Here is a 72,089-nt window from a genome sequence, read left to right on the forward strand (position 1 = left end):
GGAAAGCCTTAAGGTCAGGATGCCTGGGCAGCTGCTGGATCTTACTTCAAACTCAGAAGAGAGAAGAGAGAGTTTTAGGACACAAACGTATTTACCGTTTATAATCATATCCAAAAGGTTTGAATTTTGTCTCAAAGATGACTAGCAATGCTATAAGAATCCATTTATTCAAATAAATTCCATTTTTGAAAGACCTGAGGAAAGAACATAAAGTATGGAAGTCTAATAAATAAATCAAGTGTGATTCCAGGATGATAAAACAGAACCGCTGGGGTGGGGCATGGAAAGATCTGTTTACAAGACTTGTCAATGCACTTTGTGAGCATTAAAAAGGAAGAAAAGCCTTATGCTTTCATGCAAACTGGTCAAACATGTTAAAGAATAAAATCTCAGTTTGCTCTTTCAAAACTAATCAACTGAAAAAAAGAATAAAAAAGTTAAGAAATAATTTAAAAACTCATGAACTAGAAATGTGTAGCTTTTAAACATTCATTTTGCAATTAAAAATAATGACAACTAAACTACTAAATAAAATCAATGGATTCAATTTGCTATAGATCTTCCATCATAGCTCTCTGGACTGAGTCAAAATTTAATAATTGAAAATGAAGCAGCAAGTTCATGTGTTACCTTGTAATAAATAGGTAGTCCATATCTGAATCAGAATCTGAAAACTTTGAGCCACATCCTGGTCATGGTCATGACCATGGTCATGGGACAGCACTGGAAATTAGGTGATGCTGTTGGCTGTTCAGGTGGCCTCCCTTTCCTCATTCCTCATAAGCTGGAAGCTTTGGAGCTTGTTTTATTCAAAACTGTTAGTTTTTCAGCTTGGAAAAGTGGGCCCCAGATTTCTTCTGGTGCCTCTAGGGGTGAACGAGGCACCACTCCACACAGATCCACTGTCCACCCAGGACAAAGAACACAGGGAAGACTCCACCGTGTTGCAGGATCCACAAAAACAACTCTTTCAAGGCTTATGGGCGTTTGTGACTCACATGAGCCGGGTGTGTACATGGCGGGTTAGAAGCTTCAATTTATTTTCACTAAATTTTCAGCAGAGATCAAATCCAGTACAGTGTCTCAGGATAGTAGGCACCTTATTCACTGTGGCATCGAAGGCCACATGAGCTTCATGGAATTCTACTTTGCCATTTTGATTTTGGTATCTTCTTCAACTTTTAGCATGCTGGAGTCAGCATCCAGATGAATGAGGGTACCTGGGCCGAGTAGCCCACAGTTTGAACTTAGAAGGGTGCGTTCCGAGGGAAGACTGGCACTCTTAATCTGGGGTATCCCCAGTTTCTGTCTTTGACCTTGGAGCACAGTCCCCAAACTGTGCTACTGAGCCCTGCCTGGCTGGATTAAGCAAGGAGCGATGTAGAGAGTCACTGGTGAGTTTTGGACGAAGTTTCTGCTACTGTCGTTTATCAGCTGCTGGCTTTGTCTGGGTGATGCCCACCGGTGCTTTCACACAGGATCAGCACATTCTCACGGATCGAAAACGGGCGTCAGTTTGCCAGGGGTGGATAGATAACTCTTCACTCCGAAGCCGGAGAGAGGCCACGCTCTGTCTCTCTGTGTGCTCAGGTGCCTGGAAAACGCATGTGCATCTGGTGGCAGTGTGACAGTCAGACAATGCCACCCTGAACGTTCCACCGTGATTTGCTGCCTGTCTCCTAAAACCCAGAAACCTGGGCACTGGCCAGAAGTAAGTGTTCAGAACAGACGAAAGAAAGAATGCCTTTGTAGCATTTATGATCTTGTTCTAAGTTGATGCAGGAAATACCAGGAATTTCCCAGAGAGAGGGCCTGTTTCCAGCAGGCCTTTTTAGACTAATTTTGCATATCCACATTGGCTTTGCCGAGAGACCTAGACAGCTTGAATTAAACATTTGAACTTCCGGGTGCTCATTTGAACCAAAGCCAAACCCTGAACTTTCCAGGTTTCCCTGCCATTAATCAACATTCCAAAGATCAATGGCACGCAATGAATCAAGTATAATAGCCACCATCAATTGGGAAAGCAGGAGGCTGCACCAGGGGTGTGCCAGGACATGCCGGTGGGATAACACTCAGGTTGGCATTGGATCGGCACAGGACTGTTCCTGAGAAGAATTCACGTGGTCTGTCATGGAGAAGGAGCACAGCCTTAGCCACATCCCAGGTGCAAGGGCCACAGCTGCCACCCCAAATTCCACTTCCTGCTTTGACATGTGTACATCTCAGGGAGCCCCAAAGCTTAAACATGAAGCTGGGCTGCTCCTGCCAAAACGGGGCCCTCACACACAGAGAAAGCTGCTTACCCAGTCAGGTTCCCCATCAGAGGAGCCAACTGCAATGCAGGCCTCTACGCCTTTCACACAAGCCAGGCCCTTTCTGTACACGAGTCAGGGCGCCTACCTTCTTGTGACTACTAGTCCCTTTCCCTCTCCTCTGCTGTGGAGCACAAAGCCCTGTGATGCTGCATGGCCTAAGGTGCCCTCTTCTGAGACTGCAAGACTGTCAGTTAAAAGCTTCCATGGTTTCCTTGGTCTGGACTCTGATATCGTGTATTCACCAAACTGTGGGAGTCAAAGGGTCGAGGGTGCCAGCAAGGAATAGTTTTGCAAACCGGGTCATTTATAGAAATATTTCAGGAATAAGATATATATATAACAGAAGAGTACTTAAAAAGAGACTTGAATTCATCCTTGTGTGAAGTATGTGTATGCTTACATATGTTGTGTATATACTGGGGAATCTGTGCTTTATCAGGGATGGGCCCTGAGTCTGACCAGGTCTACTGCATACCGAAATCCCACACAGGTGCACTATGGAAACTCAGATCCATGGGATATTGCAAGTTTGTTGCTCTGGGTTCTAGCCAAACAAGTTTGAGGAGAGCTAATTTATTTTAAAGACTTATTTTCAAGTGTGTGTGTGTGTGTGTGTGTTGAGGTGGCTAGCAAGCGCCATGCTGCATGTGTGGAGGTCCAAGGACTTTCAGACCCGGTGGCGAGTGCCTTACCCTTTAAGTTATCTGGGTGGTCCCAGGAAAGACTGACATCAACAGACACGCCTGTCACTGACATTCACTTTAGAACATCACATTTCCCTATGAGTCTTCAAATGGTCCACTGACAAATATCTGTCTACATAATGACCACTGTGCTCTAAAAACAGTAATTATAACTATAAAATGTATTCTTGATCTTGTCCTCACTTCCCCACTTTTCTTACAAATTTTGACAATGATAACGAGTTCATTCAGTTTCAGGGACATTACACTTCATGTAGATTCAGAAGACACTCTTCCTTCCCTTGGTAACTGGGGCTGGAGCTGTGCAGCTCATAGTAGAGTGCTTGTCTAGAATGTACAAAGACCTGGGAAGGGTCCCTGGAAGCAATAAAGACAGTGGTGGGGAGGGATAGAGAAAGGAGAGGAAAGGAAAAAATGAAGTAACACATCTGCTGGACTTATCTAACAAACTGCTAAAACCTTATCTCAACCATGTGGTATAAGACCATTTCAAAATTATGTTTATATGAGTGAGATATCCAATGTGAAGTTGACACAATGGGGAAAAATTCTGAACCTGGTGCATTTTACAGGCATGACCACAGCCTTCCTTGCTGTGGAAGGCCATGACCTGCAATGTTCACTGGCAGGTCTGTACGACCATAGTTGAGTAAGAAGAAGTATCATAATTCCTGTGTCTCTCTTCTCATATATTTGTCAACAGTCATTATCTGGCAGTGGGTCCTTCTTCAATCAAATTAATGTCTGATCATTTGTTGCACCACTGAACAACTAATAAAGATTTTAACACCCCCATACAAAAACAAGAAAAAGAAGCTTGCAAATGGCTAAAGTGTGTTGTCACTAATTCTGATAGGATTCGTTTCCAGTGAGCTGAAGTCCAGAGAACGGTGGATTGAGTAGAAAATGTAGCAGAGAAAAAGAATGTCTAAGATGACATTCCATGAGGAGAGCATGGGGAAGTCTAGGAGAGCAGGTGGACAGCAAATAAAACACCGAATTGTCGTCTTCATCCTGTGTTCCGAGGCCCTCTGTCCAGGCTTGTGCAGAGTGGCGTAGACTCAATGTCCACATCAGTCAGAATTCTGCAGGGAGACAGTCGCAGCAGTAACTGCTGGGGGCCGCCTGGTTCTCACTGGGCAGCCTCCATAGCTCTGAGCACCTCATAAGCACAATTAGTTCTTAGCTATTATGAGTTGTTGCAATTCTTCTGTGTGTGTGTGTGTGTGCGCGCGCGCACGCGCGCGCGCACTGGGATGGGGAAGCCGAAGAACAGCCTCAGGTGTTCTTTCTCAGTCACCATCCACCTTGTTTTGTAAGACAGGGTCTCTCAGTGTCCTGCAACTCACCAAGTAGGCTAGGCTGGCTGACCAGAGAGTTCTAGGGATCTACCCGTCTCTCTCCCGATACTGGGAATTCAAGTGTGTGCCACCATGCTTGGCATTTTTATATGGGTCCTGGGGATCAAACTCAGGTTCCCATTCCTGCAAGGTAAACACTTCACCAACTGAACCATCTTCCCAGACTCCAATTTAATTTATTTTATTCAACTTTATTTGCTATAATAGTTTTAGGTTCACAGAAAAAAATAGTGCAAATGGCAGCATCGTTCCCATCTGCTAACACTCCCCTGTATGCCTTGCTCCTCCATCAGCATTCGATAAGACAATGGTCCATTTGTTATCATGTATGAACCCACAGTGGCACATCACCGTCACACAAAGTCCCTGCTTTACAGCAGGATTAACTCTCTGCATTTGGACAGCCTACAGACTTAGACAAATGTACAGCAGCATGTGACTACTGCTATGGTGTAATAAGAAGAGGCTTCCCTAGACCCCAATCCTTTCTTCCTCCCACGCCTCAATTCCAGGTTACCACTAACCCACAATTTTCCAGAACAACATGGGGTTAAAATCATGTAATATGCAGCCTTTCAAGGTAGGCTGTTTTCGTGTGCTGATGTGCACCTAAATTTTCATGTCATTTCCTTTTTAGTTGTGTGTAATATTCTATTATCTAGACAGACCACAGTTCATTCATTCTTCACACACTGAGGATATCACGTCTGCTTCCTATTTTTGGCCAGTGAGAATAAAGCTTCTATAAACATGGATGTGCTGAATTTGGGGTAGATATTAAATTTCAACCCCGTTAGGTAAATACAAAGAGACACAGCTGCTGGGTCATATGGTAAAGGACTTGTTGAGTCTTTACAGAGCATCCAGATCATCTTCTAAACTGGCTGTTTCTCTTGCATCCCCACTCTTAACAGGAAATAGCATAACTCCCACTGCCCACTGCATGCATCCAGGTGCTCATGCCTCACAGCCTGGCCAACATCTGTATTGCCAGTGTCTTGGATGTTAGCCATTCTAATTGGAGTAGCAGATAGCTTGATAATGTTTAAATTGTAATCTGAGATTTTATTTGCTTTACTTTTCTGTAACCTGAAGGCCACAGGGTCTATGACAGGCCCGAGGCCAACATTAAACTCATCGGTGAAATTGAAAAGTCTTTTTGTCCAGGATGAGGGACACAATAAGTCTTCTCACTCATGCCGCTTCTTGCACCACAGTGTTAGACGAAAGCCAATCAGGCGAGAAGGTAGATGTCAGACTCTGAGCTGTGACTCAGGAAAGCCAGAGAGCACAGAGCTGAATCAGTGCAGAACAAATAAAAACAAAGGCAGCAAGAGATCCTGAGCCCCGAAGCAAATCAAAAGTTTTTTAGTGGTGCCTAGAAATAGCATATTCAGCTTCACAGTGTCAAAGACTGGTAAAAATAGAATAATAATGATGATGATAATAATGAACATACCTGTGGAGAAACAAAGATAAGAAACACATTCAGCGGCTTCCATGTATCAAACCAAACAATGCTGCAAGAAAAGAGAAAGGACAGCAGGATAACCTAAGGGTGCGGTGGTACGCATACCTCTGTGGTAACCAGTGACTCTTTAACTGGACGTAAGACCCACTCAACAAGTGGAAACCATGACCAGTACTGGAAACCCAGCGAACTACTCAGTGCTAGTGAATTCATGGATATTAAAGGAGAATCTACAACCACTAGCTTACTAAATCAATATAATCCCTAACAATCTGTAAGCATTGGTCCTTTATACCCACAGATAATTGTAGTCTTCACCCCTCATCAAGGAAATTTCTCTTGGCAACACATGGAGATGACTACAGAAAACCAATCAGAAAGCAGAGCTTTGGAGCCCAGTTTCCATAGATACATCTATGAAACACTCCTGCACATGCACATAAGGCTCTGGAACATCGTGAAAGAGGGGGCAGAAAGATAAGAGCCAGAGGATAAGGGAGTTTGCTGTAAGTCTGTGTCTCCTAGAAATGTCAGAAGCTGCACCCATACAGTGTCACCAACATGACCACTCAAACATGAGCTGAGCAAGGATGACACCAATGGGCATGCAAAGGTGGATGGGGAAGAGTCCCCAAGGCCTGAACCCTACACAAAGAAATATAGGCAACTGAAAAAAAGCTGGAAGTGAGGGAGATGGTCTTCCCAGGGAAGAGAACATTGTTTGGTTGTCCAGTGCCAAATGGTCAGCCCTGAAAACCTACATACAAGTAACCTTTCACAAACTGAACAGGTTCCACATTTAGAAATATATGTATGTATTTCTATATATACATGAATATATATATATGTGTGTGAATATAAATATATATATATTCATGTAATAACAATGAATAACATATATATTCATGTAATAACAATGAATAACATATATTCATGTAATAACAATGAAGAAGACATCATGAATTTGAATGATAGTAGAGACAGGTATATGGGAGGGTTTGGAATGGGAATGGGAAGAAAGAAACATTGCAATTATATTATAATTGCAAAAAGAAACAATAAAAGAATGAAAAAAGAAAGAAAAAGAAAAACAACAGACTAATGTCTGTCATGAACACCAATGCAAAAATCCCAAGTGAGATATTAATGTCCATTACCTTTTCACAACGCCAATTAGAAAATTAGTTTCTTCAGCCAGTGATGCTGGACAGTGAGTATCTATGTCCAAAGGCATCAATTTTGAGTCTAACCTCATACCATACACAAAGGGAAGTTCAAAGGGAATCACGGATCTAATAAAACATGAAACCATTACCACTCTTCCAAAGGAAACACAGAAGCACATCCTGTCATCTGGTGGAATTTAGCAATGATTGCTTAAATCTGACATCAATAGCACAAACAGTGAAAAGACAAAATCAAAGCATCAGACTTCATCAAAATTTAGAAAAGAATGTATGCATCAAACAATGCAATCAATAAAGTCAACTCAGAGAATCTGAAAAAAGATTCAAACTATGTATCTAATAAAAGAGTTTATTCCAGTATATTTTATAACATTTTACAATACATAGCAACAGCCCAAATTTATAACATATTCCATCCATAAATTTATTTTCTAAGTAACCACTTCAAGATACTGAACGTATCCATTCAAAGACTTGCACATGGTACTGGTAGCAAGCGTTGTTCATAACAGCCCAAGAATGGAAAACACTCAAATATCGTTCAATTGACCACTGAATAAATGAGAGTGGTATGCCTACATAATGGAGTACTACTAAGCAATAAAAAGGATACAGTGTAAACATTATACCATAAAGGAAAGCATTTACAAAAGCTAAAAATTAATTTATCATTTCTCCATTCCTGGTCAGTGTCCAGAATATGCAAATCCATACAGACAAAAGCATCTGCAGGTTTCTGGAGCTGAGAATCAGCGGTAATGGCATTTTTATAATGGGCAGGGAGTTTCTGTTAGAGATGATAAACGTGTTCTAAAATTAGATTTTGGTGATTGTCAGACAACTCTGAAACTGTCATAAAAGTATTGAGTTGTATGCTTTAAATGGAAGAACTTCACCCTAAATTATATCCCAATTATGCTATTTAAAAACATGTTCATAATTGAAAAGAAAGTTGTAAAAACAAGTCCTTCCTCCCACAGATCAGTCTTTTTATCACACCCTCTGCATCACCCACCCCTCCGGATGCTTGGTTTGGTTTCTGTGCTTGGGTTCCAGTAGTAAAGCTTCTTCTATGGTCTCTACAACTTTGTGTAGGTAGGTCCTACACAGCAGCCTAAGGAATATTTATGTTTTTATAATTTCAAGGTGACATAAAAAGATGCCTTGGTGTGCTACAAATACAAAAATCTTAATGTTTTAATGAACATGCCCAGTCAAAGATAGGATTTCAATGGTTAACTCATTGGGTCTGTCTGTCCCTTTAGGACCATAACTCAAGTTACAAAAATGTCCTCAGCTGTATTTTTTTCTGGAAAAAAAAAATGCAGTCAAAATGCCCTACAAAATGTATGTTAAATAAATCTTTTCCGTATGTTGAAAGTTTAAGTGATTTAATAAAAATAGAATCCAACATTTTACAACTTGAACGAGCTTTCAAATGCCACCTCACCAACTCTCATTCTTTGCATGACGAACCATCTGACAGTTCAGCGTGAGACAGACTCACCTCCTACATCTCTCCAGAGGAACTGTGTGGGCCGTGAGCCTGGCCCTGTAACCCGGCAAGGCCACAAAAGCTTAATTAATTTTCAGAAAACAAATTGACTTGCATGGTCTAATTAGCCTTCATTTCTTAAACAAACCCAAAACAAAGCTAGGTGGTATCATTTTATGCAAACAAACAATAAAACCTAATTGCTCCCCACATTCAGATACCACCATTATTAGAGTTGTTAGCCTTTCTTAACTCTCCACTGCTCGGAATAATAATAACCTGCTAGAACTTTGAAATGAAAATCTTTCCACTTGACAAATGCTGATGTTTTTAAGGATTTCAAAAGCCAGTGTCAAACAAGCTGCCTTTTGATTTCCATCTTGGTCTGTGCTGAGCATTAGTGAGGTTATCAAGGCTTGCCAGGGCCTGAGATTAGCCCCGCCCCCACAATTCCCCAGTGCCAATCAGCAGGGGGAGCTCTCCTATTATCTAAGTGACCACCAACAAAGCACAGAGTCTCTTGTGGACAATGGTGAGGGCTTCTTAGAAACATACATTACAACCCGGGAAACATTAACACAACGATTTGTTCAAAGTTGAGGACCTACACACTCTGCACCAAGAACGTTTTCTAAAACAGCCCTGCAAATTAATGAGGGTGTGAAAGTTGCAGGCCTGTAGAGTACCATCCCATTGCAGGGAGAATCCGGCACCTATCATTTCAGAGTGGAGTGAAACTTCATTGCATCAGAATTTTAATGGGTATAATGGCCTTCATCATCTCCTTGGTGTGACAGAATCTTTGCAAAGGTTAGAAAAGAGGAAAAAGCTCATGCTAATAGATTTCTAAACCTGGAGGACGGTGGCGTTGAGCTCTAAATTATAACACACACAGAGAAAGAAAGGGCTTCACAAAGCACTGGACTTGTGGCGACAATCTGAGATTTTGTAGTCAAGTGAAAGCAGCTGCCATGGCAAGACGATGACTGGGCTAGTGGAAAAGTCTCCAGGAAATTCACCAAAACACTGTTTCTGCATGACTCTTAATTGGAACTTTTGAGCTAAAGAAACAATATTCTTAGGGATGCAGATAGTGTATAATCACAATGTGATAACCTGGAGGCCATGAAATGAAGAACACGGTTATCCAAACCAACAAGGATCGTTCAGCTCCCTGGGCGGCTGCCCACTGTCACATGGCCAGCTGTTGGCTGTTCACTTTGTAATAGCAGAATTACCAGTTTTCAGCCCCGATTCCTTGCAGCTAGTGGAAGTTAAGTGACTAAGTTCTGCCCACTAGGATAAGAAGTGAAGTGACCCAAAAGGGTGTAGTACCCAAGAGAGCATGTCAGGTGTTCTTCCCTGCCTAGGGGGTTGTGGGGTGATATGACTTGAGGCAGATCACTCAAGGACCAAGAATTGGATCTGAAAAGAGTGGGACCAAACAGGCAGGCAGTTATTGTAAAACACTGTTGAAAGAAAAAAAAAAACACTGAATATTGACAAGAGTGCTTATTAATAATATAAGCAAAAGAAAGTGAATCAGGTGATGTTTACTCATATTTTATTAATAATAATTTTATTTCAGTTTGCTAAGATGGTCAATACAGATGCTGCTACACATGGAATTATGGGACTTTCTTCTAAAGGACCTGAACTACTCACAGCAATGGCAGGAGCCTTAACGACAACAGCAGTCTACAGATTTATGGGGACATTATGCTGGACACTTAGATGTGATTTCATTTAGCTCTTCCCTTAGGACCAACCTGGCTATCAGATCAAGAAACAATGGCCAAAGGCTTAGAGGGCTTGTAGATGGGGTCAACTAAGCATGTCACCTTTGTGTTTCAGTCCTAGCATGGAATCCACAGACCTTAAAAAATGTGGCTCTGTGAACATATTACATGAAATTTATACCTATGAGGATGTCTTCCTGTAAGTGTCCAAAACAAGACAAAGCAGAAGAGCACACACACACACACACACACACAGAGAGAGAGAGAGAGAGAGAGAGAGAGAGAGAGAGAGAGAGAGAGAGAGAACTACTCTTCATTCTTTCTACCATACAGTTCTGTGCTTACTGCCTTCTGAAAATTCCCTAATGGTTTATTGATTACTTTTTAAAAATAAACTGTGGTGAGAGAAAACAATGAACCTGATTAAATTGGTGGCCAGGTCCATCACCCCTTGGTCGGCCTGCTCTATCATGGTGATAAAAGCCTTCACCGTATTCCCCCAAATGTCTAGAGGGCCACACAGAGCCACGAGTGTTTTTTGATGCAATGACTCAGCATCTTTTATTTTAAGATTCTTGCTCAGTCACTTCCTCTCTGTCATTTTCCAGTTGACAATCAGCCAGCTTCAGAACAGAGAGTCACACTCCAGTTCAACTATCACTGACCATGACTTGTACCTCACAAGGGCATACCATTCAAATCCTCAAAACCAGTGAAGTCTCCACCAACCAGCATGTCCACTTATAGGACAACAGTGAGTGGTTTCTGGAAGACTGGGAAGATTGGGCAGATTTAGGTGTTGGGCCCTGGCATTCCCCAAGTTCTTACTGAATTACGTCCTCCTGGGAAGGTTTCTTTAGCAGTGGTTCTCATGTTTACCTTTGCCCCCTTCCAGTGTGATTGTCGTGGCGATGGACATGGCCATTAATATCAGGCCTGAGAGCAGCTGTGATCACCCCCATGAGACCCTCAAGGAACTGAGTCTGTTAGCATTCCATCCTTGGAGGAAGGAAGGAAGGAGGTATGGTCTCAAGGTTCACAGGGGCCAGGAGGATTAGGATGCTCCAGGAGGCTTCACAGGGTCCCCTCCTCTTCCCAATACTGTATGGGAGGTGAAAACAACCATTGGGGTGGAACTCTGAGGTACTGTAGATATGGGGACTCCTCAGTGATACAGTTTTTGTAAGTCATCATCAGCTGCTGTGGGATGGTCTGTATGTCACATGTGTTGCTCTGATTGGTCAATAAATAAAACACTGATTGGCCAGTGGCCAGGCAGGAAGTATAGGCAGAACTAACAGAAAGGAGAATTGAGAGAACAGGAAGGTGAAGGGAGACACTGCCAGCCGCCACCATGACAGCAGCATGTGAAGATGCCAGTAAGCCACGAGCCACGTGGCAAGCTATAGATTTATGGAAATGGATTAATTTAAGATAAAAGAACAGTTAACAAGAAGCCTGATTCATTAGGCCAAACAGTTTAAATAATATAAGCGTCTGTGTGTTTATTTTATAAGTGGGCTGTCAGACTGCCAGGGCTTGGCTGGACCTGGAAAGAAAACTCTCCAGCTACAATCAGCCATGCTGGGGTCAGCTTTTTGGTAATGCAGTTACCTTTGAATCATGCTCCTGGAAGTACTCCAAGGTCCTGGAAGTGCCCCATGATCCTGGAAAGCACCTCATGCTCTAGAAGTACCGCATGCTCTGGAAGTACCCCATGCTCCCACAAGTAATCCCAGTTCAATAAACTCAATGGTTCACCACACTCGATTTGGGTAGAATTTTTTTTTTTTCTTTTCCTGTCTGTCAATGCCCTTGCTATCCGAGGTGAATAGACAATTCTTTATGTCACTCCGGGAAAGGCCATGTGACATGCCTCTTGGTTCCCCTGAAATGCATGCTGGCATAGCTTGTCTACTTTGTCTGGTGATCAGGACCTGGCAAGATGACCAGAGTGGTGGACCTCAGCATATTTTGGGTCTGTTGAGAAGGATTGAGTGAGGGCCCAGTGGGAAAATGTTAATTTTCTTGGTGGTTCTGTTGTTTTGTGAGCTTATAAGAAAAAATAAAAAATAAAAAGAGATGCCATTAGCTTAAATGTGTCTCTCTCCCGGGTAAATCTCTCTGAAAGTCTCCTTTCATCCTCTTGTTCTTCAGACATCTCATTGTCCTGGGTTAGGAGGGAGAGGTCTGGCTCTGTTACTATGTTACCACAGCACCAGAGTTGGCAATGGAGGCACTTCTCATGCTGAGGTGCTGTTCCCTCTCACAGCATGCTCACACTGTACCCTGAAATAGACATGCCTAGCTCCGAGCACAAATCCAAGCTTAAGCTACCGGTACCACTTTCGGTCTATTGAGAGGATCCCCAGAGACAGAGATGTCCTATGACTTACTTCCCATGTCAGCGCGTGTTTAAGGGGGTGAATGTTAAATGTGTCCTGCTGAGACTATAATTGCAATTGCCTTGGACACAAAGACTTTTGGTTTTGACTCCTCCTGCCTCTTCCCCCTGGCTACCCCATGCTCGTCTATCCATCGATCTTTCCATTTACCGATATTGTTTTCATGTGTACATCAATAAGAACATTAGTTCTTGAACTCAAAAGGTAAAGTTTGAGTGCAAACATTTGTAGATCCTCAGCTTCCTGGTCCAACATTTCCTGACACTGGAGGGAATCACACCCATGCTGGGTTCTTTTCCCGGATGGAGTTCTGAGGATTGAGCATGCTTCTGTGCAGTTTGCAATACTGAGATAGAGAGCTGTGCCTTTGAAGTCCACCATGTGGCAATGGTTCTCTGTGGGGTGGGGTTGGGGGACGACTCACCGGTCCCCACACACAGTGTGACATCTCCTACCGGGCACAGAGCTCTTCTACTGTCCCTTCTTTCTCTCCTCGGTTTTCCCACCCTGCTTTTTCCGTTGCACCAGTGACTGTCTCGGTCAGGGTTTCCATTGCTGTGAAGAGACACCATGACCACAGCGACTCTTGTAAAGGAAAACATTTAACTGAGGTGGTGGCTTACAGTGTCACCAGGGTGGGAGCATGGCGGCGTGAAGGCTGGAGGAGTAGCTGAGAGTCCTACATCTTGCAGGCAACAGGGAATTAACTGAGACACACTGGATGTTGTCTGAGCATAGGAAATTTCAAATCCTGCCCTGACAGTGTCACACTTCCTCCAACAAGGCCACACCTCCTAATAGTGCCACTGCCTATGAGATTATGGGGGGCCAATTACACTCAAACTACCACAGTTACTTTCTTCAATACCTTGATAAAATACTTGACAAAGCAAGGACTCATTTTGGCTCATGATTTAAAGGATGAAGCCCATCTTGGTGAGGAAGGCATGGTGGTAGGTAGGCTGTTTCCACCCAGGGTGATTGTGGTGGTTTGAAAGAAAATAGCCCCCCAAAGGAGTGGCACCAAGAGGTGTGGCCTTGTTCTTGTTAGAGGAAGTGTGTCACTGTGGGGGCGGGCTTTGAGGTTCCCTATGCTCAGGATGCTGCCGTATGTGTCAGTTGACTTGCTGTTACCTGCAAGATGTAACTCTCGAAGCTCCAGCACCACGTCTGCCTGCATAGCTCCATGCTTACCATCATGATGATAATAGACTGAACCTCTGAAACTCTAAGTTAACCACTCCAATTAAATGCTTTCTTTATATGAGTTGTCATGGTCATGGTGTCTCTTCACAGCAATAAAAACTCTAAGACAGTGGTGAGAACTTACAACATGGCTTCCTTACTTCTTGATTAGTCGAGACACAAAAAGCTCAGGCCAAAAGCTGCCAGGCCTAACCCTCAGTGCCTGCAGTAACCCCTTTCTCCATCTAGACGCCACCTACTGAAGGTTCTACAGTCTCCCAAAACAGCACTTGCAGTTGGAACCCAAGTGTTCAGACAGCTACTTGTCTATCCTGAACATTTTGTATTCAACCCATTATATCCATCAAACCAGAAGTTTGTTTTTGTTTTTTTTTAATTTGCCGAAAATACATCTTAGTTGCTTAGAGGGTTTTTTTTTTTAAATTCAACCTTTTGTATATAATAAAATTAAATGAACTTCAGGATAAAGATGAAAAATATGGAAAGTTTTATTCTAAAATTCTCCCCGCCTTTGTTATTGTTAGAGAATTATGAGAGAAAAATACAGGAAATAGTTTCATGACGCTGGAAACATCTACCAAACTTAATAGGGTAGAAAGTATTACCCAGCCTCAATATTAGATTCTACAGGTATGCTGAATATTTGTCTATTAGGCAGCTGGGATGCCCAGCCTTCTAGAGAATTCTAGACCTGTCAGAAGTAGTTACAGTGAAGCCCTTCTTTTTTCTTGTCCTGGGAAGCAGAATATGTTAATGCCAAATGAATTACATTCTTTCCCGTTCCATTGGAGGGAGAAGGAACCTCTGTGTGAAAAGGAGCCATTTCAACTGCACCTACTTAATGACCTAGAGGAACATGGCAACTCCTGGTCCACTGTTGCTGGGAGGTGGAACTTCTGACTGACTCTAAAGCAACTGACCGCCTCAAGGATGGGACAGCTGCAGGACAGCCCAGGCACACTGCATTGTAACGACAGCCAAGCAGCACTGGAGGACTGTGTTCCCCTACACCAAAGCAAGAGCATCTGTCAGCCGGAACAGCCTTGCTCAAAATAGAATGTAACAACAAAAACTCATTCAGTAGACCTTAAGATTTTATTTAAGGAAGAAATGCCAACGGAAGCAATTGCCTATGTTAAAGAGAAATTTTTTCCCATCGACTTTGAAGAACTTTAAATGATTTTGGCATGTCTTTCTATATATTGAGTAATATATTTTCTTCAAACACCAGGCATATCAGATCAGCTCTAGAGGGAAACACAAAAGGGACCTCATCAAGCCTGTCAGTCTGAGTTCTAAGTAAACCTAGAGAACGTGGGCTGGTTCGGTCCATCTGTAAGAAGTGACCAGGTCCACCTAGTCAGAGGTTGATGCAGGATGCTTGTTGTATGAGACTTTCAGTGCAGAACTGTGAACAGAGGTCTACACACCACACATAGGGATGGTAGACCAAAGTAACAATTACATACAACTCCAACTTGTCAAACCAACAAGCTTATCAGAATTACTTTGCAGGAGTGTGGGTGAGGGGTTACTTAAAGGAGCAGGAATGTCTCAAAGGCAGCTACAATATCAACAAACCTTCATTAGCCTGCATGACAGCTCACAAAAGTGGCCTCTCTGGAGCTCTCTGCATGATGTACAGGCAAGACAGCAAGGAAGAAAGTCTTCTCTCTGCACAACAGTACTTGCTGCTTAAACAACCTGGGAGAGGAAGTGTAAATTGTGTAAGTTTCAGGGACTTCCAGAGAGACTTCTGAGTCTTGTTTACTTCCTAGGTGCCTTCTAGGATGGAACGTTTCAATTTAGAGGAAATTGCTACACAACACACAGCCAGGCTTCTTCCTAGGCAGGCATCCTGAAACTATGTCAAGAGGAACCGAGCTACACAGAAAGGATATAGATATTAATGATCATTACAACAAAGGATGCAAAGTCAGAGACCACAGGAGACTTAGTTGTATGTGAAGTTTTACATGAAGTTTTACATAGCACCATTCAGTGTCAAAAACACATAAAGGAGACCCGAGCTTGTGGATCCTCATAGGGAAGACCAGAAGGGCATTGCAAGCTGGTGACAAGAATCCCATGTCATGCATGTGTCCTCTCCCCCAACCCACGCCTCTTGTTCAGCACCTGGAAATGACATCAGCTGACATGTGATATATTGTTTACCTTCATAATATACACGGTACTCTTCAAGTTTTTACTTGCTTTTGGTTTTTTTCTGGAAAGACACAGTCTTTCTTTATCTGTGTTCCAGTTTGCCTCTGCACCACACATGTGCACGTGGGACCCATTAGCCAGAAGAGCACATAGTGGGCCAGCACAGGCAGGAGAGCAAGGACAGGGAAAGAATGCTTGCATGTGTCCGTGGGCAGATCATCTGCCCTCTGCAGGTCCGCTTCTGCCCTCTGTGAGCCCATGCCCTCCCCTAGCAAACAAGGACATTGAGTCGGTGTCTTGTTGTGCTGTGAGAAGGCAATGGCCACCCTCTGCTGCCGTTAGCGTTGGTGTCAAGAGGCCAAGGACACCAGAAATCCCCCTCCTGCAGCCGTTTGACTTTGCTGGACCCCTCAGCTCAGCACGCGGCTCTCACGGCAACACATAATCTCACTTATTTTGCACATTGCCGCTTCCACAGACCCCAGGAAAGGATTCTCCCTCCTACAGGGAGAGATGTAACTCCGAACCCTAATCCTGGTATAATCAGCTGGAGGAGCTTGGAGAAAAAACAAAAGGCAAACTGGCCATGGCTGTAGAAAAGGCTGCATAGCCCGTCAGACACCTGCATCCATCTTCCCCTAAGACACTGGAGCTGTGTCCACAGCACTTGCACGGGTAGCTGGGGTGGTAAAGGACAACTCAGCTGGGAGCTGGAGTCTCCCTTATGCTTAGTAGTAAGGTTCCTATCTGCCAAAGAGTTACTGAAGAGGTCCAGGGCTATGCAGATCCCTTGCATTGTGTTCTATGTGGGAAGATGCTTAGAGGCAAATGAGAATCACAGAGTATGTTAGCAGAGATTCATGTTTGAGAGAGAAACTGCTTCCTTATTCTACCTGCAGGATAGGTAAACAAGCTACTGGAGTGATAAATGCCTGCTTTCTCTAGTCACATTTTGCCAACTAATATTGACTTAATCACATTTTATTATAGGCAAAATAATCACAGACGGATCAACCGGTAGATACCGATGAGCCTCTGGATTGTGGACTTACGATGTTCAGGCCGAGATGCTGAAACAAGAACACTGTGGGTCCCAGGTCTCCTTGCCCTGCTTTCCACATCTTAAGAGCCCAACAGCAATGCCAGGATGGATGGTGTCCCCTTTTCATGACCTACCACACTCACATGATTTAAGCCATGGTTCAGGATGTTGTTGATGATTTATTGTATGAAAAATGTAAATGATCTGGATGGCAGATGTTTTATATTTTCTGACCATTCATTTTCAGTGGGGATGTAATTAAAATTTATGAAGTGTATCTGCTGAATTGCATTGGCAATTGATGATCTCCTCCAGGGCTGTCTATCTGCAGATGATGAGTAATTGTGGACAGTGACATGTGGTGACAAGGGCAGGCTATGATGTTCCTGCCAGAGTGAAGCTACCTGTACAAAGGACAGAGTTCCTCTACTTTAAACGACAACCCCCAGCTCTAGCAAGGCATGCTTCTGAGACGGTGGGCCAGTGTAGGCTTACAACCCATGCCAAGACCTCATCGTTCCACTCCTGAAGGACTCTCTTCTGAGTTCATTGGTCCACATCAGGAACCCAGGAACACAATGGAATCCTCATAAGAATCCCACAAAACTAATTTTAGCAAATCTCATATACCTTCCAGGTAACTAGTTTCATCGGACATTGCAGGGACAGTTAGCAGGAGAGGTCTGATTTGGAAGGCTGAAAGAACAGCTGCAGTGTTGCACATGTACAGGACATTCTAGGACAGTTTTCATCTTATCTATTTCCTGCTTTCTGTGTCCAGACACCTCATCACTGATTCTCTGCATCATCATCATCATCATCATCATCATCATCATCATCATCATCATGACAGATCCCAGAACATATACTGCTCTTACATACAGTTGGTGTGCATTGAGGAAGCTACATAGGGAGCGAGAGAAAGAGGAATGCTGAAGACTTCATCATCCCGCTTCACAGTGTTATTCCTGTGATCATTCAGTAGCTTCCTACCTACGGTGGTACCATCATTCTCATACACAACTCCTACAGCATTCCTGTAGCTTTCCATGTTCTCAGCACACAATGGCCTAAGCTAAGTCGGTAAACAGGACTCAACAGCTGCAATCTTAAGGGTGCTCACAGTCTGTGCCAACACGGAAACTTTAACTGTGCCCCTACTTCTCTGAACAAGAGTTGCCTTTAAATTCCATATCAAATTGTATAAGACTCTGATAAGAATCTGACCTGAAAGTGCTAATAATAACGCTGATGACCTCTGATAATATAGCGGTTTGACTGTTGGTGATTACTGTGTGACTTTGCCTGGGGAGATATGGACAGGCATCTATTTACCTAAGGCAGGGCACTGATGACAGACCAGTGGAACAAGTCCACTGACATCTAGCTTAGCAAATCAGTGTGTTTATCAGGGTTACTTAGAGGAGCATGAGTGAGAGGCTACCTAAAGAAGCATGGATGAGATTCAAAGGCAATTATATAACCAAAAAACCTAGCATGGGTGATAACTCACAAAAGCTGCAACCCTGAAGCTCTCCACATGACTCACAGACATATCAGTATCTTCTCCCCAGCAAAAGGTACTGCTCATATTACTTTGGGGGAGTGCCCCCCTCCCCCCGCTTGTGAGTCTTGTAAGTTTTATGAACTTTCTGAGATTTGTAAGTTGTTTACTTCCTAAGCCACGTAAGTTTGCTTACTTCCTGAGTGTCAATGAGCCAAGACCAGGACAAGGATGGAATGCTTCAGTACAGAAAAAATTCTTATGCATTCATGGCCAGTCCAGCCACCACAGGTCTTCATCATCAGTTTCTCTTATGGAGTTACCTTTTCCAATTACCTATCTGTTCCTATTTCTCTTCTCTTTTTGATGGATGTTTCATCTCACCCATATGCTGTTTACATCAGGTGCTATCCAAAAGTATCCAAAGCATAACAACCTGTTATTAGCATGGCCTCTTCGATAGGCACTGCTTATCATTAATACAGGGGAAAGGGTAACAATACTAAAATGATCGGTTTCTGTTTGATCAGACCAAAATTGTCCCTGTATTGGGGATATGGCTACAGGGGAGGCCCTTGGAGTATTCCCTACTAGGGTGGAATAGCATCCTCATGTTATCCTGGCAGCTAGAGAATGCCAAGGGCAAGAAGATAAAATTCCCAAGCCAAGAAACAACTCAAAATTATTTATCACAGACTAAAAAATAAAAAATCAGAAAACTAACGAGTGTCCGGCATGGGACTAGAGTTCAGAACTCATCCTGCTGGGTTGCTAGTCAAATTTCTACATGGGACACGATTTTGTCATAAGTCGTTTCCCTGCACCCATTCCCTTGGCTCTTCAAAATCCCCAAGCAATAGCAGCGGAAGCCCAGAGCACACCTCAGGCTCTGTCCCAGCACAGCTGTAGAGTGACACCTGAGTGCGTGCCCAAGCCTCGGCACAGCTCCATGGTGTGAGCTGTGCAATCACTTTGATTCCACAGACACATCATCGGCAGGGTCCATTTCAATTCTTGATTTCTTCCTTCCTTCAGTCTTATCATCCCCTTCAAGAAAACCATCCTGATGATCTTGAAGAAGAGCAAAATTTTGGTAAATGGATACTTGCTGCAAATGTCAAAAGATGATCAGGTGAATTAGAGGATAACTGGATAGCTGCAAAACATGAAAAAACTCGTTTCATTGACCCTAAAATTCTACCTTTATATGTTATTTCAAAGATAAGTAATTATGAGTATCTGTGAGTATTTATTTACAAGTTATGTTGACAGGTTCATCATAAATTACAGAAGATTAAAGACAGCTCAGTTATGTAATAGATCGTTTATTTAAGAAAGTAAAGGATAGTGCATCTATGTAGTAGAGTCCAGCATAGTTCATAGGATTATGTCCTGGAATATTATTCATGATAATTATGTAACATAATAGTTGTGACAGAGTTAAGCCACCATATTACTAAGCAGCATAGGAACAGAGGAGTCGCAATGTTTTCATTCAAACTGTACAGGAGCAGAAAGAAAGTGCTGGAAAGTTGGCATTAATGTGAAGAGGTTATTGCTGGTTTTTATTTTCTCATCTTTTTCTGTGTTTTTTTCCTAATAAAAAACATATATACTCATGTAATGAAGAAAAATAGAGGTAATAAAAATGCCTCTTTTGAAAATTGTAACACTAAGAAAATAATTCAGAATATAACTTCTATTTAAAGTATTATCCAAATTTCATATATTTGTTTATTTATTTATTTAGTCTCTCTCTCTCTCTCTCTCTCTCTCTCTCTCTCTCTCTCTCTCTCTCTGTGTGTGTGTGTGTGTGTGTGTGTGTGTGTGTGTGTGTGTGTGAGAGAGAGAGAGAGAGAGAGAGAGAGAGAGAGAGAGAGAGAGAGAGAGAGAGAGAGCGAGCACATGCAACAGGGTAGATGTGGAGGCCAGAGGACAACTTGCAAGAGATGGTTCTCTCCATCTACCACGTGCATTCCAAGCATCCAGTTCAGGTTTCCAGCCTTGGCCTCTCTACCTCCTGAACCTTCTCTCTCTGGCCCTCAAATTTTTATTTATGCATTAGACTGTAACAATACATATGCCTCAAAAGAGTATGAGAATATGTTTATAATATATATTATACACGATTATTCCTGTGGATTGGAATTCAGAGCGACTTCCACACTATTCTTTACACCTCTCTGCTTTCCCAATTCTCTGTTGGAAACATACACGTGACTCCTGGAGACAAGCATCAATAGCCATTATAGGATGCATATGGGCAGAATTTCATTTTCGTGGAAACACGAATGTAGAAGGCAGACGGTTGACCCGGGACGATTAGCAAAGCACTGAGCACCTCTCCTTCTTTAAACTATTTTTAAGCTGCCTCCCACTGCCATGCTGTGTGTCAAAGCCTGTGCTGAGATGCTCACTGACAACCGGGAGCTTACTCTCCTCCAGAACTGTCATAATAAAGAGACATTCACATTTTAGTATTTGGGCGAAATGTTTAACATGCAAACATTTGTATTTTTCCTTCGGTTTTCAAAACAACTTTAAATCACTCTTTTCAAAACAGTATTAAATGATGTCACTCATTAGTTAGCAGGTGGCAGGGAGTGGGGGGGCACGGATTCAAGGCTTCCTCCCCTCATGTAACTTGAAGCATAAACCAGGTGAGAGGGCCTTACACACCGGACTTAAGATGTCACAAAGCCCAGCACTGGTGGCCTAGGGTGGCAGGTGTGAGCTGGCTTCCAAGCTCAGGGTGAAAGATTACTGCCTGAAATCCAACCACACACCTGTATGGGCAGGACGAGGTCCACAGAGATCAAGTTGCTGATGAGAGCGGCAGCCAGAAATCCAGCTGTCACTTTTAGGACAGGTTGAAGGGGGGATGTAAGGGAGCAAGGGCCCTGGGCGAGGGGCCCAGCACTGAGCAGTGACTGTGGAGAAAAGTAACGTGGCGTTGATAGCCCAACCCCCTGCCCTGGCTATGGCGTTCGACTGAAATAACAGCGGAGCTGGGACGGTGGCGATGAGAAGATGCTGTCAAAGGGTCACTTCAAGCACAAAGAGCCCCCGAGCGAGTCCTTGCAGACCTGCCAGGCAAGGCTGAATGTAGAGAGCCTGGGTGAGGCTGTGTCTGACCCCGCTCCCAAACTAGCAGGCAGCAAGAACCTGTGTGGACGGAGTCATGAGTGGAATACTGTCACCTGGGCGGGAATGCGCTTTATAAACCCTGGAGGGCACAGCTGCAGCCATTCCTATCTAGGATCATCACATCCTTCAGGGACAGCCAGGAGACAGCAACAGGAAGACTCACAGGAATCTCGCCCGTGAGATGATCTGAATTTGTGGGAATTCCTCCGGTTTGAGCCACTGTACAGTTCCTACCGTGTCTTCTCGTGTGTAAATCCTTCCTCTTCTTGACCTCTTGCCCCACCTAGAACTCAGGGGCCTTTCTGGAAAACAAGAGGATGCAGGCATAAGTCAATAACTGTATGACTACTCTCCAATGAGCACTTGATGGGCGTCTGGTGAAAACGGAAGACCCTTCCTGATGTGCCTTACTTTAATCTTGACCATTACCTGCGGATCAGTGAGCAGAGTTGACAGCTGACCAAGGCAGAAGGTGGGTTAATCCATTGGAAACTCTGAGCCCATCTCTGGTGAGGGCACTAGAACCCACATACTGGCCTTCTGACAACTCGGAAAAAAACAGAATGCTCACACAGGCTACCCTCCACAACCCAGATTTCATCCCTTGTCTGTCCTCTTACATCAGGAGCGCCCCACGGGCAGCCATTGCTTCCCCTCCAGCCTTGATGGACAGAGTGGAACCGGCACAGGAATCAGGGTTAACTGAAACATGGCTGCACCCTCACAGGTATCGTCTGCCGGGTCTCCAGGAAGAGCCCACACCTCCCCTCCAGCTCAGGTCCCCCTTGGGAGGTCTGCCACCTCACCTCCTCTTTCTCCAATCTCCACAGCTGTCTTCCGCTCATCAGCCACCTCTTAGTGAGTATGTGGCTGTCCCTCTGCCAGGCCACAGGGTGACAGAGATGGTGACTCTCGGTGCCTGCTGTCTGAGGAAGCACAGACGTTCAATCAGAAATATCAATACGGGTGACGAGATTTGAGGGTGGAAATGAACCAGAAACTCAGCAAGGAGGATAAACTCGGTGTGGGAGCCCTGGCCTCACTTCCTCTACTACAGCCCAAATGTTTGTGCATCCTCGTCTTTACGGCTGGACTGCCTTGTGGGAGGTACTCCCAGGAGTACCACTGAGTGCTTTCCAAACACCGCCATGTACAACACAGGTATGCGCTGAGTAGGAGATCAACTCCACACCTCTGTGCAAAAGAGCCTCGGGCACCAACAGGCTGATACTGTGCCCCAAGCTTTCCAAAGGCCAGGTGTGATGGGGACAAACGTGCATTCCCAGCATTCCCAGGCAGAGCCAAAGGATCAAGAATTATATATATAGTAAGGTAAAAGGAGTTAGAGCTTGTCTTGCTTATCACGTAGTGTGTTACTTTGTGATTTCTGTCAAGTTTCTGAGTCAGATGTACATGAGCACACACACATGCATTCACGTGCGCATACACTCTCGAATACACACACACACACACACACACACACACACACCTTTATGTCAAGCTTGCTCCTATCCCCATAGAACAGGGTGAGTGTCTAGGCCAACACCCAGCTTCTCTTTGTCATAGATTCCGAGAACCAGAGAAGTCACAGGCTCTTAGTGGGTCACATCTCCTGCACTCTGCCGGCAGGCTGATGCTCTCCTCCAGTCTACCTGTCTCCATTCTGAAATAAATCACCTCTCAAGGAGTGGTGTGGTGCTTCTGTGGGTGCAGAATCCACCCTCGGATTTTCTGGCCAACTCAGTGGAGTGCCGTGAGGCAGGAGAAAGGCAAACAGATACGGGACTTGTGGAGAGGCTCTCACGTGAGGACGATGAGAAGGTGGGAACGCCGGAAACACGGATCCCATTTGGAACTTCATCTTCTCCAAAGAATGTCAGATTTTGAGTGGAAAGGGGGGATGGGGGAGCCCCAAACGTAACACTCTGAAGTCAGTTATTTTTCTCTCTTGACTAATTAAGCTTAACCAGAGTGGTGGCCTGTCAAACTGGGGAACCTTTCTGGGGAGAAAAAAGGCGCCTGCTCTCCAGGTGGGTTTTCGACTTTGGCTGGCTCCCACCACAATATACATTTGGCATCCATGACAGCGCCGTCAAAAATAATAGCTGGAAAACTCACTGTCTGTCACGACGAAATAATTATGTATGGGGCCCTCCTTACACTCGAGATGGATTATATATTTCATTGAGGAAAATCTATGTGGCTTTTTAAAAGAATATAATGCATTGAGGGCACTGCTGAGATGAATAGCCAAATAAGGTTTTTTTTTAAAGTTCTGTGTGTGCGAACACACACACACACACACACACACACACACACACACACACACACACGCTCGTGTGCTGCGTGCATGAACTTGTAAGCATGTCACTCATGAGGAGATGGGAGCTGTCATTCCTAAGCTGGTTAATTACAAAATGCATTAATGTTTTATTGTACCCTTATCAGTAATTAATCACCCACTTTGATGTAAAGTTCAACCTTAGAAAAGTGTCACGAAATTGTCCTTCATGTCTGAATGGGGGGTTTAGGGGTGAACAAAGCCCATGACAATAATAGAAATGTACTCTCTCTGGAATCAGGAAGTGGGTGAACCTTCTGTGCACCCTACCCTTGCCTGCTTGTGAAGCCCAAGCCAAATGAAGAAGGGAAGAGGATGGAGAGAAGACACAGACAGGGAAAAGGATAGAGATACACAGGGCGCTGGGGGGGGGATGTTTCCGCAACAGGGGAGCAGGGGTGCTCCTCAGTGGTGTTCTTCAGGTGCGGAGTTTGAATAAAAATGCAAAACAGGACGCTCCCATTCAGTAAATATTATCATTTTTATTCACTCATTAATTAAGTTGCTTAATTGCTGCTGTCAAAAGACTCTTGAGTTTGTGACGGGGGCTGCTGCACTGTTTTGATAGCAGCTGAAGGAAAGGCAAGGCTGCTCGCTCCTGTGGCTTCCCCACAAGAAAGAAGCCGGGGATACGGAGCAGAGAGGACGAGAGGACTCGGTGCTGGCGGAGAGAAGGTTCTGTGGAAAGCAGCCAGCTGCCTGGATCCTGTACAGTGGAATGTCCTGATGTTGACTGGTACCCTTTACCTGCCTGTTATCACTTCCGTCACGACTCTGTGAAAATTATTTTATGTAAAACACTTCCCTCTCTTCTGATCTTCCTGCCCAAGAGGAGCAGGAGTGGAAACAGACTCTGGCCCCGTCAGCCAGCTTTGCTGTACACCCCCATGTGACTGTTCCAGAGACACCGCCCAGGATGAGCCTCCTGTGCAGAATGCTCTGGGAGCATCTTCTCACTGGGGCAATCGCATACCCCAGTGGAGCCGAAGCCAGAGGCCTGCTCCGCAAACATAGGCAGAAATAGCAGACAAAGTGTCTTGGTGCTGACATTTGATTAATGTTCTCTGGCCTTTCCATACTCAAATATGCTTTATTTGAAATATTTGAATAACCTTTGAGCACACGCTCCCTAATTTGTCACCCTATGTACACCAAAAAAACAATAGACAGGCAATCTGAGAGCTATCCTGCGCAGCTCCATATCCAAGGCACTAGTTATCTAAGGGGACGGTATCCAAGGTACTGTTCAGACAGGTTCCTAAGCATGCAGGTTCCTGTCAGACTAAGAATGCAGCTGCTGCGGTCTGAGTGTCTATCCCTCTAAATGCATATAGGGGAGCCCTAATACTCAGTTTGATGGCACTAGGGGCTAGAACTTTGGGGGAGTGACCATTGGTGCCATCATAAGACAAAGTTCCAAAGAACTTCCTGCCCCTGTCCCCATGTGTGAACACAATCGGAAGACAGTCACCCATGAACTAGAAATTGGTCATCAGCACACCCTGACTCAGCCAGCATCTTGGTCTTGGACTTTCCAGGACAGTGAGAAGGAAATGTCCTTGTCTTGTTTACAAGCCACTTGGTCTAAGACATTTAGTTATTGTACTTCAGATGGACAAAGACAGTGGCCATTATGAAATAAATGTGGTCTAGTTAATAGACATGTAAAAGTTCATATAGATCCCTGCTTCCTAAACTGTGTGTCGCCACCTGGTATGAGATCACATAACTAAATGCTGGAGTCACCAAGTTGGGGGGAGGGGGAGGGGGGCAAAAGTGAAAGGTTTCTGAATGCAACAACCAAAAATTAATTCAAAATCAAATGACCAATAGTCCAAGGTGTTTTTAGCAATGCTTTCCCTGTTGCATCATGGGACTTTACTGTAGCCTTGGTTCTGAACACACAACAGGAGCACTTTGCTCATGCCCTTGGGTGACACACGAGGCCAATCAGTACTGCAGACTGCTTTGTTCATGAACCGCTCTGGTTTTACTTACAGAAACCCAGCAATAAAGTGCTTGTCCTACAAGGATGAGGACCAGAGTTGGATCTCTAGAGCCCCTATGTTAAAGGAACAATGGTGCCTGTGTGTTTGCTCTTGTGATCCCAGCACAGCCCTGAGAGGTAGAGACAGGCAGATCTCTGGAGCTCACTGACTGGCCAGCCCAGCCTAGGTGTCAAGTGCCAACCAGTGAAAGAGGACCCCGCCTCACCAAAACAAGGAGGACTGTGCCTGGGGATAACAGCTAAGGTTGGTCTTTCCCCTTCACACACACACACACACACACACACACACACACACACACACACACACCCCACAGGCATGCTTGCACACACATGCACCTATGCTTGCACACACAGGCACACACTAATGCACATACACCTACATTTGGTGTGTACATGCACACCACACACACACAAAACACACAAGAAACCTTCAGCAGAATTTAGTCTTCCCTGACCACGGTCCTGCCTGGCCTCCTCCAGAGTCAGTGCCGTCTGTCCATCCAACTGCCCTTGCTGTGCTCGGAATTTCTGACCCTCATTGCAGCCCCTACCCCATTGCCACGTAACATTGACCCCTGAGCACGACCTCCTCCTTTTAAACGGACTGCATGTCCTCCCTCACATGTGGAATCTAGCCAATAATATGTACCTGGGTAAACGAACGTGCATGTGGGTACGACGTAATGTGAAGAAAAAGAGCAAGAAAGGTAGAGTGTAAGGAGGAAGGGCTGAGTACAGGTGCTGGGCATGAGTTATGAAAGGGGTATAAAGCTATCTGTTTTCTGATGCTAATTCTTTCATGGAGGTTTTTTGTTTGTTTTTGTGGTGAATAAGTGCATAAAACATATTTGATAGTGAAAGTGTAAAATGCAGTATGAAGCTCCACAGCTTCAGAATGGCTATTCTAACTGTATAGAAGGTTACTGAGGTAACTGTGAGTCTGCTTAATTTTGGTGTGTGGTGTTTATTTTGTTTGCCTAGTTTTTATAATAAAGTGTATGTTTAAAATAAAAAAATAAAGATAACAGTCGATATGAGGAAAGGCCCCTCCTAAGGACACTCTAACTTCATCGTGACAAGTTACACCGCAGAAACCCAGTTTCACACGTGAGTGAGTGGTCGCGATACCAGCCGAACTTTGTTGCGCCTCTTGGAAGGAACAGAATTCAGACAGTTACATGTCGAGCTGTAAGCTACACATTTTAAAGGGTCTGAGAAGTCCTGGAGAATGAATTCAACTTAACTTGGTTTAACCCCCTGCTACCAAAATTTATGATCTAGGACTCTTTTCTCACAGAAACCTTTTCATATCCCAGGGAAACACATTTGGAGGAACGTAACTCTTGTGAATAATTAATACTGCATTGCTAGCACTGAATAACTCTTTGATTTTGAGACTTGCCTCTCTCTGCCTCCTCATCATTAAAATTTTATTTTGTTTATTCTTTAATAGTTTTTTTTTGAAATAGCAGTGTATCCCACAAGAACTCCAAAATTCCTCCTTTGCTGTGTGATGGTTTTTAATATGACTGTTTTTCAGATTTGGTATTGAGAAATGAATTAAATACATGGTACACCACGATGAAACTTGCGCTTTAATGAGCATTAGCAAATGCATGCACCTGTGAAATCTTCATTTGCGTCATTCTGGCTCTGCATATTTATGGAATGAGGAGAGATGATACTAATACCGATCATGTGTACAATGGGTAAAGATCAAATTCACAGCCCGAGGCTCCAGATCAAACAGTTTTAGCCTTTTATTAACGTACAGTATTAGGTGATTCAGTGTGCTGAGGTGAAACCCACACTTCTGACAATACACAGGAAGTCCATGTGTCCTTCCCAGGAGTCCTCCTCCCTGGAAGCACGAGAGCTCTGCTTCCGGTTGCTGCAGACCAGATTGCCTGGAACCTGTCTGGAAAGCATCCATCCAGTGTGGGCTCTTCTTCCTCCTCTGTGACTGGTGCCATTCATTTACGGTCGTGCTTTTGAGATCCACTTATCCATGAGTGTTTCAAGAACTCATTAGGTGTCCTGACCAACTAGTGTTCCACCCCTGAATCCAAACTTTAATTGGCTAGTTCCCTGTTTGGGGATACTTGATTTGGTTCCATTTTTGACTTTATTACACAGGAAGCTGCAATGGAATTTCTTGTATAAGGCATTTTGTGGGCACACGTTTTTGTTTCTTTTGGATACATGTACAATTGCTAGTGCCTAAGGTAGAATAGCAGAAAATCCCAAGGGTGGTTATGAAGGAAGAACCCCCAAACATCGCTCTGAAGCACTGTCTTACACCCCATTTACCCCCGCCAGGGAGGGGCCGTCCCCTGCCTCCGCCAGCATTTGATCTCAGTGTTTTCCATTTGGTAATAAGTCCCTCATCTTTTGATGGAGGAGGGGCTTCTATGCCCAAGACAGAACAGCAAGTAACGTTGAACACTACCATCTTGTCCGTGTTCCATGTTTTAATTTAAAGTGTGGCAAGCTTGTACATAACAAAGACTCTACTCATTAAAACTTTTACCCAGAAAGACTGCAAAATTCTGTATATTCTAGGAAGGTTGTGACAGTCAAATATGCATCTCTAGCTAAGACTCAGTGGCTCAAACCAAATATTTTTCAAACAACAATCCCTTAGTTAATGAAGTTTTTAATTGTGTTACCACATTTCTAATTAGTTTATGCCATATTATTAGGAAAATGCAAAGCCATACTCTGGACTTGTATTAAAATAGTTATAAGAATTTCCCTGATGCACTGATGTTCACAGTGATTTTAAGGGGATAAACAAAGCAATGGACAGACAGAAATACTGTCACAATGTAGGACCTAGAGAGGACTGAAATATACTCAACTTCACAGAAACTAATCATGAAGTGATCTAGAATCCACGCTGTGTTGATGGTTCCCGGCGGCCAGTAGTAACTAATCAGTGTGTATCAGTACATGGATCAGCAAGCAGCTTCAAAGGAAATGTTCGGGCGTTGTCCAAAAGGCTCATTTCCTACAAGTCTCAAGGAATTGCAGACAGAACTCGACAGCATCCATATGCCTCTGGAGGCTGTCTTCACAGTCGCACCCAGGAGCTCCATGTTGGTGAGCCTCTGCCCAGGGAGCTGGGGCACCCTCGAGGCTGGCTATAGAGCTCCTGAGTCCCCACCGGCCTCTGCCAGGGAGATGCCAGGCAGAAGACTGGCCTGGGTGCCACAAGCATCTTGGTCTTTAAACTTACCTAGACATTTACCTTAAAATCTCTCCCCTCCATCCCTCTCCTTTCCCCTCTCCCTCTCCCTTGGTATCTTTCCTGGAACAAGCTTTAGCTACCCAGTTGTAAAGTTTTATAGCCAGGAATAGTGCGAAGCCAACTGCTGCTGGTACCTTCTCTAGAATCTGGAGAATCCTGAAGTGACTCCTTTTCTCTATTCATTTATTTTTTCACTGCATGTCGGAAAATTCTTTTTTTTTTTTTTTTTTTGGCTATTTGATTTCTTTTATTTGCATATTATGACTTCCAGAATACAATTCTATACATGATTTTTAGATTTTAGATTTACACCAAAGAATACTTTTTATAAAAATGTGATTGTAATAATAATATACTTTTTCTTCATTACAGATTCATTGCTACTATATAGAGATGTAATTATACTTTGATTTGTTCTTTGAGAATTTCATGCAGTGTATTTTGATCATACTCACCCCTGTTCCAACTCCTCCTAGATCTACTCCCATTTTCTACCCACCCAACTTTGCATCTTTTTTTTTCTTTATTCCTCATCAAGGCCAATTTGAACTGTCCACACAGTCTTGGATATATGTGGTCTACACTCATAAACAAAACCGAGTCTTCCTCTCTCAGCAGCTATCATTACCAATAGTTCCTGAGCTAGGAGTGGGACATGGTGCCCACCTCCCCTCTCCAAGCTGGGGTTTGGTCTGGCTTCTGCTTACACTGGTCTCGAACATGCTGTCCCAGTTGCTGGGAGCTCATATATGCAACTCCCCTCTGTGTTCTGTGGTTTCCTCATCATCATCCACAAGCTCTAGCTTTTACAGTCTTTCTACCCACTCTTCCCCAACGGTCCCTGAGCCTTAGGAGGAGGGTGTAATACAGATATCCCGGTCAGGGCTGAACATTGCCGAGTCTCTTATTCTCTAAGCTTTGGTCAGTTGTAGATCTCTGTATTGATCCCATCTACTGAAAGTAGACACCTCTCTGATTAGGGTTGAGAGATCTATTAATCTATGGGTGTAAATATAAGCCATTAAGAGCTGGTCTAATACTATGTAGACCAAGAGTCAAATGGTCTATGACCTGTCTGGCCACAGATTCTTGGTACAGAAATGATGCCTGGTATGGATTTCATCTTGTGGACCAGGACTTAAATCCAATCAGAACATGGTTGGTTACTCCTGTAACATAGATGCCACTAGCACACCAGTTGGGCATGTCTTTCCAGTCCAGTCATTATTGCTGCTTCCAGGATTCACAGCTGGCTAAGACTGATAAGCACGTCTCTCTTCCAGTAGCACACATAACACCTTCCAGAACTATGAAAGCTAGCCAGTAGGGATGAAGCTTACAGGTTACTATGAGTTGAGTTCTCCATTTTCTATGACTCAAATATATGTTGTCTAGTAATAGGATGTTACAATAAAATTCTGAAGGTTATCTAATAGTAATGGCAATATCTTGTAATTTTGGGGGGTCTATGCGACCTCACTGGCCAGTTCCAATTGAGGTAATCAACTGGACTTTTTGTTTGTTAGCTTAATAAGAGCATCACCTGCCCTCTATAGGGCAACTTCATTTTATCTCTTTTTATGTATGTATACAAATGTATTTTAGGAAGCTTCTACAGTGGTAGGTTTCTATTACTTTCTGAAAGGTCTAGTGTTAGTTATCTCTCCCTGTGTTCCTTCCTCTTTACTCCCCTCCCACTCTAACTTAACCTTTCCCCTCCAACGCTTTATACCACCTTGTCCCACCTTCCTTTTCACTGACCACCCCCCATGATGCCCTACTAATTTCCTTTCCAAGCAAAACACACTTATCTGAATATCCAAATGAGAAAAAACTTGATGCTTGTCTTCCTGGTGCTGGATTACCTTACCCAGAATTCCCATTCCTAGAGCCATTTACCTTCTAATTTCACACTTTTTTCTTCATAGTTGAATAATAGCCCATTGTGTAAATGTACCACATTCTCATTATCCATTCATCAGATGATGGACATCTAGTCTGTTTCTGTTTTGTAGTTATTGTGAATAGGCAAGCAACGAACATAGAGGGGCAGAGGTCTTTATAGTAGGCTATGGAGTCTTTGGGGTACATGCTCCCAAGTAGTATAGCTGGATTGTGTCATATATTTACTTTGCACTTTTGAGGAATTCCTCACTGATTGTCATAGTGGCTACACCAGTTTATACTCCTTCCAGCAGTGAAGAAATGTTCCCCTTTCCCCATATCCATACCGGCACATATTGTCTTTGTTTTTATCTTAGTCATTCTGACTGTGGTAAGGTGAAATTTCAAAGCAGTTTTAATTTGCATTTCCCTAGTCTGCTGGTTAGTTTTATGTCAACTTCTCACAAATTAGAGTCATTTGGGAAGAAGGACTTTCAATTGAGAAAATGCCTCCATCATATCTGTCCGTACACAAATCTGTAGCACACGTTCTTAACAGTTGCTGTGGGTGGGCCCAGCAAACTGAGGGCAGTGCTGCTCCTGGGGAATGTAGTCCTGGATGGTGTAAGCCCTGGAACGAGCAAGCCATGGGGAGTAAGACAATAAGCAGTGTTCTTTTGGGGCGTCTGCATCAGCTCCTGTCTCCAGGTTACTGCTCTGACTTCCTTTGATGATGGGCTATTATCTGGAATTGTAAGATGAAATAAACCCTTTCCTCCACAAGTTGCTCTTGGTCATGGTATTTTACTAGAACAATAAAAATCCTAACTAAGACATCAGGTAGCAAAGGATCGTGAGCATTTTTAAGTGTATCTCAGATGTTTAGATTTCATCTTTTGTGAACTCTCTGTTAAGTCTCATGCCTCGCTTTTCATCAAACTACTTGTCTCTTGTTTTCTCGATGTTTAATTATTTGAATTCTTTAGAAAGTCTAGATACTAACCCTCTGTCAGATGAATAGCTGCTGAATGTTGTTTTCCCATTCTGTAGGCTGCCTCTCCTCCACTGGACTGACAGTGAGTGTCCTTTGCTGCACAGAAGCTTTTAGTTCCATGAGGTCCCAGTCATTACTTGTTGATTTTAATTGCTGTTATTATTGTTCTGTTGAGAAATCCTTTCCTGGGCCAGTGAATTCAAGCCTATTCCCTACTTTCTTCTCTATGAGATTCAGAGTATCAGATCCAATGAGATCCTTAATCCATCCGGAGTTGAGTTTTGTGCAGGGTAAAAGGTAAGGATTCAGTTTAAAGCTTCTACATGCAGCTGTCCTGTTTGATGAGCACTGTTTGGCTGAAAACATCGTCTTTTCTCCAACATGTGTGTTTGGTCTAAAATTGGGGTTATAGGACTATGAGCTTATATGTGGGTCCTCAATTCTATTCCACTGGCCAATGTGCCTTTATTTTAATGCCAGTACCATGTGGTTTGTATTGCTACAGCTCTGTTGTATTACTTGAAATCTGTGATGGTGACCTCTCCAGCAGGATTTTTGTTTGTTTGTTTTTCGTTGTTATCCTTGGGGTTTTTTAAATTTGTTTGTTTAGCTTTTGGTTTTGATTTCAGAGTTGTCTTGGTTATCCCAGGTGTCTTGAATTTCTAAATAAAATTTAAGATTTTGTTTCAGTTCTCTGAAGAATTGTATTTGAATTTTGTTGGGTGTGGTGACTGATGTGCTTTTGGTGGGATGGTGATTTTCACAATATTAATCCTACCAATTCATGAAAGTGAGAAGTCTTTCCATCTTCTGGTCTCTTCTTTGATTTGTGTTTTCAGAGTCTTAAAATTCTCTCATTGTACAAGTCTTTCACTTCCTTGGTTAGAGTTAGTCCAAGACTTTTTGAAGCTATTAAAAATAGGAAATTCCCTGAGGCAATGGGATATGCACGTTCATCCCAACATCTGAGAGAAGGTTGCAGGAGGATGTTGAATTTGAAGCCAACTCCTGCTACAAATGAGATCCTACCTCAAAAAGGCAAGTAGGAGAGTGTAGCTCAGTGGGAGAGAACTTGGCTCACACACACATGGCCCTGGGTCCCATCTGAGCATCACAAGGAAAATGAATGGTCTTGTGAACAATGAAAGCCTACCTCGATGAGCCCATGATGAGCTGAGCTAGAGTGGCTGGGTGCTATTGCTACAGTTTCCCAACAGAGCCGAGAGGGGCCGACCAACAGTGAGAACAAGATGCAGAGACTCGTCCTTTAGATGGAAGGCCAAAGTCCAGCTTCATCTTGGAGAGGCACGAAGCGCCCACACAGTTCCCAGTGAGGAGTTTGCTTCTCCACACTCTTGATTTTATTGTTTTGAATGGGGAAAAAAGTGCTTTAGTTTTTCAGGACAGTCTTCTAGAATTTTAAAAGTCGGGCAAGTTCAACGGCACAGCCATGGGTTAGACAGCGAGGTATCTGTACCAACACTATGGCCTAAGGAAGGCTGGGCTGGATGATACCACCTCCATCCTCTTCTGCAGGCCTGGCAGAGACTCTGTCCCGTATGGGTTTCTCTTGAAATGGTCAGTGCTCTGAGAGGTTGCTAGCCTCCCACATCCCCACCCCTAAGACCGGGGGGGAAAAAAAAGAACCCACACAGGCAGAACTGTGCTTTGCCTTGTTTGGGATGTGGGACGTGGATTGAAAGGCCTTTTCATGAGTGGCCTGCGTGGAGGTAGCCCAGAACAGTTTCTGGCACAGCAGGTAAAACTTGGGTCTCCAGACTCAGTCCCGCTGCCCAGTAGCCGCACTGGACACGTGTGAGGCCAGACCTCCGCAGCAGGGGTGAGCGGGGTCGCATTTGATGCAGCTGGAAGTGGGGCCGAGCTGGGTTAAGAGGCCTCTTGGCCCCTTGGAGGCCCAGTTCACACTTCCATGCTTGTCTGGGTTGAACGGGAGGTCAGGAGGTGAACCGGAGTTCACCCTGGGTTGACTGATGGCACGGCTGTGAGGGCGGGGGCGTCTAGGCCCCGGCCAGAGTCACTAGAGGTTCATCCAGCGAGGAGAATGTCCTCGCAGCAGTGGCTCGGTGATGGATGGGCCCAGCCTGGGTGCCGTGTCTGCCCACCCCGGCTGCGCACAGCTGTGGGCAGCCCTTCACAGATGTGGCTGGCCTGCATTCCTGGGGCACCACCCCATGGCCTGGGAAACAACGGGGATACAAGGGGCTGGGCTTGGGGCAGCCAAAGCCTGGCTGATCTACTGAAGACCGGGCAAGAGAGCCGGTGTGGCCATGGTATCCAGGCCCAGAGGAACCGCCGGCCTTCTGAGAGGCAAAAGCCGTTTCTGTCTCCACCGCCTCCAGGCCTGGAGTATGTGATAGTGAGTAAGCTCAAAATGTCACAGGGAGAGGCAAATGGATGGTCACTTAGAAGGTGTGTTTCTATACTGCGACTAGACTGATACCCTGAGCAAAAGACCCTGTAACCAGGAAAGTTCAACTTGAAGAGGGCCTGGGTCTCAGGGTGGAGACAGCTTCTGCCCCCACGCTACTTTGAAAGGGACTTGAAGGTTGTTAAAGATGGATTTTCACACATCCTGAAGAGAACCCCCAGCTCGTGGGGCAAACTCCGTGGGAAGGCCTGCCTCCCTAGCCCGCTCCTTCCCCGCCCCACGCAAACTGCAAATCATTCAGACAGCAGTCCCCAAATCGTCTGCATCGTGGCGATTTGAGATGCTGCACCGTGTGTGCTTCCAGACAAAAAAAAAAAAAAAAAAAGTGACTCCAGACCGGGACTGTGAGTGGACTGTGAGTGGGGGCTGGTGTCGGGGAGTTCTGACCCTGCTGGTCTCAGGCAAACTTCCTGGGTCTGGGGCCTTGCAAGCTCTGTTCTTCTAGTGGAGCTGAGTGCAAGGCTAAAGACACAGCTTAACGTCTCCTATCAGGCGGCCAACTGTGCGGGAGGGGCAGCGCGGAGGGGCAGCGCGGAGGGGCAGCGTGGAGGGCCTGGGTGTTGTTGCCCTAGACTCCACTTGGGCCCTTCCTGTCCTCACCCCGCCAGGGCAACAGCTGCAAATGTCCTTCCTCCAGAAGAGTCCCGGAGAATGGAGAAAGACAGACGAGGCCAAGGAATAACAGGCGACTCTTTCTCTTGGCGGGGAGCCAGTGGGCACCTCCTCTGCACAGATGCACTGCTACATCCTGTCTGAGTCACATCTGAGATGCCTCCCAAGCCAAAGGATGCAGCTCTGTGCATTCCAGAGTTCTCAGGCACTCCCTGAAGTGCAAATACTTTCCAACAACCCTACTTAGAAGTAATGGATTTGATTGGATATTTTTCCAGAGTGGGAACTTCACTGCCTGGATAGATGCAACATTTGGTTTTTAAGTGGCATATCAATGTGTAATAATAAGAAAATAATTCAGGAATTGGTGTCTGAGAAACAGAGGATTTCTGGATATTTTTTAGCCCCTCTGCTTTTTCATTTTGAAAACATAATTGATAAGTAGCTCAAGCTGGTCTTGAACTTAGGATCCTGCAGCTTCCCAAATGTTTGGACTAGAGAAGTGGACCACCATGGTCAGGAAAAATATAAAGCATGCTGCTCAGGAGTGTGTGTGTGTGTGTGTGTGTGTGTGTGTGGGTGTGTCTGTGTGTGTGGTGTGTGTGTGAGTGTGTTCTGTATTCCCCAAGGAAAGTATGCTTTGGTTCATTGATTCCATCAACAATTTTTTGAGCAACTGTTAAATGCTGAAAAGAGATATAAAGGTATAAAGTTAATAACTACCAGGAATTGGTGGAAAGCAAGAGCTGAGGACCAATAAAATGGACAATAAACTAAACTAGGAGACTGTAAGGGTACAATATCATCAGCAGCAGAAATGACAAAAGAAGATATCAAAAGATAAGCATGAAAATAGAACAAAATCATACATGCATAGTACCATCACTATTACTTAAATATATGACATGACATGGATCATTTTTAGGGAGACAGGATGACAATGTGATCTTCAAAAACAGGAAGTGTATAAAAAACTCACTGTGACTATAACTTTAAAAGAAATTAAAAGTTTGTCCAACATCTAACACTTTGTAAATCCCAGTCACTTACAAACCTTTAAGGAACACATAAGAACTTATAAAATATAAAAGGATAACACTCTGAAGAAGTGGGTTTACTCTACAACATCATTCAAATTTAGGAAGTCTGCAGACACAGTTAGTTGTATTACTTGATAAAGAGAAATTTCACACAAGTATTTCATCAGCTGCAAGAAAGAAGCATGGACTCTAAGAGCCACCTCTGTCTCTGATAACACAGAACACACTATGATACTGTGGATGCCGGGCCAAGGGGGGGATCAGCTGGTGAAGTGCTCGCCAACAAACACAAACATCTGTGTCTGGATTTCTGGAACCCATGTAAAAACCTTGTCGTCACTGCACTCCCTTTACCCTAGCACTGGGGTGGGGCAGAGCCAGAAGCCCTGGAGCTCACCGGCTAGCCAAGAGGAATCCATGAGCTCCAGATCCAGTGAGAGAAACTGTCTCAAAACATAAAGATTGAGAGTGATTGGGGAAGACAACCAAGGAGACAAGGACCTCAGCCTTGGGCTTGCAGATGTGTGCACATGCACACATGTAAACACCCAGATGAACAACACACACACACACACACACACACACACACACACATGCACATACACTCAAATAGATAAGACATCTCTGGACAATCTAAGGAAAATTCTTTCAAAACCAATAGTAAGTGTTTTACACTAAATGGTGAAACCCTAGAAGTATCCCAGAGAAGTCAAGAATATGAGGACAGGAATAAGTAAATTCATATTCATCTCCTCCCAACCCTGAAAGATCACTTTGGGATATCAAGTCAGTGAAATAAAACAGTGATTCTGTGATGGTTACTTTTCTGTCGCTGTTATAAAACACCACAACCAAAGGCAACTTAAGAAGAAAGAGTTTATGTGGACTTACGGTTCCAGAGGGAGAGTCCATATGGACAGGGGAGGCCTGGCAGATGGGGCCAGAGCGTGAAGCTGAGAGATCATGTCCTCAACCACAAACACGAAACAGAGAGTGAACCAGAGGTAGAACAAGGTTATAAACTCTCAAAGGTCACCCCCATGATGCACTTCCTCCTGCAAGGCTCGCCACCTTACTGAACAGCATCACCAGCCAGAGACCAGTTGTTCAAATATGTAAGTCTGTGGGAGATATTTCTCATTCACACTACAAGATAGTCAGAAAACAATTATTTAAAAGTAAGTTATCATTAGCTAAGGATAATTTTAGATATAATTTTTATAATCAAAATTCTTCGGTAAAATGAGTAACACAAGTTAAAACAGTATAGGCCAGAAAAGCAAACCAGAAAAATAAATAGAAATCAAAACCCTAGTTATAAAAGTAAATGAGAGAGAACTATGTTGGAACAAGTGTTTTCAGGAATGAGTCCTGGGATGACTGGATGTTTACATGGGAGACTGGTATACACAGACCCCTGCCTCACACCACACAATGTACAAATTAGCTTAGAATGAACCACTATGTTGTAAAACTCTTTGAAGAAACATAGGAAGACATATTTATGACTTTGAGACAAAGATTTGCTGGACAAACAACCAAATCAGGAAGAATCAAAGAAAAAAAACTGGCAAATTGAACTCAAAAACTTTTTATTTCCAAATATACCATTAATAAACCAAGGTAAGCCACACACTGGGGAGAAGACATTTACAAGGAAAGCACCCGAAGAGGATTTGGATGCAGCAGAGTGCATCAGAGATTCTGGGCATAGTGATCCACATCTATCCTTGTGAAGATGAGGTAAAGAGTGAGATGGTGTATGGAGAGAAAGGAAGGTAGATGGGAAGGAAAGAGGAAGAGAGGGAGGGAGGGAGGGAGGGAGAGAGGAGGAAGAGAAGAGGGAGAGGGAGAAAGAGGGGGAGGGAGGGAGAGAGGAGGGAGGGAGAGAGGGAAGGAAGGAGGGAAGAAAGGGGTGGGATTTACAATTCAATAATGAAGAGACGGGTGGTAGAGTTAAAAATAGGTAACGAATACAATTAGAAATTCCTCCAGAGAAGATGGATGAAATAGCCAGCAAATGCATGAAGAGTTTCTCAATGTTACAGGAGATAAAATAAATATAAGTTAAAACAATATGGTGCTGATTAGTGCCTACTAAGGTTGCTGCCATGGAAAAGTGAGCCAGTACCAACTCTGGATACAGGCATGAGCAAACTGGTACCTTTACACACTGATGACGAGGGTCCTCATGATGGAGCTCGCTAGCCAACTAGTCAAGTGTTTAGCAGCTTCCAAGAAAGTTAAGAGCAAATCTATCTTTTAACCTAGCAGTGGTACCCCAGGGTTAGTATTAGAGAAGGAGGATGGCAAGACATGTTCACACAAATGCCTGTGCACCATGATCGTGGCAAATTAGGCAGAACTCCAAAGCAGGAGCATGGAAGGACTTATGCGCTGGTGTGTGTGCCAAGACACTATGTGGAAACATAGTACAAGCTACAGGATGGACAAACCAAAACTACTCTGCAGAGATTAGGTCAAGGACAGGAGCCCAGAGACTACGTGCTTGTCTGTGTGAAGAGTCAAGGGAAGGAAAGTCTGGGAAAGCAAATTAGTGGCAGTTGGGGGCGCCAGTGGAGGTGCAGATTAATTGTAAAATGTACTGGAAAGAAGATGGTCTTAGACTGAATGGTAAGGGCGGCTGCCCAATTCAGCAAATGTATTAAAAATGACTGGATTGTACACTTGATATAAGTGCAATTTGTATTATGTAAATCATATTCATATAAAGCTATTACATAAATTGGCAATGAACCTCTACTTTTAGGTGTGATTGAGTAACATGGGAAACCACTGCCTCCATTGGGAGCCAATAGAAAGTCTCAATTAAAATTGTTTCATGCTTATAGTATTTGTCAGTGCTACCGGGACATGGGGGACAGAGGCCGCAGGGAGAGGAAGAACACAATGAAGGCTTTGACTGCTGCATTCACCAATTCCTGATGCCAGGCAAGTGGCTGAGAACCCCAGCAGGAGACACAGCCAAGGTGCAGAAAATTCTGCAGACAATTTGGTATTCACAATGCAGGAGCAGAAAAAAAGTTTTAACTCCTAAAATAAGAGGAATTTAAGAGATTGAGATAGTAAAAAATAAAGAGAGACGATGAAACGCTTCAGAAGTTAGAGCTTTTGCCAAACCTGGCAACTTGAGTACCATCTCTGGGGTTCACAAAGTGGAAGAGGAGAACCACTCCTGCATGCTGTGTGTTGTCCTGTGACCTCCTTAGGCACACACACACACACACACACACACACACACACACACACACACGCATGCACGCTACTGAAAGAAGAAAAGAAGTTTAGAGAAAAGGATCAATTCTCCATAGTGTGTGTGTGTGTGGTGTGTGTGTGTGTGTGTAATCTTGATATATGTAAACTCACATAAAGGTGACAAGAATAAGGGTGCAGGTTATTCACTCACGCCCTTCACCCAGCTTCCTGTGGGATCCTCCTGGCTTCCGGCCCCTAAATGCCATCTACACCCCATTTCCCTCTGCATAAAATCCAAAATGTCCGCCGACCCATCTTGTGTCCCCCAGGTTAGAGAATCACCCTGGAAAGCATAGTGCTAACATTCACTTATGCAAGCATAGTGTGACCTTTAAAGCTAGGAAGTCCTAGTTGGTCTAACAGTGGCCTAAACAGTGAGTTTATGCCATTTCCTTAAAAGTCCGTTTCCATTCCAGGACCCAGTCCATGTCCACAGTGAATCTGCCGCTACACTGACGATGCCTCAGGTCTCCCTTATCTTTCCTGACCTTGGCTTGTTTGGTGAAGCTGGTCAGTTGACTTCTGGGATGTCTCTGGTTTATGGATGGTTGTTGTGATTAAACTTGGATTATGCATTTGAGGTAAGAATGAGACACAAGTGACATGTTCTTTTCAATATATCACGTTGATAATCAAGATGCTAAAATTTCTTAATATTCATGGTATGGCCTTGGCTCCTTGGTGGTCTGCCTTATTTCTCTGCTACAAATTACAACTTTTCCTTTTGTAGTTGACAAATATCTTGGCAAGAGCGTTTGAGCATATCCAAATGTTCTGTCTCTTTACTGCTACTAACTTTTGATGAGATATCTAGAATCCATCAGTAGATAAATCCCTGCTTTATCACTGTGAGGCTTGTCTAGGGGCCATTTTGTATTGCCTTCATTTCTTAGAGATTTGTTAATTTTAATTCTTCTGTGAGGAGGAATTCTCGCTTCTCTCCCATTTATTGTGATTCCTTTATAGATCAGCACAGACTCATGAATATTTATTTTATCCTGTGGGTTATAATCTGAGGCACAGTTTGTTCCACTGCTCAAATGATTTCCACTTCAACCTTTGGGAGCACGTTCAGGTTGGCTCTGTGCCTTCTGATGTCTTTATGTCAGAAGTTCTTCTTTGTTTCCTGGGTCATGTGGTACCACTGTCCCTGCTGTCACTTTTGGAAGAACTGTTCTTAACTTTGATAGGAGATGGTGTTTGGAAAGTAGAATCTGGGCTGTGTATATTCAGTTCCACTGAGTAAGTAGGAGGAAAGTTGAGGAAAAGGAATTACCCTACACATCAGACAGTTTCTTATAAGATATTGCCTAATTTAAATTCATATTTAAAAGTCTATGGCATTTTCAACCTTTTATAATTTGTAATGTGTTCTAAATATACACTCATGCTTGATTATATTTTTCTAATATTGCATTCTTTTTCTTCAAGTTGGCCTACAAATTGCTAGTAAACAATTTTAACATGAGTTAAAGAATATTATCAATCTATTTACCACAGACACTTTCCAAAATGCATCTCCATAAGAAGACATCTTAAGTAGGACTCTAAAGTTTCCAGCTCTCGTGAGTAATCTGTTCTGCTCTCTGCTTTATTCAGTTCTTGGAATGATACACTGGGGAAGAAGGAACTAAGTAGCATGAAAATGGGGTGTAACTTCCTCCCATGTCAAAAGTCACGATGCAACTTTTAATACATCTCTGCTTATTAAGTTTCACCATAGAAATAGCACATGTATTCAGTTAAAATGCCAGATCATGTAAGAGGGATTCCAGTGCAAAACTGTGTACCTGAGAATCACTACTTCAGTCCCGCCGTGAAAGGGAAAAGGTTGACCTAGTCACATATTCACTGCTTCTCTTCTCTCCACTCTACCTCCAACATCTGGAGTTGAGTTTTTCTGAGTAAGTACATTTTCTGAGTTTTCTGTCATATATGGTTTTTTTTATTGTCATTTCATTTCTCCTTTTATTCATTTGCTTTTCATTTTCTTCCCTCGGGATGTTGAAGTTACTGTGATTGCTATGTGGTATCTTGCCTTGCTGATTTGAAAGTCTCACGCCAGATTGATATTTAATTTATGTGTGGTGGGTGCGCATGAGTGTGCAAGTGCGTACGCCCATGTGGGTTTATGCAGAGGTCAAAGGAGGGGTCTCCAGTGTCTCCCTATATTGTTCTCTTCTGGAACCAGAAACTCACCAGTTTGTCTAGGTTGGTTGCCAGCAAGTTCCAGAGGTCCTCGGTGTCTGTCACCCAATGCCAGGGTTCCGGGCAGGCACAGCCACTCATGGCTTATATGTGGGTGCTGAGGACAGCAGCTCAGGCCTTTGTGCTCTGGCACACACTCTTCCCTGCCGAGCCATCTCCCCAGACCTGTTTTTGTTCTTTGGGAATCCCTTTTCTCTAAATTTTTTTGGCTCTTGGGCATTGGCAGTTTTAAGGCAGAACAGCATAAAATGGTGATTGGGCCTAAAGAGTGAATGAGCAGTGCAAACATAAGTGGCCCAGTCACCACGCCTTCCCGCTCCAGCTACAGAAGGGAGCTTCTGCTTTTTATTCATGAGAAGATGCTCTAGAAAATGTGCTTCACGTTCCATTACCTTGTCTACAGAAGAGCAGAAGGAATTCTGCTATCACACACAACCAGGTTGACAGAGAGCTAGCAGAAAGGAAATTCACGGAAATGCACAACTTAGGCTTGGGGGAAAATGAAAAACTCTGGTCATGGCCAGCAAGATGGCTCAATGGGTAAAGGCACTTTACCTGATCACCTGACTTCAAGACTCAGGACCCACATGATGGAAGGAAAGAACTAACTCCCACTGGTGTATGACCTCTGTGTGTGCTGTCACACACACACACACACACACACACACACACACACACACACACACACACACTACAAACATACACACACAATAAATATAACAAAAATATCCAGCTAAAACTAGGGCTGGAAAGATGGATCAGTAAGTAGGGTAAGACCTACTGCCATACAAGCACACGGACTTGAATCCCCAACACCCACATAAAAAGCCACATGTGGCCACCTGAGCACCTGTAACTCCACAGCTGAGGCAGGCGCAGACAGGAGAATCATTAGTGCTTCCAGACCACTAGCTCAGCTCCAGGTGTGGTGAGAGACCCTGTCTCTAGGGAATGGCAGCAAGTTATAGAACAAGATGTCTCACACATTCTTCTGGTTTTCCCATGTTCATAGGCATGTGCAGAAACACACACATGTGCATAAACCACACACACACACACACACACACACACACACACTTAACCAAAGGTTATGAACATGTAATTACTCTCTACAGAAGGCTAGTACTCCTGTAATGACAGGATCCATTCCTGATTGTTTTCCCCAAACCACATCTTAGATTCACTCTCTGTATTTACTCGTTTTCTTTTAAGTAGAAAAAGAATGAATGAACCTGTCTTATTTTTTATTGCCATTACAAAACACCATGACCAAGGCATCTTATAAACAAATGTGTTTAATTGTGCTTACAGCTTCAGAGGGTTAGAGTCCATAATGGCAGAGCAAAGCATGACTGTGGAACTGTTGAGTGCTCACAACTTGATCTGCAAGCAAGGGGCAGAGAGAAACATATTGGAAATACTGTAAATTTTTTGAAACATCAGAGCACACCCTCGGTGACACACCTCCTCCAACATGACTACATGCCCTAGTTATTCCAAAGAAGTTCTACCTACTGGGGATCAAGAGTCAGATACATGTGTCTATGGGGCCGTTCTCATTTAAACTACCACATTCCACTCCCTCATCCCCAGAGATGCATGGTCATATTGTAATGAACAGTTCATTGAGTTCAACTTCAAAGTTCTCCATAGTCTTTCAGTCTCAATAATATTTAAAAGTAAAAAGTCCCTTCTGAAACTCAAGGCAATAACCCCAGGTAAAATACAAAAGTCAATTACAAACTTCTAACATACACTGTCACAAAATCTACACTACCATTCCGAAAGGTAGAAATGGGGTATAGTGAGGAAAACTTGGGCCAAAGCAAGACTAAAATTCAGTAGTGTGAGCTTCAAATCTTGTAAGCTTGTCTGGTATCAACCCCCATCTCTCTTTGGGGCTGGTCCCACTCCCTGTGTGCAGTTCTTCTTTGCAAATATCCCATGAATCTTGCACCTCTAACACCTTGGGGTCTCCAATACAGCTCAGGCTTCACTTTGACATCTTCATGCAATGGTCTCTCAGGGCTTCTTGCCATCTCAGGGCCTTCATAAAAGGACTGCCCTGACCCACGTGATCTGTTCTTGACCATAGAGGGAGATTCCACAACCCCTTTACTACTGTGTCTCCCGTGACTCTAAAGCCAGAAGCATGTGGATAACACTGTGTAGCCCAGCTGTGCCTGGGTGGGAGCCTGGCCTCCCTGAATTCCATGTGAAACAGCTTTTCTTTGTTGTTTCTTTTTATGTCCAACTGCTTTTCTAGTCCAGAGTCACAAAATCGCCCCCATTCATGAAAAAAAAAACTAACAACAACAACAACAAAACAAAAACAAAAACAAAACAAAACCAAAATCCCACATGGTTGGGTCTGGCACAGCAATCGTCCACTCCCTGGTACCAACTTCCATCTTAGTTGGGTTTCTATTCTGCGATAAAACATTATGACCAAGGTGACTTACAGAAGGAAGTGTTTATTCATGGCTTGCACTTTTACAGGCACCAGAGTTCATCACCATCATGGCAGGGAGCATGGCAAATGTCATGGCGCTGGAGCAGCAGCTGGGAGCCCACACCCCAATCTATAAACAGGAAACAAAGAGCACCTTGGAAACGGGGTACGTCCTTTGAAGCCTCAAGCTCATCTCCAGTGACACACCTCCTCCAACAAGGCCACACCTCCTAATTCTTCCCAAACAGTTCCACAAACTGGGCAACAAGTATTCAAACATACGAGCCTCTCATTCAAACCCCCACAGAATTGGAGAGGCAGAATCCTTGACTTTTAAGGCTTTCCCCCTAAATATTGATATCTTCCTTATCTTATCCATACCTAAGTCAGCAGCATCTTATGAACTTGACCGGTCTTTTTAAGAATTCAACATACTTGATTGAGTAGTTTTAGAAAATGAAAATTTCATTGATAAGGAACATTAATAGATATTTCTAGTTCTCTGTACTTCTATTTTTTTAAAAAAAAAAGTCACCAGGGAAGATTTGTTTTATATATATATATATATATATATATATATATATATATATATATATATATATAATGTCTGGTTTAGGTCTGAAATCTTTCTTAAATGTCTATATTCCAAATTCACAATTGTATTTATAAGATCACATGGCTGCTAATAGGACTCAGTGTCACATAAAGAGTCATGAAACTTCTCTTGACTGTGTTGAGGACTTTTCAGGAAGCCTGCATTATATTCTTGTTTGAGGGATGCTCTTTTTCTGAAGCAGGGCCTACAATACACAGATTGAAACCTGCTACCCTGAAGCTCCTGTCAGCCCGGAGCCTTGCAGTGTGTGTCAAACCATGATGTGCCATAAATCAGCACTGAGTCTGCATGGCCTTGCAGTCTCTCTGTGGCTTTAAATACTTTTATAATCATAGATGGGACATGGGACTTGGGGGACTCTGTGGAGCCAGGATTGCTACGGAGCAGGACAGAGATCCAGAAATCCTGTATACTATTGTCGAGGTTAGAATAGAACCATCTAAAAACCTTCAGTGCCTTCAGTGTTCTTGGTCTTGGTTTTCCTGGGTGCCACGTTTAATTCTCCCCGTGCTAATTTCTACCCCAAGAGCCACCCCTGAGGTCCACTGAGGCACAGAGCACGACCTTTCTTCACAGCTTTGCAATCAGACCCAGATATAGATTTCACACTTGAACACACACCTAACATGGATCACAAACAGAAGAACAAAAGCACCTTTGGGTTGACGCGGGCAACCAGAGAGAATTCACCAACAAGCCTCATAAAGCTGAATATAGCTCCCTGAATTCCTGTATAAGAGAAGGTCCCAATTCGATTATTATTAATATCTAATTAAGGCAAATTAACTTTTGGAAAGGAGGAACTAATTGGAAGGAGGTCCCACAGGTTCCCTAGTCTCTGGGTTGTGTGGGGGCAGGGCAAAGGAAAAGCCGAGGCTGCCATGGAGAATGGGCAGGAGCTGACAAAAACATCTCCGCTCTCCACGGTCCATTATTCTAAATGATCAGGTAAAGCACTTTAATAAGTTATTCGTTACTGAGTAGCTCAGAATAGTGACTCCCAAGACATCTCAAGTTGTCCTATGAAGCCCATGGTCATTGGCTCCAGAATCCATCTAATCAACACACCCCGGGGTATGTGTCAGGATGTTGCACATTCTACAAGAGGCCCGTCACTGAGCCCCCAAGGGGTTCCTGGGTGATATCTGTGTGATTCTGAACTCCAGGGAAGAAAGTTGTTCCAAGACTCCTTTTTACCTTCTGGGAAATGGATCTGGAGATGGGCGTGGAATGCCGTGGAATGCCGCACAGGTGAAGAATTGCAGATAACACACACAGAACTGTGCTGATATTGAAATCCAGGCTGGTGTCTGTAGACCTCAAGATAGATGAGGCTCTTTCTGTCTTTGGAAGACCACTTTTGCATTCTGGGTACAAGAGAGTTCAGCAACTTCCCCTGGTGTGTGTTCTAATCACTGTTTTCCCAGGGTGTGCCTGGTTTGTTCAGGTGCCACCACAGCCATGGGCGAACTGGCTTTCAAACTACAAAAACAAACAAACAATAACAAAAAAAAAAAAAACAAGTAATTCCTTGCAGGAATGTGTAGAGGCATCCCATGTAAAAACTGGGTAGATGGTTCAATCAGCAACCTGCTTATATGCAAATCTGAGAACCTAGGTTCAGATTCCCCAAACCCGTATAAACATCTGGGTAAAGTGGTACACACCTGCAGTTCCAGCACTGGGGAGACAGACAGCAGGGTCCCCGGGACTCAGTCAATCAGTCCCAATGAGTGAGCTCCAGGTTAAAAAATGACTCCTACATTGATTCCTGACCTGTCTGCCTATGTATACACAGACACACAGACACAAACACACACACACACAGACACACACACACAGACACACACACACACACACACACACACACACACACATATATGCTGAACAATTATATAACTGGGAGTTTGTAGCTGCCTTTCTTCATGCTGGGCATCTCTGCAACTCTTTAGACCCTGTCCATGATGTGTGCATTAGCTGGGACAGTCTGTGTTTGCGGAGCGCTCTTACCAAAGTCCACATGAGGTTACAGGTGATGGAGCATGCCTCTGAGCAGCTCTGCCTGGTCTGCTGGGCACCGGTGCAGCCTCTGGTTGTACTGAGCAGTACACGCCCTGTTGGCTGCCAGCGGAGAGGAGAACGCCGTTCTTTCCCCGTATGCTTCTTCCAAGGGGCCAGTGCGACCTCCCTCCTCTGCCAGCCTTTCTCTGTTCTGCAAGGAAGCAAAGGAACACACAGTTTTAACTAGACTTAACCTCCTCTTCCATCTCACCTATCACAAAGGACCTTCCGTCCATCCTGACTTCGGCTGATATCAGCAGCCCTCTTATAGTGCGCTTCCGCCCAAAAAAAAAAAAACCTAGAAGACAGTCTCAGGGATTGGTGGAAATAGCCTGCTGCAGGACTATGTAGTATTATGTGTGTTTAGATTGGTCTGTTTTCTTTCATCATTTAAAGGCACAAATTTAATATAGAGAAGAGACTGCAAATACACACCACAGACTGGCTTTGAAGACTCTTTCAAAGTGTGTGTGTGTGTGTGTGTGTGTGTGTGTGTGTGTGTGTGTGTGTGGTGCTCACGTGGTGCAGTCCCTTCAGGGGTCAGAGGTGATGGACCCCTGCAGTTGGAGTTGCAGGTGGTTGGGAGCTGTCAGAGTGGGGTGTCAGGAACTAAATCCCGGTCCTCAGAAAGAACAGTCCATGCTCTTAACTGCTGAGCCATGTCTCCGGACCCCACAATTGCTTTTAAATGCTAGACCCCTTCTCCAAGGCTTCCACCTTCTTCTCAGACAGGCCCTTCCTTCCTACCACGGCCGCCCTGGTCCTACATCAACCACTCCCAGCCCTCCCGTGATTACCCTTGTCCCGCACCAACCCTTTGTTCTGAGGGCGAATCAAAACTCGCAGGGCTTTCCTCAGCCATCTCCGGTGTAAAGTACACCAATTTTCTGTGTGGCCAGCCTCTTTACTTGCAGATTAAAAACAAAAGATATGGCCAATAATACTCATAAAATACTGCGCTGGCTTGATGTTCTCCCGCGGGTTCACAGCAGAGACACAACGCCCTAGCCGTATATCACTCAGAAATGTTTTACTGATCTTCTGGAAATATGTCATCATTTAGGAGTATTATATATCTTTCTAAAATCACCTGAGATTTACGACGGTGGCTTGAATTCCTACAGAGCGATCGGGCTTCACACTCCTGAACACCAAAGAAAGAGGAAAGATTGCTGTTTTTAGGAATTTGGAACAATGGTTATGAAGAAGCCAGAGATCAGAGCATATCCTGTGATTAGATACAAAACAAATGAGAATAGACGGAGCCCACCGGATAGAGCCCTCTAAGACTGAGAGGGGGCCGCCCCACCGGTCTACTGCTGGATACCAAGCCATTCACCCACGTGTAATGAGCTGTGGAATTTCAGGTTTTACCTAATCGCATCCATCACTCATTGGCTCATCCTACCTTGAGATCCCCTAAAGGTTTGGGGAATAGTGATTTCAAACTAAATCTCTTACCAAGGCTGCTTTTTGAATTACTAAAGAGGCATAGGAGTCTGGAGGGATTTGCCTCTCGGATGGATAAATCTTCAGGATAAATGGAAGGGATGTGTAGAAAGCTTTAACCAACAGACAAGTCTGCAATAACCTATCAGAAAAAGCAAGCACCTGAAAAACGGCCCTGGTGTGAGACCTCTGTCAATGTTAACCGTGCCACCAACGCCATCCGTCCCCTGAACCACGGTTTCTGAGGAGTCTGGGTAGAGCATCCATCAACATAAATGGGCCCAGAGATGTACCTGCCCTCAGAGTTCAGAGCACACCGGTTTTCACAGTGACATGGAGAGGGTTGAAAGGACTGCTGTTGCCACTGGCCACCAATGACCCACAGATCCCAAGGCTTGCCCGAAGTCATGGTGTCCTCAGCACCCATAGAATAGATCCGTGCTCAATTGGCCTTACAAGTGCATGGGCAGCTTTCCTCATCAGCAAGATGCAAGGACACCAGCCTTCCTTGGAACTGCCCAAGGCTATTGTTCACAACAGGAGGTTCCTGAAATGAAAAACCAGACTCATACATCACGCTGGGACACCGGAACTGACGGAAGGATTTGTTCCGACATTAGGTAACCAGGTTCTCATCGGAGCCTGGTCTTGTCTATAAGAATCTGAATAAGCTATGTTCCATCTTCCACGCCAGTAGCTGCTCCGCTATGGTCAGCTTTCTTCTGGAGAGAACCAGAATGTTGCTCCCCAATAAAACTACTTGTATTTAACATGTGAGCAGGGCTGCTCAGGGGTAATGGGACACATGGGGACAGATACCATCAATAAACCGGTGACAGTCAGCCCCGAGTCCCACTCCCATCCTCATCCAGTCACTTATTTTACAGGTTCCCTGGTGAAATAAATACCAGCCTAGTTCACTGGGGATAGAACGAAGGTGAGGCTGACGGTGAGGTGAATGTTTGATGCATTTTTCCTAATAACTCAGCACAACTACCCGCTTATGTGGAGAAATACGTTCAGCATACAGGATTACAGAGGGTCAAGGAGCACTTTTTAACTTAATCTGCTCAGTTTCTGTATTACATCTTGTGTCTGTGTATACTTGCTTCATTTTGAAGGGCAAGGGAAACAGAGGAACACTTGTAGATGCTTGTTCACAGGCCGAAATGATAAGACATACCCATTTTTCTAAGAAGAAATTGGGGGTCGCACAAACTCTGTGTCTCCCCTGCCAGCTGGCTCGGGTTGCTGAGACCACCACCTTCCAAAACCGCAATTTGTCCCCCTCACCACCTAGGAAGGTCCTGTAGGCAACTGAGGCCTTCCATGTTCAAAACTTTAAAGCCAAGCTACAGTGATAACTCAGTAAAGTGCTTGTCTCATAGGCAGGATGTCTTGAGTATGAGCCTCAAGAACCTACATTTTTAAAAAGCTAAACAGGATAGCATGCACTTGTATCCCAGGTTGCTAGATTCCAAGTGGAGATGTTGAGACAGGAGGTTCCTGGGATTCTCTGGTCAGCCAGCCAGAGAGCATCCATTTAAGACAGTGAACATTCTGTCTTAAAGGAGGTTGATGGGCTTCCTCGGGATGATGCCTGAGGTGGTCCTCTGGCCTTCCCATGCATGCACAGACACATAAATGCTCACATGCATTGAAAACACTCTAAAGTCACTGCCCATTTCTGACACTTTTGCTGACTGCAAACCCTATTTGGAAACATAAACATGGTTGCTTAGGAATTGTCTCCCATAAGAAGCAGCGACTTGAGGTCACATCCTCTCCCTGCTACCAAAACTGTGCCAAGAGTACCACTGACTCTTGGAGGCCATCGCTACACAACCCTCTGTAGCACCCCCCTCTCTTCGTCCTGGATGTATACTGTTTCTCTTGACCCTCTCCTGCTATGGCTCTAGATAGCAAGGGTCCATCTTCAGTCTAAGGCACATAGCTGAGGCCCAGACTTTAAAATAAAACTCTGAGGAGCAAGGGGAGGTAGCTCAGTGAGCAAAGATTTGCCTTGCCAGCTTGAGGACCTAAGTTCAATCCCCAGGGCCCCTTTTTAAAAAGCTGGGAATGGTGGTTAATGCTTGTGATCTCAGCACTGGAGAAGCAGAATCAGGTGGATCTGTTGGGCTCAGTGTCCAACCAACAAACCATGGCAACTTCCAGAATTTCCAGGCCAGTGAGAGACTCTCTCTCTCTCTCTCTCTCTCTCTCTCTCTCTCTCTCTCTCTCTCTCTCTCTCTCTCACACACACACACACACACACACACACACACACACCATGGTGGTCGTGGTGGTGAAAAGAAAATGGCCCCCAAAGGAGTGGCCCTGTTGTTGGGAGGTGTGGCCTTGATGGAGGAAGTGTGTTACTGTGGGGGTGGGCTTTGAGGTCTCCTATGCTCAAGTCAGGCCCAGTGTGGCACACAGTTCACTTCCTGCTGCCTGTGGATCAAGATGGAGAACTCTCAGCTCCTTCTCCAGCACCACATCTGCCTGCACACTGCGGTGTCCCACCATGACGATAACGGACTGAACCTCCGGTCTATGAGCCAGCCCCAATTAAATGTTTTCCTTAATAAGATTAGCTGTGGCTATGGTGTCTCTTCGCAGCACTAGAACCCTAACTAAGACAACCAGCAAGCTTTGTTCGCCCTTCCTTCCAAATGCACTCACTCCTGCTTCCCGCGGTCTGCTTCCATGCCTGCTCCCTGGCCCAAGCCCTCAGCAGGAGGTGCAGGTCCCCCTTTCTCATCCCCAGCCCCAAATGTGGCTAACCAGCATCCACAGCCACGTCTGGATTTTCAGTGCGGGGGTCCTAGGGATTTTAACTCGGCTGCTCGTGTCTGCGCAGGAAGCAGTTCCGTCTGCAGAGCCGGCACCTAGCCCTTGTTTTCAGGGTTAACCCCAGCATCACTTTCCTGGCCTTTCTGAAATTTACCTCCTTCTCTGACGAAGAGGACGGCATATTCCATGCCTCTTTCCCACCCGAACTTCCTCCTGTTCCTGCTGTGAACTTTCCTTTAGTATCTACAGTGCTTGGTTTGAGGCCAGCATGAGGCAGTCCAGGCCAGGTCTCTGTTCAGAAGGCCCAAGTGCTTCCTGTCACCTCCAAGGCAAAACCCCGTGCGGTGCGTTCAGAGTGAGCCTACCTTGCCACACCTTCTCATTCCCCACCCCCCACACCCCCATTGGGGTACCCACAAGTTGACCTCCATACCAATTCCAGAGCTGCATGGCCTTTTTGTTTTCATGGTGTGTGTGTGTGTGTGTGTGTGTGTGTGTGTGTGTGTCCATGTGTGTGGTCTGTGTGCATGTGTGTGTGTGTGCCTGTGTGTGTGTGGTGTATGTTTGTGTTTGTGGTATGTGTTGTGTGTGTGTGTGTGTGTGGTGTCTGTACATGTGTGCCTAAGTGTGTGTGATGTGTGTGCATGTGTGTCTGAGTTTGTGTGGAGTATATGTGGTGTATGTTTGTGGTGTATGTAGTATGTACATGTGTGTCTGAATTTGTGTGGAGTATATGTGGTATATGTTTGTGGTGTATGTAGTATGTACGTGTGTGTGGTGTGTGTGCATGTGTGTGGTGTATATGGTATGTGTGCATGTGTGTGGGGTGTGTGCATGTGTGTGTGAGTGTGTGTGGTATATAGAGTGTGTCTGTGTGTGTGTGTGTGTGTCTGTGTGTGTGTGTGAGCGAGTGTGTGGTGTATATGTGAGATGCATGCATGCATGTGTGCAGCTACTTGCACACAGAAGCCAGAGGAGAATGTTAGGTGTATTGCTCTGTCATGCTCTCTCTTATTTCTTTGAGTCAAGGTCTTTCACTGAACCTGTAGTCAGGCTGGACTCCAGCCAGCCTGGTGATCTTCCTGTCTCTGCCTCCTACAACACTAGGGTAATTGGTACATGTGGCCACATTGGATTTTTACTATGTGGGTGCTAGGGATTGAAACTCAAGTACAAGTCCCACGAGAATGGAGGTGGGAAGCATTTTATGTTGTCTTCCTTCTTATCCAGAGTGCCTAGGCATGTAAAAACTGTGAATATTATCTACATTGTGCCACCCCGTGACCTCAGGAAGAGTGACCGTCTCAAAGACTCACAAGCATCTCTAGTGCACACAGCTCATTCCCTGCTCGTCACAGTGCTGACCACAGAGAGTGCTGCAGGTACCACTAACAGCAGCAAAATGACCAAGCACGCTTCCAACACATTGAAGCCCCTTTACACGCTTCCAACACATCCATGCCCCTTTACACGCTTCCAACACATCCATGCCCCTTTACACACTTCCAACACATCCATGCCCCTTTACACACTTCCAACACATCCATGCCCCTTTACATGCTTCCAACACATCGATGCCCCTTTACACACTTCCAACACATCCATGCCCCTTTACACGCTTGCAACACATCCATGCCCCTTTACACGCTTCCAACACATCAAAGCCCCTTTACACGCTTCCAACACATCGAAGCCCCTTTACACGCTTCCAACACATCGATGCCCCTTTACATGCTTCCAACACATCGATGCCCCTTTACATGCTTCCAACACATCCATGCCCCTTTACACGCTTCCAACACATTCATGCCCCTTTACACGCTTGCAACACATCAAAGCCCCTTTACACGCTTTCAACACATCGAAGCCTCTTTACATGCTTCCAACACATCGATGCCCCTTTACACGCTTTCAACACATCGAAGCCCCTTTACACGCTTCCAACACATTCATGCCCCTTTACATGCTTCCAACACATCAAAGCCCCTTTACATGCTTCCAACACATCCATGCCCCTTTACACGCTTCCAACACATCGATGCCCCTTTACACACTTCCAACACATCCATGCCCCTTTACACACTTCCAACACATCCATGCCCCTTTACACACTTCCAACACATCCATGCCCCTTTACACGCTTCCAACACATCGATGCCCCTTTATACGCTTTCAACACATCCATGCCCCTTTACACGCTTCCAACACATCGATGCCCCTTGACATCTCATCAAAATGTAGTCACATGGCACTCTAGATGCAGAAAAGACTGAAGAAGGTGGGAAAGATGAGGAGAAACAACTTAACAGGAAAGCCATGAGCAGCGCTGGGCTGGAACCCCGGTGCTACGGGAGCAGGGACAAGCAGGTCCCCTACATTCACCTTCTAGCCATTCTAGCCAAATCAGTCCTCACTAGGGTCATTGAGAGAGCATGTCTCAAATGACATGGGTCACAGTAGAGAAAGATACTGATGACAACCCCTGGCCTCCACATACACATGGACACATAAACACATGCTTAGAACTGCAGGAACATATGTATACACATACATACACACACACACACACAAAATTAGCATTTGTCCTTTGACAATGCACATAAAACTTTTTGTTTTTGGAGTATCAAAATATTTTAGGATGGTTTGGAACAGATTCCAGTTTATTTTAAGGTAGTTTAAAATTTATTCATTCAACAAATTCTAAGAAAGTCTGGTTAATGGGATGGGAGACAAAGAGGATACGAAGGACAAGAGAATAAAAAATATTTTTAAAAGTATGAGCAGTATTTTGACAGGCCAAGAGACTGTTATGCTGAATGGAGATGCATTAGCAAAGAAAGAGAGGGCCGCATCGTGACACAGCAAGAAGGACTGGGAAGTCGCTGGTTTGGCAAGGAAACGGCTCAAGCAAAATGGATTATTTATTTATTTACAGCATTCTTACTTAAAAAGGTCTTTGAAGGGGTAGAGAATTGCTAAGACAAACACAACTTCTGTGCGTTATTTCTCCAGATTCACCAATTTCCATTTAGTGACAGATGGAGACAATGGGATCGGAGAGAAGAGGAGACTTGTTTTTTCTGAACCATTTGAGAGTAACCTGGCGGCATGGGGTCTCTTTACCATTAAGCAGTAAGCAGTGCAGTTATCACACTCAGAGCATTCAATGACGGTGCCCTATGGTTTCTGCACCACAGTCGGGATTTAAACTGTCACTTGCCCTGATAATGTCCTTTCAACTCCCACCCTTGCCCTGATAATGACGTTTCAACTCCTACTGTTTCCCTAGGAACCAGCTATTGACCCCAGTCACTTAGCTGCTAGGTTTTTCAGAACAGGGGCTCTGCCTCTGTCTGTTTTCTGTTTCCATTCAGAAGTCCACAGTCCACTTTCACTACAGATGCCCCTGCACTAGAGGCTGGCGACACCCACACAATCAGCTCCTGGGGACACCTTTCTGCAGAGATTCCACAGAAGAGTGTGACCTCATTGCAACCGGGAGACAGCCAAAGAATATCGCTCTCCTAATGTCAACCAGTCTAGATTGATCGTTTATCAAAATGGAGTACCATGGCATTCTGAACTGTAAAGTTTTGTGTTTCCATCTGTAATCGGTAACTGATTGGTGGGAGACATTTTAAGACTGACCACACAGCTGTTCTGGTAACTTTCAAACCCCGAAATCAGCTACCGTTGCCCATTTCCTCACCTTATCATTATATTTTGTGAATTCAGACATTTGTCTTATTTCAGTATTGCACATGCCTGTTCTGGAGTTTCCTCTTCATTTTATACTTTCGGTTTCCTTGCTGAAATTCCTGGCCTGCCCACTTATTATATTTTCCTTTAAATCCTTGAACACTTATAAATGTTGTTTTCAGATCCTTGGCTACTCGAGCTAACAACTGGTCTGTATTGGGTGCCACTCTATCATGACTCAATTCAAATTTTATGCATTCTGATGAGGTCCACGAATTCTTCTGCAAGTAGCATTAATTTTTTTAAATTATGGTTGTTCTTTATTCTTGAGCATTTTTTTAAATTTATTTTACAACACCGCTCAGTTCAACATAATAGCCACAGATTCCCCCGTTCTCCCCCTCTCGCCCTCCTCCCCCTCCCCCCAGCCCACCCCCCATTCCCACCTCCTCCAGATCAAGGTCTCCCCCGAGGACCGGGGTCGACCTGGTAGACTCAGTCCAGCCAGGTCCAGTCCCCCTCTCCCAGACCGAGCCAAGCGTCCCTGCATAAGTCCCAGGATTCAAACAGCCAACTCATGCAACGAGCCCAGGACCCGGCACCAATGCACAGCTGCCTCCCAAACAGATCAAGCCAAATGACTGTCTCACCCATTCAGGGGGCCTGATCCAGTTGGGGGCCCCTCAGCCTTTGGTTCATAGATCCTGTGCTTCCATTCATTTGGTTATTTGTCCCTGTGCTTTATCCAACCTTGGCTTCAGCAATTCTCGCTCATATAAACCCTCTTCTTTCTCACTAATTAGACTCCCAGAGCTCCACCAGGGGCCCAGCCGTGGATGTCTGCATCCAGATTCCTCAGTCCTTGGATGGGGTTTATGGCACAACTATCAGGGTGTCTGGCCATCCCATCACCAGAGTTGGTCAGTTCCTGCCGTTTCTCAACCATTGCCAGCAGTCTTTTGCAGGGGTAGGGGCTGGAGAGATGGCTCAGAGGTTAAGAGCACCGACTGCTCTTCCAGAGGTCCTGAGTTCAATTCCCAGCAACCACATGGTGGCTCACAACCATCTGTAATGAGATCTGGCGCCCTCTTCTGTATACATAATAAATAAAAACACCGAATGTGGCATATTCTTGAGCATTTTATACATGTATTTTTTTTCTTTTTCTTTTTTTTATTATTTTACAACACCATTCAGTTAAACATAATAGCCACAGATTCCCCTGTTCTCCCCCTCTCGCCAACCCCTCCCCCGCCCCGCCCACCCCCCATTCCCACCTCCTCAGATCAAGGTCTCCCCCGAGGACCTGGGTCGACCTGGTAGACTCAGTCCAGGCAGGTCCATTCCCCCCTCCCAGACCGAGCCAAGTGTCCCTGCATAAGTCCCAGGATTCAAACAGCCAACTCATGCAACGAGCCCAGGACCCGGCACCAATGCACAGCTGCCTCCCAAACAGATCAAGCCAAATGACTGTCTCACGCATTCAGGGGACCTGATCCAGATGGAGGCCCCTCAGCCTTTGGTTCATAGATCCTGTGCTTCCATTCATTTGGTTATTTGTCCCTGTGCTTTATCCAACCTTGGCTTCAGCAATTCTCGCTCATATAAACCCTCTTCTTTCTCACTAATTAGACTCCCAGTGCTCCACCAGGGGCCCAGCCATGGATGTCTGCATTCAGATTCCTCAGTCCTTGGATGGGGTTTATGGCACAACTATCAGGGTGTCTGGCCATCCCATCGCCAGAGTAGGTCAGTTCCTGCCATCTCAAGACCATTGCCAGCAGTCTTTTGCGGGGGTATCTTTGTGGATCTCCGTGGGCCTCCCTAGCTCTCTGCTTCCTCCCCTTCTCACCTTCTCATGTGGTCTTCATTTACCATGGTCTCCTATTCCTTGTTCTCCCTCTCTTTTCTTGATCCAGCTAGGATCTCCCACTCTCTTTCCCTCAACCGTCGCCCTTCATTGTTCCCACATAGGAAGATGCTAGATGTGGAACAAGGATGACTGGACTGCTACTCACATCACCAGTGAGGCTACCTGGAAAACAGGACCCCAAAAAAAGACACGGAGAAATGGACGAGATCTACATGAACAGCCTGGTCATGAGTGGAAACAATGAAGGGCGACGGTATATATGTATTTTTATTAGACTACAGTCTGTGGGTGCCTATATGTTCCTTTGAAATACACTGATCTTTGCTTTAGCAGACAGTCAGCACAAACTAACTGCACTTGAACTCCAAACCCCAGGTCCACTCATAGGCAGCAATGGATACCGATTAGTCTCTGTCTTGCACATTTTGCCTTTCACTGGGAAACTTGGATCTCCTTGTGTATGTACCATAGTAGTGAACCCTAATCACGGAAAGGTTTTTACACTCTTATAGGGGCTGTGTTTTCTGTACCCTTCATTTTCAAAATTCCCTTTTACTTTCTCACCTCTGCTAGCCCCGAATGATGCTCACTGATAAGCCAGTGAGGGTACATGTTTCTCCTCGGCTTCTGTCCACACAATACAATCTGCAGGTCTGGAAGCATCCTCCTTCAAGAGCACAAACGAGCAGTTGCAGGTGGCTCCCAATGCTTCCCCCTCACTGGGTGTCCACTCTTCTCCAGATCTGCCTGCCTGTCTGCATTGTCCAGCACCTGCAGAATTAGTTTGTATGGTTTGTCCAGATTTCACACTGCATCTGTCTTCTCCATCTTTCCAGATAAGGGCCCTAAGCACCGTTTTGATCTACAAATGCCCATGACTTCTTCAGAGCACTCTTTCTCTCTCAGGTTATCACAGAATGCTGTGAACTTTCCCTCGGCGTTGTTACTCTTCCTATGATAGAGAATGTAGCCTTTCTTCCTACGCTCATTATTCTCACTTGCCTGAATGATGTATCTCAGCAGACCTTCTGAACGTGTATCTCCAGTGGCTTAACTTAAAGTCATCTTCTTTAGTGGGTGGAAAATCTAACAGATATTGCAAATCACATAATTGAAGTACAGTCCCCTGGACACTAGAGAAAATGAACACCTAGGAAGGACTCTCTCTCCTCATCATTTAGCATGTGCTTATACATTTATAGGAAACCTGATCTTATTTAACTGTGAGTTGACATAAAAGGAGAGTTTTAATTAAACTCTGTGAAATAACTCTAAAAACACTCAAGATACTATTCCAAGTGTTTCCACTCAATTTCATCAAACCACAATTTCTCACTAACAGTGCTCCTTCCACACTCTCCACAAAGCACAGCCCACTGCCCCCAAGTCTTTGGACAAAGGAGCTCATGTGGCCAGAGCACACTGGCCGATTTCTTGTACCCAGTTCTTGTCTGATGTCTCACTCCGCCCCAAGTCACGTGACTCCCGACATCAGCTTCCATCACTAGATCATCGAGTGCTGGAATGCTAAGAGAAAAGGTAACACCTTCCCATCAAGCCAGCTCTCCCTACCACTTTCCCAGCTACTTTGTGCATGAGGGCAAGAAGGGAACTCACAGATGAGGATAGAAAGCTCAGGTCCTTCTTCAGTCTGAAGAGAAGGCACAAGGGCAAAGTCTCGAGGTGAACCCAGACCATCGACGATGGGAAGTTCGGACTAGAAAGCGATTAGAACTCCGACCGCGCCACTGGAGTCCCATGGCGGACCCTCCGCCGCCACTTTGCGATTTACTGTCTCGCTCGACTTGTAACTCTAACCTAACAATGTGCCATCTTTCCTTTCCGTGTTATTTATTTACAAGTGCATTTTCAGTATCGGCCCCTTCATTCATTAATCCTAATGTGGCCTTTTCCAATGTCTACTTACCATTTTAAATACTTACTATAATTTACAAGGCTTTCTTGAACACATCCAAGGTATATTATATGGGGCTAGCTTAATGGAAAGTCTTGTATACCAAAGCGGGGGAAAAAACACATTTAATTTATGATGGCTTTGAATTTTGATCATAATTTACTCAAGGGGACCTATTCATACAAAGCAATACCAATATAATTTTTCAAAAGCAATCAAAAAATAAAACAATAAATGTTGATTTTATTTTTTTTTCCTGAAAGCTTAAATATGTTCTATCCTGTGATTATGCAAATTATATTTAACTACATGATACTTTGGTTATCACAATTGCTCTTGAACTAATTTTATTAACTTACATTTTAACCATAGACATTCTTAAAATTATGTGTTTCTTTTATCCTCAAAGAACCTGCCAAAAATGTATCCCTGTTTAAGACTTAAACATAGCAAAATGATAAACAGGAAATTAAGAGAAGTATCCCTAAAAAGTTACGCCCAAGGAGTCCCCTCCTGCAGATCTTCCATGTGACCCCTGAATTCTAACTTCAGATTGAAGACTCACCTAAATCCAGTTTTGCAGAGATATCGCTGAGAAATCCCTACTGGGGAACGGGGCCCTTTTTGGACCAGCTTCTGTTCTGTGCCCGTCAGGATGAAATAAAACATTTTCCAAGGCTCCCCAGAGGGAAGGGAATCCACACAATAAGTGAGAGACCATCCATGAAGATAGCGAGGTCCTTGGCCCACCAGGTTCAGAGCTAAGAACTCAGTCAGTTGTGGACCCCGGAAGCCAGAAGAGCTGCCTCTTGGAAAACCAAGAAAGCTTTCTCAGAAGAGGCGGGGCTTCAGTGGGAATTTACACGTGACAGCTGGATTGTCACAAGGACTCCTGGAACCAAAGAACAAACTGGAACAGACGTCAAGACAGTTGCCAGTGAGGCTGTTCGGAGGTGACGGGGCTTCACTCTGACTGCAGAGGTTTGGGGCTGATACACAGGCCACGGCTGGTGATTTCCCATTGTTACCACTGAAGGTCTGGGGGATGTGTGAGCACAAAACTGTCCCAGCGGACACCGGACAATGCTTACTGGAGTGACCGCTGCATGGGCACTGTGGTCACATGCTCTACCAAGGGTTGGGACTGAGGGTTGGGATTCAGGTAGAACCTTGGACGCCTCAAGCAGGGGGTGGGGAAAGGTTACAGAGCATGAAGCGTTGAAGCTCTAACTTAGAAGATGTCTTCCTTCTTGCTCCCTCATTCCTGCTGATAGGTTCCATGGAAGCCAGTGTCTTGTACAGCTGTGCACCAGCCGGCCGCAGGCTGAAGGAAGGCCACGCTGCTCAGTCACTCACACATGCTGAGAACTGTCCTCCTCATCCCAGACTGAACACAGCCCTGTGCTTGAGAAGTCCATGACAGACGCAAGACAAGCGTTCTCCGTGGAAGACAAATGGAGTTTCTCTTCATTGTGAAGGTGTGAAAAGCAGAGAGGAAACGAAAAGCAAGACCCTTGGGGCTGTCACCGGGGCTTATCGAGAGCAGGGAGAGGCCCTGTCGATGCAGCGGCAGGAGCACCCTTCTGCCTAGGAACTAGAGACATGGCCCGCAGAGAAAGCGGGGTTAATTCAGCCAAGACTGAGAAGAGGCCACTCTCGTAATTAGCCATGTTCTTCGGTCGATAAATTGTGAGGTTGTTCGTTTATGTGCTTCATAATAGGCATGGGAGGAGCCTGACTGACATGGGAAAATTGCAGTGTGACATGATAAAAATGAACAAATGGCATTTTTAAACACCTACATATGGTCAGAGTGCTTTTCTAACCACAACAAGCACTGTTTAATGTCCTGTTCTCTGGTGAGTGACACGCTTCTCATAAGTTATCCATGTCCTTGTCTTGTCTCAAAGGCTTCACCTGAGCGCGGAAGAGGACAACGCTGACAGGGAGGAGGTTAGTTTACCCTGGACAGACGGAGAAAGGGCAAGAGGCAGAAGAGGGTGGAGGGCAGGAAGGCAGGCGCTCAAATGGGTAAGAGACCCCCAAGACAATCACCAAACGGATCTGGGTTTCTAATGTATTAGTTACCTTTCTCACATTTTTTTTTTTTTTTTTTTTGTGAACAAAACCTTGTCAAACTGCAACGTACTGGGGGAGGCTTTGTTTGGCTCACAGTCTGAGGGGACACAGCCCACCATGGCAAGGAAGGTATGTCGGTAGGAGCCTGAGGCAGCTCAGGGTCGGGAGGCAGACTGACAACCGAGAGTCAAGGCATGTCCCCGGTGACCCACTTCCTCCAGCGAGGAAGCCTCCACAGGCTTCCCAAACAGTGTTGTGGCCGGGGACCAAGAGTTCAAACACGTGAGCCTATCAAGACATTTCACACTCAAACCACAGTGCCCACCACCTGATGCACTGTGGCTCAGCATGCCAATTTGTGCTGCCAAGTTCTTGCTGCTGGAGAGCAAGCCTGGCTTAACCCACTCTGTGGTTTAAGGTTTCAGCAGATGCACTAAACGTGGTGAGACAGATGTTTCGGTGGTATTCCCGCTTGTTTGAAATTAAATATCCGAAAAGCCACTGAACTTTAGATCACCTTTACGTAGTTCGTCGGCTCCAGTTGGTTCATAAAGCTGTTTGGAATTAGAAGGCACTTCCATCCTTAGTCCCTAGAGGACAAGGCTTAAAGGACCCTGAGAAACAGCCACCTCCTCCCAGCCGCCAGTATTCATCCCATAGTGGGAGTTCAGAGAGTGGCTTCACTCTGGCCACCTAGCAGTCTGCCCATGATGTCGGAAAGAACACAGAAGCACACAGAAGTCAGCTTCCCAAGGTCATATGGTGTGCCCTTGGTGACACCAGGACTTAAGTCTAGTCAAAGAAAAAACAGATTCCTGTGAACATTCCTGTTGGGCTTAAGAAAACTCATTCCGAATTCTCCCAAGGAAACAGACTTCTGCGGTGTTGTCTAGAGCCCCGAATTCAGCTTCTTCCATTTCTGTGAAAGCACCTAGAACAGAACTTATTTTCATGCCAGGGGACAAAGCTTGTTTTAAAGTTCACAGGCGGGCGTTGCCTTCAGATCCACAGCCTGGGCTATCAGCCTGTGGGTGTGCATTCCCACAGAGTGGCCGCAGCTGCAAAACTACACGGTAAACCTGGGGCTCCCTCTGCTTGCACAGCTTCCATCGGGGGCTGAAAGACAATGTTCAGACCCTTCAAGGATGGCCATTCAGAGAAGAGCTGCAAGAAGGCAGAGCTGCTGACTATCACAGCATCATGTGACTCCCTGGTGTCACTGTCACCCAGAGGGTGTCTCCACGGTCACTGCTGCTAGCCCCACATGAACCAGCAGCTCCGACAGTGCCACCTCCTCCCCCACGGAATAGCTCATACTAACTGGGACAAATTCCTTGAAGAAGATGGTTGATGGCAGAAGGAAAGGCTGGTTGGTGACAGGAGGCACCTTAGGAGGAAGGAGCTCACCCACCCCAGCCCAGCTCCGTGGGTTTTGCATATCTCTAGCCCCTGGTCAGACCAACGAGTTTCCTGCTTTAGTGTGTTCTAACTGAGCCCTCTCTGGCTCTCTCTCCTAGCAAGGCTGTTCCTCACCCACCCATGTAGATGAATTTCTGAACGGTCTTATTAAATAAAAACCATGGAGCCAAATATAGGGGGTAAAAACCTTAGAGATCAGAGAAATAGTGAGAGACACCAGCCAACCTTACCTCACCAGCTCTGCAGCTCCCAAAAGTGAGCTACTTCCTGTCTACCTGTGCCTTTTTTGCCTTGCTGTTCTGCCCTCTCATTGGCTCTTAGCCCAGCTACCTCAGTTCCTTGTCACTGCCTGTCTGTACAGACCTCCAGGTCTCTATGGTTGGTACTGGGATTAAAGGTGTGTGTCACCGCTCTAGGCTCTGTTCCCTAGTGTGACCTTGAACACACAGCGACCCTGCCTGCCAAGCGATCAGATTTAAGGGCATGTGCTACCACTGCCTGACTTTTGTGTTTTCTTAAAACGGTTTGCTATTTCCTCTGATCTCCAGGCAAACTTTATTTATTAACATACAAATAAAATATCACCACATTTTAGCACAAATAAAATATCACCACACACCCACCCTACACAAACCAAACTCAAATGTCAATCTAGAGCTATTGGCCCCCCTTCCCTGGCTGAGGAAGTCTCCACAGCTGATACTCTGCAAGGAAGAGTTGTCTCCATCGTGGAGATGACGAGGCCGACTTTTCCAGTTACAGAACACAGGTCACTGAATAGCCGGAGTCCTTCCTTCAGACGCCACATTGATACAGATGTCCATGAGGCCAATGTCCACCTATGCAGTGATCCTCTCTCACAGAAGCATGGGGTCCAACCTTCCATGCAGCAGCCGAATCCACAAAGCAACCATCATAGGGAGTGCTATCTGCCCTCCTTTATGGGAAAAGCCTGGAACTCCAGTCAGACTTCATTCAGTCAATACCCCCTGAAGGGTTAGAAAAGGCGGGGGGGGGAAGAGAAGCAAGGCTGGAACTAGGAGGTAGAACTAGGAGAAGAAACTTTCTCCAATCGACTGTTTGGGAAGCAGTACCTGCCATGTTTCCTTTCCTGTTGCTCTTGGGGTCAAGAACAGCATCTCACCGACTTCTGTAGAATCCAGGGAATCACCCCATATGCTCTGTGGTGACAGGGGCCTTGGGGACGACAGAGGCCTTGGAAGCAGGTCTCCCAGCCTTGAATGCTCTGCAAGTGCTATGATGCACCAATGGCAGTCCTGAGAAGTTCCTCAGGGGTGTGCGCTCAATATTCTGAAATTTGTGAAAAACTGGCATTGGGCACATTTTTTTGCAAAACATATTGAGTTCAACTGATGTGAACTTGGACTTTTTTTTTTTTTTTTTTTTTTTTTTTTTGGTGTTTTGAGACAAGGTTTCTCTGTGTAGCTTTGGAGCCTGTCCTGGATCTTGCTCTGTAGACCAGGCTGGCCTTGAACTCACAGAGATCCAATGTCCTGGTTATGTTTTATCATCCTTGCTCTGCCTCTCAAGTTTTGGGATTAAAGGCGTGCGCTACCACCGTCCAGCCCAAACTTGGACTTTTTAAATCCTTAGCACTATTTTAATACAGTAAGGGCCAAATTGTTTTTTTAAATAACAGATTGAGGTATAATTTATGCACCATAAAATTTACCCGGAAGCATTTAATTCAGTGGTTCTTAAAATAGCCTCAAAGAGGAGTAACCGTTATTCTATGCAATTTTAGGATGACTTCATTGCCCTATGAGGGAACCTGTGCCCCTTGGTCATCTATTCCTTATTCTCACTCTTCCAGATCCAAAAGCTACTCTTCTGTACCCTGTGACTTAACTTGCTCAGGACATTTCATATAAACTGAGTCATACATCTGACCACATGCAGCCGGCTCACACTCAGCACAATGTTTTTCTGGTTTTGTTTTGTTTTTGAGATTCTTCCTTGCACACCTTACATCAGCATTTCCATTTTTCTCTGTGGCTGGCGCTATTCCAGGTCAAGGGCAGACTGTCCCATCATCGGTAAGTCACTGGCACCCTTTGACAGTCACAAAGAGTATGGCTGCTCCTGATGTGTGTACAGGTTCTAGAATAAGTTTTTGCTTGCATGTCTCTTGGCTACATCCCTAGGAGTTATGGTTTAGATATGAAATGTCTCTCCACGGGTTTACATGCTAAGGGCTTTGATCCCTGATGGTGGCTACTGAGAGGTGACTGGATCCCACAGGTGCTGAAAAAGGACAGCATTACCCATGGTAAGTTTTTAGCTGAATGGGATGTTGGGAGGTGGGCCTAGTTGGAGGAATGAGGGCATGCATGTGAAGGATGTGTGTCCTGTTTTTTTTTTTTTTTTTTTTTCTTCGAGACAGGGTCTCTCTGTGTAGTTTTGGTGCCTGTCCTGGATCTCGCTCTGTAGACCAGGCTGGCCTCGAACTCACAGAGATCCAATGTCCTGGTTATGTTTTATCATCCACTTTTAACAACCTCGAGTCATGTGGGAAGAAGAAGCAATCGCAGTTACACATTACCTTGCTCAGATTGGCCTTGGCCATGTCTGTGAGAGCTTGTTTTCACTGAACGTGGGCAAGCCTAGCCCACTAAGGATGGCACTATCCCTAGGCAGGTGGGCTTGTGCCGTTTACGATAGCTAAATAGGCATGAGCCCGTGAGTGAGCCAGTAAGTAGTGTTGCGGCATGGCTTCTCTCTCACTCCCTGCCCTGACTTCCCACAGTGACACTCTGATCTAGAAGTATAGGCTGAAGAAACCCTTTTGGTCTACATCATACGGTATTTGGGGTCATGGTGTTTATCACAGCAACAGGAAGTAAACTAAAGCAGTATTTCTTGTTCTCAGCCTCCCCCCCCAATTCACTCCTCTCGGCTCTGCCCCTTCCACCGTCTCCTCCATCTTCCTCTCTCTATTCTCTCCTCTGTAGCCTTCCCCTCTGCTTCCTTCTCCTTCCTCCCCTCCTGCCCCTCTACACTCCCACATCCCTGTCTCCTTCCTGGCCCTGGCCACCATGAGGTGAGCAACCTCTGCCCCGCCATACATTCCCACCACTGTGATCACCTGATCACCAAAATGTTCTTCCCCAGGACCAAAGGCGGAGCCAGGCAACCCCGGCTCCACATGAAAGAGTAAAACAGGAAGAGAGCTGTGTGATCTCTCCCTCCTCATCAACTCGTGCCGGAGAGCTAGCTGGCCGTCCCCTAGACCGCAGAGACCCCACGTCACGGTGTGCTGCCCCATCACCACCTCAGTCCCGCCAGCAGAGCCAGGTCTCACGGTGGTTGTCTGAGCACAGCCAGCACCTCAGAACCCCGGAAGGGAACCCTCAGATGTTGCTGTCACTGTACGTGATGTGTCACCTGCTATTTCCCAAGTTAGTGAAATCTCCTTTCTGGAAGACAGCCTCTTCTTAGTTTAGTTTCTCTTGCTGTGATAAACACCATGACCAAAAGCAGCTTTGGGGAAGATGGTTTATTTTGCTTACATTTCCACATAACAGTCCATTGCTGAGGGGAGCCAGGGAAGGGACCTGGAATCAGGAGCTGATGCAGAGGTCAGGGAGGAATGTGGATTACTGGCTTTCTTCTCATAACTTCCTCAGCCTGTTACACACACACACACACACACACACACACACACACACACACACACACACACACACACACACATCAAGACCACCTGCCCTGTCCAGGGGTGGCAACATGCACAGTGAGATGGGCCCTCCCACTAATTTTAAAAAATGTACCACAGGCTTGCAGGCCAGTTTGGCAGGGGCATTTTCTCAGTTGAAATGACTCTAGGCCATGTCAAGTTTATGTAAAAGCTAGCTGCTCACCTCTCAACCCTCTGGGGCTCTACCATCACACAATGCTACAGCACTTGTACATTAGCCACTCTGCGTGTTCTTCAGTGACTAGGGAATGTTTCTGAAGGTTCTCCCTGGAACCTAATGTTATCTTTTTTTTTTTTTTTTTTTTACTCAAGTCAGTCACATGTGCAAAAAAATTGCTTCATGCTCAACATAGGCAGAGCAAGAGACTCTCCAAGCCCAGCTTCTATAGAAGAGCCCAAGAACCCACAGATGTTCATACATCAGAAACCACAGGGGTGGAGTGAACATTGTGCCTGCTCTTAGGACACATTCTAAGATGCTTCTTGAGTTTTCTTCTAATCATCCTGGAGCATATTGCGGCTACTGATGGTGTACTGAACAGAATGGGCAGATCCTGGAGAGCAACAGCCAGGAGGTCCTAGAATTAGAGTTCAATATCCCTTTCGGATCCATAATCTCCAACTCAATTTTACTTTTACTAATCCCTGGATAACAGCCCCCAAACAACCCGCTTATCACAAACGTAGGGCAACGTAAATGAAAGAATAAATTAGACCTAGAACTCCAGCCACTGTCTTTAATCATGTTCCCCTCAGCCTAGTATAAAGCCCTCCTAGGCTTCCATCCATACAAATCCTCCTTGAAGACACTTCCATAACATTAAAGCATGACTGAATCAAACACTACAGATCTTACTTAAGTATATTTTATTTTAATTCAATTTTTTACAAGTCTTACTCATCTGTGAATGGTGCACAGAGTAACACTCTCATAACCAAAGTTGTGTGCTAAAGACAGGTTGGAATTTAAAGAGTCAGAGCCAGCCTTGGTAGTTCAGAAGCGACTGCACATATTTCAACAATAATTAAACCCACCAATTCCACCCCTTCGTAACTGGAATTGAGACTTCTGCTGCATTAGAAATCATATCTTTCTCCTTTTGCCTCAATACTTGAGTGTCTCAAGGCCAGAAGCCTATTAGCAGGTAGACTATTAAAATGCTAATGTGCAGCAAGGGAACAGCTTGCTGAGAGGGAGGGGCTGCTGAGTGCATCCTATCTCAACCTGATTCCCTGGTGAGGAGGTTGATCCAGCTCTTCTCAGAACCAGTAGGTTCCCATTGATTCTAAAGTAGACACCTGAATCACAAGAGAGCCATCCTGAATTTTGCCCTTATCAGTTTCTTTTAAAGAAATCATTTGGGCTTGTTTTTCTTTTTGTTTGTGTGTTTTTGATTTTGTGTTTTTTGTTTATCTACACAGACAAACCCTGGCTGTCCTTGAACTCGCTATGCTGACCAGCTAACCTCATACAGAAAGAGTTGCCTGCCTCTGCCCCCCAAGTGCTGGGATTAAAGGCGTGTGCCACCACCACCCCACTTATTTTTCCATTTCTTGAAACACTATTACCCAGAGAATTCTTACGGATACTCATATGGGGATGTCATGTCTGCTTCGCTACCTGTGTCTTTTTCCTGTGAAGCATGGCATCTCCCATTAACAATGCCCTTAACCAGCTATTATTGAGGAATGTGGGGGGTCCTCATTTTTTATTAGTCCTTTCAGAATTTCGTACAATGGATTGATCATATTCATCCTCTTCTCTAGCTACTTCCAAATCCATCCTGCTTCCCTACCCACTCAACGTTGTGTCCTTTTTTCCTAACCCAGAAAGTCTAGTTTGTGCTGTCCATACATTCTTGTGTCGCCTTTCACTGGAGTGTGGTCAACCTACCAGGGTGACACCTTTGAAGAGATCAATTCTCACTCTCCATCAATTGTCAAGAGCTCCTTATCAAGGGATGAGACTTCATCCCTCGTTCCTTGTGAGATTTTCTTCTGGCTTGAGTTAGCACAGGTCTTGTGGATGCTGTCATGACTGCTGACTCATGTGCAACTGCCCTACTGTGTCTAGAAAACGCCATCTTCTTGTAGGCGCCTCTGTCCCTCCTTCCAGGACGAGTCCTGAGCCTGGAGAAGAGAGGGTATGATGGAGAGGTCCCCTTCACGGCTGAACATTCCAGTCCTTCACTCTCAGCACCTTCACTGCCTGTGAGTCTCTGTGTTAACCACCCTCTGCAAAAAGAATCTTCTCTGAGGAGGATTAAGAGATGCCCTGATCTATGGATGTAACAGCAAGGCATTAGGAGCTGATTCAATACTGTGCTCATTTAGTAAAACAATAATAAAACTACAATAATAGTAGGCTCCCCCAGGGCCCATGACCTATCTAGTCACAGGTTCTTGACCCCAATAACAGTGCCTGTAATGGGATTCAATTTTAAGTGGCCTTAAGCTCAATCAGAAAGTGGTTGGTTATTCCCATGACATTAGTGTCATTATTGTACCAGTGGGCATATCTTGCCAGGCCAGTAATTATTGTAGCTTTCAGAGTTCACAGTTGGGGAAGTGTCTTACTCAGAGTTTCTATTTCCGTGACAAAACATCATGACCAAAAACAGCTTAAGGAGGAAGGGTTTATTTAGGTTATATATCCTGGGCCACAGCCCATTCAAGAAACCATGGCAGGAACTCAAACAGGGCAGGGACCTAGAGGCAAGAGCTGATGCAGAGGCCATGGAGGAATGCTGCCAACTGGATTGCTCCCCATGGCTTGCTCAACCTACTTTCTTACAAAACTGGGACTACCACCAGGGGTGGCATGGCCCATAGTGAGCGGGGCCCTCCCCTGTCTATCACTAATTTTTAAAATGTACTACAAATTCATCCACAGGCCAATCTGGTAGGAGTATTTTCTCAACTGAAGTCTCTTCTTCCAAAATGACCTTAGCTTGTGCAAAGGAGACATAGAACTAGCCAGGCCAGTAAGAGTGGCGGTTACGTTTCTTTTCCCAAAGCATGCACAGTACCTTCCAGCACTCTGAAAGCTAACCAGTCGGGACGAGGCTTCCAGGTCACTACGACTTGATTCACCTGTGGTCTCTGACTAACGTATAGAATGTCTTTAGCAGTAGGGTCTTATTGTCAAGTTCTGGAGGGTATGCAAGAGTATTGACAATAGCTTGTAAGGTGTGGGATCTATGGGCTCTCACTGGCCAACAACTCTAAAAAAGTTAACTCATTTCTGTCACTGGGCCTTTTACTTATAACTGTGTAGTGGCTAGTTGGGGCCATTGTTGCCCTGTTATAATGTGTCTTAGTTACTTTTCTATTGCTGTGGTAAAGCATTATGACCAAGGCAATTTACAAAAGAAAACATAAATTTTGAGTTTTATATGTTTAGAGTTCATGACTTCGGTGGTGTGAAACATGACAGGCATGGCACTGAAGCAGGAGCTGAAAGGTCACATCTTGAAGAATAACCCCGTGAGGCAGAGAGAGAGAGAGAGAGAGAGAGAGAGAGAGAGAGAGAGAGAGAGAGAGAGAGAAGGATGGACAGACAGACAGATGAAGATAGAGAGAGAGACAGAGACAGAGGGAGACAGAGAGAGAAACACACACACAGAGGGTGAGGAGGGGGGAGAGAGAGAGAGAGAGAGAGAGAGAGAGAGAGAGAGAGAGAGAGAGAGAGAGAGAGAGAGAGAGACTGGAAATGGTGTGTCTTTTGAAACCTCAAAGCCCACCCCCAGTGACACACCTCCTCCAACAAGGTCACATTTCCTAATCCTTTCCAAACAGTTTCACCAACTTGGGACCAAGTATGTGACCATATGAGCCTGTGAGGCCGTTCTCATTCAAACCAGCATGTGGAGTAACCCGTTGCAACTCTTCCTATTTATATGTATTTTAGGAAGCTTCTGCAGAAGCAGGCAGGGCTCCACAAGCCTTTTTTAAAAGGTCTTCAGTACTATTTATTCTTCCACATAGTTCCTTCTTTACTCTGCCCTTCCATTTCAGAACCCATTCAACTCTCCCTCTTAAATTATTCCTTAACAGAGTATAGTCTGTCTTCCCTCCCTTCAATTCCCCTCCCCATGGCCACTTCCTAATTTCCTGACCTCTGTGGGTGTTCCAAATGAAACACATGTATCTGAAGATTCAAACCTAACATCCACAAATGAGAGAAAATGTGACATTTGTCTTTCTGTGAATGGGTTACCTCATTCAGAGTAATTGTTACCAGCTCCATCCATTTACCTGAAAATTCGTAGTTTTGTTTTTCTTAATGACTGAATATTCACTCCATTGTCTAAATGGACCACATTTTATTATCCGTTCACCACCTGATGGATTTCTAGGCTGTTTCTATTTACTGGTTATTGTGAATCTCGAGCAACAATCAACATGAATGAACAGGTAGCGCAACAATAGAATATGGAGTCTTTTGGGTATCAACCAAGAGTGATACACCTGGATTTTACAGTAAATCTGTTTTCAGCTTTTGAGGGACCTCCACACTTACTCTCATGGTGTCCGCTCCAGCTAACACTTCTTCCACCAGCCGTGATGAAGGGCTCCTCTTCCCCACACCCATGCCAGCGTATGCTGTCCTTTGGTTATTCTTTGTTGTTTGCTTGTTTGTTTGATTCATTTTGGTCCTAGACATTTTGACTAAAGTAAAGTGAAATTCAAAGTAGTTTTACTTTGCTTTTTCCTAAGTTGAACAGGTTTTTAAAATGTTTCTCAGCCATTTGTAATTCATCTTCTGAGAACTCTCCCCTTGGTTCTGGGTCCCATTTCAAATTGTTGTTTATTTTCTTGATGTATAGTTTTTTGTTTTGTTTTGTTTTAAAATTTTTAGATACTAGTCCTCTGCCAGATGTGTATCTTACAAAGACTCCCCATTCTTCAGGCTGTCTTATCACTGAGCGAAGCTCCCCTTTCCTTTACAGAAGCTATTTGATTTGATGAGACCCTACTTTTTCCTTCTTTCTTTGTTTCATTCTTTTGTTTTTTCAAGACATGGTTTCTTTGTGTAGCCTTGGCTGCCTTGAAACTCACTCAGTAGACCAAGTTGGCCTGGAAATCATAGATACCACCTGCCTCTGCCTCCCAGATGCTGCAATTAAAATGTATATATACACTACCACATGATGAGACCCCACTTTTTAATTCTTGGTCTTAATGCCTTTGTTATCAGGAACCCATTAAGAAAGTCCTTTCCTGTGCCAACAAACTCAAACATACTCCTTACTTTCTCCTCTACCAATTTATGGGTCCTTTTTGGTGTTCTTTATTTATCTGGAGCTGAGTTTTGTATAAGTTAAGAGATAAGGATGGAGTTTTATCATTCTACGTGTAAGTAGCTATGAGTTTGACCAGCGACATTTGTTGAAGATGCTATGTTTTCTATAATATAGATTGTTGTGCTCTTTGTCAAAAATCAGGAGACTGTAGGAGAGTAAACTTATTTGGGGGTCCTCAGTTCTATTCTGTTGATCAAGGAATCTGCTCTTAAACTGGTGTCATACTGCTCTAATGCTATAGCCTAGCTCTGTAGTGTAACTTAATCAGGGATACTGATAGTTCCAGAAGATTGCTTGTTTGTTTATTGTCCCAGATATTTTTGGTTATCCTGATTCTTTTATGTTTCCAAATGAAATTTAAGGTTATTTTTCAAATTCTGTTAAGAATTGAATTGGATTTTTTTCTGGATCTAGTGTTGAATCTCTAGATTGCTTTCAGTAATCTGGCTGTTTTCATAGTACAAATCCTATAGATCCATGAGTGGTTATGGAGGTCTTCCATTTCTTGATATCTTCTTTTATTTTCTTACAGTCTTGAGTTGTTATTGTTGTAGAAGTCTTTCACTTCCTCTTCAGATTTATTCCACGATTTTTTTCTTTCTTAAAAATGACTATTGTAAATGGTATCTCCCCCCCCCCCCGATTTCTTTCTCAGTAAATTCATTGCTGATACATAGGAAGGTTTCTTTTCCCATGTTAATTTTGTATCCTGGTACTTTACTGAATGTGTTTGTCAGGTGTAAGGGGTTTCTCCTGGGTTCTGTGGGGGTTTTTTTGTGTATAGATAGAACCATATCACTCACAAATGAGGATGGTATGAATTCTTCCTTCACTATTACATCCTTTATCCACTTCACTTGTCTTATTGCTCTCGCTAGGACTTGAAGTACTGTATAGAACAC

Source organism: Peromyscus maniculatus, chromosome 19, assembly GCF_049852395.1.
Source record: "Peromyscus maniculatus bairdii isolate BWxNUB_F1_BW_parent chromosome 19, HU_Pman_BW_mat_3.1, whole genome shotgun sequence".
NCBI lineage: Eukaryota > Metazoa > Chordata > Mammalia > Rodentia > Cricetidae > Peromyscus > Peromyscus maniculatus.